The following is a 72089-nucleotide window of genomic DNA, read 5'->3' on the forward strand; positions in this document are numbered from 1 at the left end:
CTGGTTTAGGGCTGGGAGAAGGCATTGGGTGCGTTCACGCTGCACTAAACAATGCATTTCGCGACTGGATTTTTACTGTGTAAGAATAGCAAACGCCCAGTTGCAAAAAATGCATTATTTAGCGCAGTCCAAATGCACCCCTTGACTCTGCTTCTGGTTGCGTGGGGGGATTAGAGCTTAGTGATCCTGGCACCCTGGACTGTGCTCACACTCCCTAAAGAACGCCCTTTCAATCCACTTGCAGTGCACTTTGCAACTGGATTTTACTGTGCGAGCCGGCAAAATCCTGCTGCAAAGTGCATTGGAAGTGGACCGGAAGTGCATTATTTAGGGCAGGGGTGTTGAACTTATTTGTTGTGAGGGTGGGATCTGACTTAAATGAGACGTTGTCGGGCCAGGCCGGGCTGTGTCGGGCCAGGCCGGGCTGTGTGTCCCTATTAAAGACTAGGAAGCAGCAATATAAACTTTTTAAACGACACAGACAAACACGACTAAAGATTTTTTTTAAAACCCTTAAAACAAAACGTGCTTAAAAAAGAAGAAGAAGAAGATATTGGATTTATATCCCGCCCTCCACTCCAAAGAGTCTCAGAGCGGCTCACAATCTCCTTTCCCTTCCTCCCTCCCCCCACAACAGACATCCTGTGAGGTAGATGAAGATATTGGATTTATATCCCGCCCTCCACTCCGAAGAGTCTCAGAGCGGCTCACAATCTCCTTTACCTTCTCTCCCCCCCCCCCCACAACAGACACCCTGTGAGGTAGATGAAGATATTGGATTTATATCCCGCCCTCCACTCTGAAGAGTCTCAGAGCGGCTCACAATCTCCTTTACCTTCCTCCCCCACAACAGACACCCTGTGAGGTAGATGAAGATATTGGATTTATATCCCGCCCTCCACTCCGAAGAGTCTCAGAGCGGCTCACAATCTCCTTTCCCTTCCTCCCCCACAACAGACACCCTGTGAGGTGGGTGGGGCTGGAGAGGGCTCTCACAGCAGCTGCCCTTTCAAGGACAACCTCTGCCAGAGCTATGGCTGACCCAGGGCCATTTCAGCAGGTTCATGTGAAAGAGTGGGGAATCAAACCCGGTTCTCCCAGATAAGAGTCCGCACACTTAACCACTACACCAAACTGGTGTACAAACTTAACCACTACACCAAACATTAGCACTTGTTGGTCTTAAAGGTGCTTTCTTTATATTTCTCCCATGGGATCCAGGGATCCGGGCAAAGGAAACTCTGGCTCTTTCCCTCCCTTCCTAGGGTACCAGGAGGGGGGAGGAGCCTCAGCCAATAGAAGGAAGAGAGGCTTGGCTCAGTAGCTCTGCTGTGCAATTGAGAGAGCCTGGCAAAGCAGGCTGAGGTGCAGAAGGAAGCGAGAGAGAGGGAGAAGGAAGCAGATGCTCGGGGGCCTGATTTAGCCCTCGGGCCACACGTTTGACACCCCTTATTTGCCACCAAGGATGGGTCTCCTGGATCACTGGGTGCAGCAGGTGTTGTAGGGCGATTGGAGAGGGTCCGACAGAGCTGCAGCTGATTGTCCCAGCGCTGTGGGAGGCACAACAAAACCAGCTGTAGGGCTTCACCACTGATGCTCCAGTTTTGCCTGAGATTCAAGAGGCTCCCTCCTCCCCCCTACAGATGATTGCCTTAATCACTGCCTACAGTGGTAGCAAATACAACCAGCTGTAGGGTGTTGGGGTATTTGGCTAACATAGCAGAGTTTTGCTTAGTAACAGAAGCGTGATACCAAGTGCAGAAGCGGATTGCCAGGAAGGTAAACTTACATTTATTCATATAGATCCATTTCACATTCAGGGTGCAGTCGAAAGGAGAGAGAGCAGGTTACTCTAAAGTGTACTTTCCTTGTCGCCAACAGCCAGATTGTTTGGCATCATGTGCAGGGCCGGCTCGCCCACTAGGCAAACTAGGCAGTGGCCTAGGGCGCTGGCAGGGTGGGGGCACTGAATTGGGGAGCAGCAGCAGCAGGAAGGACAAGAGAGCTGCTAAAAAGAACAGCTGCCATCGCTGCCTCCTCCCCACTTCCTTCTCATGCAATCCAGGAAGGAAGTGGGGAGGAGGCAGTGGTGGCGGCCGCTCTTTTTCAGCAGCTCACTCATCCTTTCCACTGCTGCTGCCCCTGCGCTGATCGTGAGTGCGCCTGAGGGATAGCATAGAAGCTGCCAGCCTCTGGTGTGGTTTTACCCACCCATCAGCTGATTGGTGCGGGGGGGGGGAATGGCCTTTAAAGAGTCCAGGGAGTGCGTCACTTCACCGCCCATTCCTGGGCATTAAAATTGTGAGGAAGGGAGGAAAGAGGAGGTGCTGTGGAGGGGGGCACCGCCACAGGGGGACGGAGGGGAGCAGCGCAGCGGAAGGGGGCAGTGGGCGGTGAGGCTGCCTGGGATGCTGTGCGCCCTAGGACCAGCGCTGATCATGTGTGTGGGAGGATGAGGGCTCTGTCTCTGCAAGAGAGACCTGCAGAGACATCTGTCTCCATGGAAGGCCATGTGAGGAGAGAGAGGCAGAGGACAAAGTGCACAGAGAGAGGAAGGGTCAGAGGGCAGCTCCCAGGTTAAGACAAAGGGTACTTTCATGCCCACTAAATGATGCACGTTCAATCCACTTTCAATGCACTTTGCAACTGGATTTTACTCTGCGGGTTGGCAAAATCCAATTGCAAACAGTTGCTCGAGTGGGTTGGAACCGCATTGTTTAGTACACGTGAATGCTTCCAAAAAGAAACATCCCATTCAAGGAGATAACATCTATTTCACACTTAGAGAGATGTAGCACCCCTCAATGCCCAAGCATGCTGACGTCCGAGCATCACCTACGACCTGGTCTTTCAACTGGAGATGCCTGGGGCTTTCTGTATGCCAAGCAGTGAGCTCCCACTGAGCCACAGACCCGCCTTCACCTTGCTGGGACCCCTTAGGGCTGTTTTTCACAAATAAAAAAAGGCAAAGGTAGTTCCCTGTGCAAGCACCACTCTTGGGTGATTTCCAGCTCTGGGGTGAACTTGCTTGGGTCAACTTTTCACAGCGTTTTCACAGCAGACTTTTTTATGGGGTGGTTTGCCACTGCCTTCCCCAGTCATTTACACTCCCCCCCTCCAGCAAGCTGGGTACGCATTTTACAGACCTCGGAAGGATGGAAGGCTGAGTCAACCTTGAGCCGGTGACCTGAGCCCAGCTTCTGCCGGGATCGAACTCAGGTTGTGAGCCCAGCTTCTGCCGGGATCGAACTCAGTTTGTAGTGCAGTACAATGAAATTGCTGAGCAGTTGGCTTAAAACGGATAAAAGGAAGTCCTTCTTCACCCAAAGGGTGATTAACATGTGGAATTCACTGCCACAGGAGGTGGTGGCAGCTACAAGCATAGCCAGCTTTAAGAGGGGATTGGATAAAAATATGGAGCAGAGGTCCATCAGTGGCTATTAGCCACAGTATATATACGTGTGTGTGTGTGTGTGTGTGTATGTATATCTGTGTGTGTGTGTGCGTGTATATATATATGTATGTATGTATACACACACACATATATTGGCCACTGTGTGACACAGTGCGTTGGACTGAATGGGCCTTTGGCCTGATCCAACATGGCTTCTCTTACATGGAACACTCTGTCTGGGACAATGATGCTCTGTATTCTTGATGCTTGGGGGGGCAACAGTGGGAAGGCTTCTGGAGTTCTGGCTCTGCTGGCGGACCTCCTGATGGCACTTGGGTTTTTTGGCCACTGTGTGACACAGAGTGTTAGACTGGATGGGCCATTGGCCTGATCCAACATGGCTTCTCTTATGTTCATTTGAGGAAATGACACTTTGGCAGAGCTCTATGGTGCTCTCTGTCTGGGGCAGTGATGTCCTGTATTCTTGGTGCTTGAGGGGGGGCAACAGTGGGAGGGTTTCTAGTGTCCTGGCTGCACTGGTGGACCTCCTGATGGCACCTGGGTTTTTTGGCCACTGTGTGACACAGAGTGTTGGACTGGATGGGCTATTGGCCTGATCCAACATGGCTTCTCTTATGTTCTTATGTGACACAGAGTGTTGGACTGGATGGGCCATTGGCCTGATCCAACATGGCTTCTCTTATGTTCTTATGTACTTTATACTCCACCACTTTTTTTTCTACAAAACGACCCCTGGATGGAAGTGTATACTTTCTTAACCCAAGAACTCCTTGTTATAGTCACAATTAATGTGCATTTTTTTTCCTTTTAAACCTATCTTTGGGTGCACATCTACGGAAAATGTCATGTGCAAAGAGGCCCCCGGAGCCCCGCTTCAAATCCCTCCTGCTCTCGCTGCCTTAATGAACAAGGCAGCACTTTCGTGGCCTCGCTAATAATAATCGGGGGGGGGGGGCTGGATGAGAGATTTACCAATGGTGAGCCTCGCCAGTGTTCAGGATGCGTCTGGCACTGGGGCAGGCGGGCTTCCCATTCGTTATATGCATAGCACAGTTGCAGCCTTTGTAAACGGTCTTCAGTGTATGGGGAGGAAGATTGTTTTTAATTTTTAATACAGAGACGTTATTTGGCGGTGTGTGTGTGTGTCCAGATTCTTGGATTGTCGCATGGAAAATCCCAAACTTGCTTGGTTGGCTTCCTCCCCCCCCCCCTTTCTCCCCCAGGCCTCTCTAAGGGTCTTTAGCAGACGGTAGGGGGAGAGGAGGAGGAGAGGACACATCCGAGCTTCCTTCAAGCTGTTATGTTAAAATTTCTGTAGGGGGCGATGTGGCCATATGCTAAGGGACAGCTCCCAGCGACGGAGCTGGAGATGAGGTCATGCAGCAATCCTTTTTTTTTTCTCCAATTAAAATGCTGCTTTAGGAAAATATTTTATTAATAAGAACAACAAGGGGAGAGGGGAAAAAAAAAACTCTCTCAGATGCTGCTAATAAATCCCCGAAGCTTTAGCTCTGGCTGGACCTTTCTTTCCAATTGACAGGGAACGAACCTTCCTTAATCTTTGTCAAAACACTTAATGGCAAACATTTGCTGGGGGAATGCAAAGAAACAAGCGGGTTGTATCTCCTGGATTCCCAGGTTTGCTGTTCGGAGAATCCAGCTGCAAGGTCGTTATGCAGCCGAGAATCCACCTGCAGCTGTCTGCTGAGAAAGAGTGGGGAGGAAGGCTTTGAAATCCTGTTCACATGCGAGGGTTGTTGGAGCGAGTGGTTCAGCATGCCGGGACACTGTGGGGAGGGCAGTACATCACTCTTAAGTGTGTATAGATGTTATCTCCTAGAATGGGATGCCTTAACCTGGGAGCTGCCCTCTGATCTCTCCTCTCTCTGAGTACTTCTTCCCCCCTCAGCACATGGCCTTCCATTGGATACGCATGTCTCTGCAGGTTTCTCTTGTAGAGATGATGCCCTGATCCTCCCACACTCGTAATGCTGGACAAGCTGGACATTTGTGATGAAGTAATCTTATGGAATGCCTCTCTTTGTCTTAACCTGGGAGCTGCCCTCTGTTCTCTCTTCTCTCTGTGCACTTTGTCCCCCTTCTTCACATGGCCTTCCACGGAGACACATGTCTCTGCAGGTCTCTCTTGTAGAGATGATGCCCTGATCCTCCCACACATGTGATGCCGGGCAAGCTGGTAATTTGTGATAAAGTAGTCTTATGGGATGCCTCTCTTTGTCTTAACCTGGGAGCTGCCCTCTGTTCTCTCCTCTCTCTGTGCACTTTGTTTCCCTTCTTCCCATGGCCTTCCATGGAGACAAATGTCTCTGCAGGTGTCACTTGTAGAGATGATGCCCTGATACTCCCACACGCATAATGTCAGACAAGCTGGCCAGAGAATGAATCAGAGACCTTTTGCATGCCAAGCAGATGCTCTGCCACTGAACCATAGCTAGAGTTGCAAGCTCTGGGTTGGGAAACACCTGGAAATTTTGGGGGTGGAGCCTGGGGAGGACAGGATTTGGAGAAGTCATGGACCTCAGCATGGTATATGTCAAGAGTCACTCCATTTTGTTCCTCTTGTCATATGTATCCAATTATACAATGCTATGCTTGTGCTAGTTATGCTGCTTTGATGTAGGCTGTTGCTTGCTGCTTATCTAAAGGGAGGATGGGAGGATGGTATGTCTGGGAGCTGGTTAGTTACTATGTAACCAAGGCCGAGGACTGGAGGAGATGCGACCCAGGAACTAATAGCGACACCTGTGCTGATGAGAGCTTATTAGAAACCCTGTGCAAAACCCCCGCTTTAGCTTGGCGCGCTTTGGCTTGAATTACAACGGTCAGGGCAAAGGTTTATAAGTTGGAGGGTCTGGCAGGAAGGTCAGTTCCAACAACGTGTGTGTATCCCCATGAAGCTGGAATAAAGATCTTGAACTCTACTTGTCTTTTCCTTGGCTCTGGGTCTGACAGTATAAAGACATAGACTCCACCTTCCAAAGCAGCCATTTTTTCTCCAGGGGAATTGATCTTTGTTGTCTGGAGACCAGTTGTAGTAATGGGAGATCTCCAGGTGCCACCTGGAGTTTGGTAACCCTAGCTATAGCCCAACTGAGTTGTAACCCTTCCTACTGGGATGGCATATCCTCATTCTTATTTCTCTGAAGCTTCCCAGTGATATTTCTCAGCCAAGCACAGAAGAAGATACACAGGGCTTTTTTTTTTTGAGCAAGAACAGAAGAAGAAGAAGATATCCCGCCCTCCACTCCGAAGAGTCTCAGAGCAGCTCACAATCTCCTTTACCTTCCTCCCCCACAACAGACACCCTGTGAGGTGGGTGGGGCTGGAGAGGGCTCTCACAGCAGCTGCCCTTTCAAGGACAACCTCTGCCAGAGCTATGGCTGACCCAAGGCCATGCTAGCAGGTGGAAGTGGAGGAGTGGGGAATCAAACCCGGTTTTCCCAGATAAGAGTCTGCATACTTAACCACTACACCAAACTGGCTCTCAGAAATGCAGTTCCAGCTGGTTTGGTGCCAGGGGATGTGGTCTAATATGCAACTGAGTTCCTGCTGGGCTTTTTCTACAAAAAAGCCCTGTGCAAAACAATAGTGATGTTAAGTGGTATGGCCTAATATGCAAATGAGTTCCTGCTGTGTGAAACAATGGCTATACCAGGGGATGTGGTCTAACATGCAAATGAGTTCCTGAAGATATGCATTGTGTGAAGATATGCCTTTGGTATGCTCTTTCCTTCTGGTTACACAAACCACAGTGACACTTGATGGAGCCGGAGCATTGGTAAGAACATAAGAGAAGCCATGTTAGATCGGGCCAATGGCCCATCCAGTCCAACATTCTGTGTCACACAGCGGCCAAATATATATATATATATACGCACACACACACACACACACACTATGGCTAATAGCCACTGATGGACCTCTGCTCCATATTTTTATCTAACCCCTTCTTGAAGGTGGCTATGCTTGTGGCCGCCACCACCTCCTGTGGCAGTGAATTGAAGCAAGGAGATCTATTAAATCTGTATGCTGTGTGTACCTATAGGCAATCAGGGAGAATTGCATTTAGGCCAACAGAGGTCCAAAAGACAAAGAAAGGGCAGTTGTGTCCCACCATGAAGAAGAACATGGATGCACTTTCCCAGCCCTTGGAAATCTGGGGTAGGGGGTTGTATGTATAATATGTTTTCAGTCCCTTCGGTCCCCATATATTGATGGTCCTTCCCTCTGCATGTGTGTCTTCCCAATGTTTTCCCAATGCATGTGCAGGGAGTGATGATTCTTTTGAAAAGAGTGAATCTAGATGTGTTTGTACATAAAATTGCATTCCAGATTGTTTTTGCGTGCTCTTTTTGCATCCCCAATTCTTTTTGTGTGGTGTTTCTCCAATGTGCATGAGGGCGTGCACACATTAGCAAAAAAAATGGGGGAAAGAGTCTGAGATGCAATCATATGTACATTCACATTGAGGCTGCTTTTTAAAAGCTATGTTTGCATGTGTGTATATCGCTCACAGAGATGCAAACAAGTTGAAGAATGTGGAAAACCGCACAATTCAATTTTGGGAGTGAATTTTAGAAATTCTGCTGGTTTAACTAGAACTAACTGGTAGTGGAACAGAAAAATCCCAGATCCATAGCAAACCTTAGTTCTAGATCAGTTTCCTGAACCTCTAGAGAATATCTGGGATGTCAACCCAGTTACTTTGCATTTATACCAGGGCAGACTTGGGCAGATGAGTTAGTGCTTATCTTAGAAGAAGATATTGGATTTATATCCCACCCTCCACTCTGAATCCACTCTGAATCTCAGAGTCGCAGAGCAGCTCACAGTCTCCTTTACAACAGACACCCTGTGAGGTAGGTGGGGCTGAGAGAGTGCTGACAGAAGCTGCCCTTTCAAGGACAACTCTTATGAGAGCTATGGCTGACCCAAGGCCATTCCTGCAGCTTCAAGTGGAGGAGTGGGGAATCAAATCCGTTTCTCTCAGAGAAGAGTCCACACACTTAACCACTACACCAAACTGGATTTTTTGCTTAGTAGTGTGTGTGTGCATGTGTATGCGCATGTGTGCAGTGTTATCAGTGCAGTTGCATGGTGCATTCCTTTGCACAGTGTTCCTCAACTAGTTTGGGGAATGCCTCTGATGGATCAATGCTTATCTGGTAATGGTGCAGAAATCTATTTGACACTGCTCCCAGAGCCTTATTCGACACCACCACCTTCAAAATCTGTGACCCACATCTCTGAAGAACCGTCTCTCCCTATGCAAAATTGAGTGGTGACTCTGTACTTCATAACTCCTTCTGCTTCCTATCTTTTCTGTAGAAAAGGGGGGAGGGGACAGTTTCAGCCTGTTCTTGGATGTGTTCCTCTGTGCCCTCTGCCAGGTCACGGAGCAGACTCTCAGGATCTGTGAGGAAACTCCCATATTGCTATAATTCTGGACAGATTTGTTTTGGAGAATGTTCTGAAACACAGACTTATTTTGGAGAATATTCAGAGTCCTATGCAGGGGTCATTTTGTAGAAAAATAGGTGGTGCAGCTCATTAGCATGACTCATTAGAATATGCCCCCCTCCAGCCAAAAGCAACCCGATGCAAGAAAGGAGAGCCCCGGGTGAGCGAGGCCTGCTTGGACTGGCTAGAGATCCAGCCAGCCCAAGCAGGCCTTGCTCACCTGGGGCTCTCCTGGGCCGCCCCCGCTCAGTCAAAAGGCCAGCAAGCCACCCACCACCCAAAATCACATAAGAAGTGGAGAAAGGGTGGTGTGGGCTTCTCCAGGGGTGAATGAGGGCTGCTGGGGGTGTGGCAAAGCCCCTGGTGGCTGGCTGGCTGCCCGCTCTCCTCATTCAGGGATTGTTATGCAGCTGCACCTACTATTCAATGGACAAGGTAGGTGGGGAGGAAGAGGGGGAACCCTCAGAAAGGTTCACGAGCTGTGCTCCTGTGAGCTCCTGCTGAATCTGAGGCCTGGTCCTATGTAAGGTTTGACAGATGTGCAGATGTGAATGGCCTGATGTTATGGTGTGGGCTTACTGTAGGTAGCTCTGGCTTTGGGCAGCGGCTTTATATGCGGTATTATTGTTTTAATTCTTGCTGTTCTTTGCCTTGGGTTCCAACAGTTTGGGATACAGTTGCCAGGCAGTGCCTGGCAGTCAGTGGGAGGGTTGTGGGTGGGCAGCAGGAGAAAAAATTAAAAAAGAAGAATAAGACCTCATCTACTTAGAGAAAATGCCAATCATATAGTTCCTGCCAATTCCTAGAGCTACCCAGAAGTGAAACGGGTAGCTCTAGGAATTGCTGGATACTCTATTATAAAATGGAAGTTGTTACCATAGAGTTTCTGGCTATTCCTAGAGTTACCGTTTTCACTTCTGGGTAGCTCTAGGAATAGCCTGGAATTCTATAGCAAGAACTTCATATAAATAGATGAGGCCACAGTGGAAGGCCACTAGCAGCTAGGAACAAATGGGCCAAAGCTCCAGGAGCAGTGCTAGCACTTTAGGGGCTGTTCAGCCTGGTTATCTCCTGAGTAGTTTTAATTTCCTGGTCCACCCATGGAGGTCAGGTAGCATGATGAGAAATTGGCAGAATCAGTTTTCTCTACAGAACAGCGCAGTTCTCACCAGGGAACCAGTATTACTTCCATAGTGTGGAGCCATGATGGTGTCATGGTTAAAGAAGGCAGACTCTAATCTGGAGAGCCGCTTTTGTTTCCCCACTCCTCCTCTACATGAAGCCTGCTGAGTGACCTTGGGCCAATCACAGTTCTCTCAGGACTCTCTCAGCTCTCAGGACTCTCTCAGGTGCCTGATGTGGGGAGATTGTAAACCGCTTTGAGACTCCTTAAAGCAGAGAAAAGTGAGATATAAAAACCCACTCTTCTTCTTCTACAACTAGTAAACATAACATAGAGGCCCCTTTCAGACAGCCTTTGTAATTTGTTTTGATAGCCAGTCGCTAACGGTTTTTTTTGTGTCATTTCAGACACAGTCATTTCCCTTCCGTTTTCACTTCTTTGCACTCCTGAATCGCTGTCGTGTGCTGTTTAAAGTGACTGCAGCACTTCCGATAGTGCCGTGCTCCCCCCCTGCCCTTTTCCGCTGCATGTTCTTCCTCGAAATTCGCTGTATGAAACCCCTGTCCCTGTATCGCTTTGAGCCAACAAGGGATAACATCCGGTTGAGAATGCTAATGTAAAAGGGGACCACAGAGACCCAGTGCTGCAGACTAGCCCTGGCAAGGTTCTTGAGAGCTGCTATCCTCAGAAGTTTGATATTAAAAACACTTTGTTACGCTCTGCAAAACCAGGCCCGGGGTCGCTATGGAGTCTCTGCGGCACCGTTTTTCTTTTTCCATGACTCCAGGTCATCAGGGTTTGGGCAGCCAATCCGAAGAGCTTTGACAGGGCCGCTCTCACCTATTTATTTATTGAGAGAATCTCTCTGTTGCCTCTCTCTCTCTCGAGCTGCTCAGGGTGGCTCAGAAGACGGATAAATAATGCTATAAAATCATAAGGAAGCAACATAACTTATCAATATTAAAAACAAACCGTTGAAAACACTTCTGACTTGGAGGCCCGCCGATTCCCTCTCCTCAACCTCAAGCGACACGACGGTCGCCGATCTCGTCTTTAAACCTATAGGTGTGTGTATTATTTCTTATTTACTTTAGTTATACCCTGCCTTTCTCCCCAGTGGGAACTCCCAGCAGTTCACAACTTTCTCCTCACAACTTTCTCCTCTCTCTATTCTATCCTCATAACAACTGCCCTAAAGAAGCCTGTGAGGGAAATGAGGCTGAGAGGGGGTGACTGGTGTCAGAGTCACCCAATAAGCTTCCGTGGCAGTAGTGGGTGATTCGAACCTGGGTCTCTCTGTTCCTAGCCTGACCGGGAGCTCCTTTGCATATTAGGCTACATCCCCCTGATGTAGCCAGTCCTCCAGTCCTTACGGTAGGTCCTGTAGGAAGAGGTCGTTTACCAGGGCTTTTTTTGTAGCAGGAGCTCCTCTTCATATTAGGCCATGCCCGCCTGATGTAGCCAGTCCTCCAAGAGCTTACAGTACAGGGCCTACTGTAAGCTCTAGGAGGATTGGTTACATCAGGGGGCGTGGCCTAATATGCAGAGGAGCTCCTGCTAGAAAAAGAGTCCCTTCGTTTACTATCTTCTTTCCCTTCCCCTCCCCGGGGGGGAAAAACGGTGCAGGAGCTCAGTAGCATACCTCCTTTGCATACACCCCGGGATCTGTGTGCAGCAGGGAAAGACCTCCCCACTGCATGCAGACACTGGTTGGAGGTTCAGGAGCTGTGCTCCTGTGAGCTCCTGCTGAATTCAAGCCCTGGCTACATCAGGGGTGTGTGGCCTAATATGCAAAGGAGTTCCTGCTACAAAACAAGCCCTGAGTCTGATGCTCTAATTGCTACTCCATGCTGGGCCTCGGTCTGCATACTTTTGCATATGGGAGGGAAGTTCAAAGCTGGAGGAAAGCACGCTTCGTTCTCAGGCAGGGGTGGAATTCTAGCAGGAGCTCCTTTGCATATTAGGCCACACACCCCTGATGTAGACAATCCTCCAAGAGCAAACAACGCTGTTGTACAGAATTCACTGCCACAGGAGGTGGTGTCAGCTACAAGCATAGGCGGCTTCAAGAGGGGATTTGATAAACATATGGAGCAGAGGTCCATCAGTGGCTATTAGCCACAAGGTATAGATGGAACTCTGTCTGTATTATTGGTGCTTGGGAGGGGCAACAGTGGGAGGGCTTCTAGTGTCCTAGCCCCACTGATGGACCTCCTGATGGTGCCTGGTTTTTTGGTCACTGTGTGACACAGAGTGTTGGACTGGAGGGGCCATTGGCCTGATCCAACATGGCTTCTCTTATGTTCTGATTGGAGCACCCAATCAGAAATAGCTAACTCCGCCATGGAAAGTTCTAAACTGTACTTCCATCTAATATTTTGTGATTATCCTTCCCCTTTCCCTGGAGGGAGATGGTTCCATGGCAGCCATTTTGTGGTTCCAACTGTTGCTCTTTCTCATAATTCTAAAAAGTGCTCATGGGATCCGCAAGGCTGGGGAATTCTGCCACGGAGGGTAGGGTAGCTGAGCCCAGTCACATCTGCTGTCTATTTCCCTGGATGTTGAACGTAAATGTCCCCATCAGAGTGAATTCACCTTCATTTGAAGAAATAAAACAGAAGCTTTCAATCTTCATCCCTTCTGCCCTGACTTGAGTCCCCCCCAAGCTGAACATGCCTGCCAAGCGCTTGATGATCATCCAACGTTTCAGTCCCAGGCAGCTGAACTGGAAGTCTACTGAGCCCCTGGTGGGCTTCCATACATGGCCAATGGATTATGTTTGGCTTGGTGAGTCACAAGTTGGCCAGACCTGTAGCCCGCACTCATTCTAGGACCCCAAAGCCCATTAGTTTTAAGAGAGTGCTAAGGCGCTTACAAATTGCCCCCAAAGTATGGGGAATGAAAGGGAAAGTTCCCACCTACGTTTCTGCACCATGTCAACAACAAAGACATTTCTCAACCTCTAACAAAGGGAGATTTGACTCTCAAAAGCTAAGACTCCCAAAGTCTTGTTCGTCTCTAAGGTACTAGTGGACTTGAATACAGACTTAGGGTTGCCAGCCTCCAGGTGGGGCCTGGAGATCTCCTGCTTTTACAACTGATCTCCAGGTGGCAGAGATCAGTTCCCCTGGAGAAAATGTAGGGCTGCCAATCCCCAGGTCCAGGTGAGGGTTCTCCCGCCTGGGAGGTTCCCAACCTGCCGGCCTACATTGGGCCAGCAGGGGGAACCTCCCCCAACGTTGCTGGCACGATGACGTAACTCAGAAGTGACATCATAAAAATGGTGCCCATGCAGGGCCGCTCTAGGCAGTTCCAGGAAAACTCTATGGTTTTCCGGGACAGTCTAGCTATTTGGGAGGTAAAAAAAAAAATCTATGGTGCATAGGTACCATAGAGTTTTAACCTCCCAAATGCCTAGAGCAGCCCCTCATGGGTGCCACCATTTTAATGATTTCACTTCCGGGTGATCTCATCGTGGCGCACGCGCGCTCCGCGCATGAGAGAGAGTCCTTTGCTGCGGGAAGCTGGGAACTTGGCAACCCTAAGAAAATGGCTGCTTGGAAGGGTGGACCCTATGGCATTGGACCATGCTGAGGCCCCTCCCCTCCCCTTCAGAAGCCCCACCCTCTCCCAGATTCACCCCCAAAGTCTTCAGGTATTTTCTGACACAGACGTGGCAAGCCTACTTATAAAGTTTGTTTAGAACCCACTTTTAGTTTCCCTATACACTAGCTTCCTACACATGACCCCTTTGCACACTGAGTGAACACACAAGGAGGAGCAGTGGGAACTTCTCAGCCTTGGCCCCTGCCTGGTGGAACTCTCTGCCCTGCAGGATTTATGACTTTTCCACAGGGCCTGTAAGGCAGAGATGTCCCACCAGGCCTTTGGCTGAGGACAGCAAGCCGTCTGGCACTCTTGGGTCTCTCCCCTCCTTACCTGCCCACTAGAGGCTCTGGGGATCTTAATTTCATTTCAAATTAGTTGCCACCTTGAATTTATTTTTATATTGAACTGCATTGTGTTTTTAATGCTGATTTAACTTATTTTAACTTAGATTACTTTTTATTCTGAGGTAAGCCACCCTGAGCCCTCCTTGCAACCCTGGTTACTGCATGGACAGGAGACCACGAAGGAAGGCCGGGGCTGTTACACAGAGAAGGAGGAGGAGGAGATTGGATTTATGCCCCACCCTTCACTACCCAAAGGAGTCTCAAAGTAGTTTACAATCTCCTTCCCTTCCTTTCCTCCCAGCAGACACCCTGTGAGGTAGGCGGGGCTGAGAGAGCTCTGACAAAAACTGCTCTTGAGAGGAGCAGCTCTGCGAGAACGTGTGACTGACCCAAGACCCCCAGCAGGCTTCCTATGGAGGAGTGGGTAATCAAACCTGGCTCTCCCATATTAGAGTCCGTGCACTTTAGGAAGAGCTTCCTGGCCGTTCGAACCGTTCCTCAGTGGAACAGGCTTCCTTGGGAGGTGGTGGGCTCTCCTTCCTTGGAGGTTTTTAAACAGAGGCTAGATTAGGGTTGCCAATCCCCAGGTGGGGGCAGGGGATTCCCCGGTTTGGAGGCCCCCCCCCCCCGCTTCAGGGTCATCAGAAAGCGGGGGGAGGGGAGGGGAATGTCTGCTGGGAACTCTGTTATTCCCTATGGAGATTTATTCCCATAGAAAATCATGGAGAATTGATCTGCGGGTATCTGGGGCTCTGGGGGGGGGGGCTGTTTTTTGGGGTAGAGGCACCAAATTTTCCATGTAGCATCTAGTGCCTCTCCTCAAAATACTCCCCAAATTTCAAAAAGATTGGACCAGGAGGTCCAATTCTATGAGCCCCAAAAGAAGGTGCCCCTATCCTTCATTATTTCCTATGGAAGGAAGGCATTGAAAAGGTGTGCCGTTCCTTTAAATGGCCAGAACTCCCTTTGGAGTTCAATTATGCTTGTCACAACCTTGCTCCTGGCTCCACCCCCAGTGTCTCCTGGCTCCACCCCCCAAAGCCCCCAGATATTTCTTGAATTGGACTTGGCAACCCTAGGCTAGATGGCCATCTGACAGCAATGCTGATTCTGGGAATTTAGGGGGGAGGTGTTTGTGAGTTTCCTGCATTGTGCAGGGGATTGGACTACATGACCCTGGAGGTCCCTTCCAACTCTATGATTCTACGATTCACTTAACCATTACATCAGACTTGCTGTGGTGAACCACCTCTGAACGTCTCTTGCTTTGAAAGACCGATGAGACTTGACTGTCCCCTTTCCACCCCCAAGGTGTTCAAAGCAATTCATAACTGTCATCCTTACTGCTGCCCAGTAAAAGTTGGCTTTCACACACTCCGGATACACTTGGAACCCAGACCTCTGTCTCTCATCCATCCATGTGCAAATATGCCTTGTTTCTGTCTCACCCAAACATCCTGAGGGATAGATCAACATGGGCAGCTGGGTTAGTCTGTCTGTTGCAACAGAAAAGAGGAAGAGACTGAGGAAGGAAAAGAGGAAGAGGCACCTTCAAGATTAACAACGTTCACGGCAGGCTAGGAGCTTTTGTGAGTCACTGTTCACTGCTTGAGATACAGCTTTTGTTGTTGTTCAGTCGCACAGTCGAGTCCAACTCTTTGTGACCCCATGGACAAAGTCACGCCAGGCCCTCCTGTCTTCTACCATCCTTCGAAGTCTGCTCAGATTCGTGTTAGTTACATCAGTAACGCTGTCCAGCCATCTCATCTTTTGCCGTCCCCTTCTTCTGTCTTTCCCAGCATTAGGGGCTTCTCCAGGGAGTGCTCCCTTCTCCTTTGGTGGCCAAAGTATTTGAGCTTCAGCATCTGACCTTCCAGGGAACAGTCAGGGTTGATTTCCCTTAGGACTGACTGATTTGATCTCCTTGCAGTCCAAGGGACTCTCAAGAGTCTTTCCCAGCACCACAGCTTGAAAGCATCTATTCTTCTGTGCTCGGCCTTCCTTATGGTCCAACTCTCACAGCTATGCATTACTACTGGAAATACCACAGCTTTGACTATATGGATTTTTACTGGCAGGGTGATGTCTCTACTTTTCATTAGACTGCCCAGGTTCACCATAGTTGTCCTCCCAAGGAGCAAACGCCTTTTAATTTCATGGCTACAGTCACCATCTGCAGTGATCTTGGATCCCAGAAATGTGAAGGCTGTCACTACTTCCATGTCTTCCCTTTTATTTGCCAAGGAGTGATGGGGCCGGATGCCACGATCTTAGCTGATCACATCCAAATACTAGCCAGGGCCAATTGTGCTTAGCTTCTGAGATCTGACAAGACTACCCTGAGCTATTCAGGTCAAAATTGTACACACAGCAACCCAGTGGGCATTTCATATCATGCGACACAAGCTATGTGCAGTTACCATCTATTCAGAAGGTAGAGCCAGTTTGGTGTAGTGGTTAAGTGGGCGGACTCTTATCTGGGAGAACCAGGTTTGATTCCTCACTCCTCCACTTGCAGCTGCTGGAATGGCCTTGGGTTAGCCATAGCTCTCGCAGGAGTTGTCCTTGAAAGGGCAGCTGCTGTGAGAGCCCTCTCAGCCACACCCACCTCACAGGGTGTCTGTTGTGGGGAGATCCCCTGCTCTAGAGGGCCCCAACCTGCTGGAAGGCGGCAGGCTGCTGGGGGGGGGGGATCCCCACCCCCAAAGAGCCCCATCGCTGCACGCTGGGGACACTCTAGGACTCACAGTAAAAACTCTATGGTGCCATAGAGTTTTACCACAACTCCTGGAGTGTCCCCGGCATGATGACATCACAGCAACAGAGGGACTTGGTGACCCTGATTATAAATTGGCAGAAGCACACAGTGATTATACCTAGTTTTTGTTCAACGTGACGCTACAATTCCCTTAGCTTTGTATTTTTGGTAACGAATGAGGGGCTGATTGTTCAATTATTAGCTTGAGTATTTGTTGATGTGTTTGTGGCTGTTTGACAGGTAGCTTCCCTGTATTCCTTCCTAACCTCACAGTATGGTGCACCCGGCTTTTTGCACCTGCACATTTCCATGCAGTATGATTGAGTTCTATGCCACTCAGCTTCACAGCATGGCTGCTTCTCTCAGAAGGCGATTGTTGAAACAGACAATTAAATCAGCCACCCACAAATCATATAAACAAATCATATAAAGAAATGCTGTGTTTTTTTTTATAAAATTCTACTCTTTGGTGTTTGCCTAGGGACAGGGGTGGCCAAAAACGGGATTGGGAGCCGCATCTGGCTCTTTCACACATATTGTGTGGCTCTCAAAGCCCCCACCACCCTGTTGGCTGGCTTGGAAAACACCTTTGTCTGATTTCATATATTTTCTAAGTCAAGCCAGATGGCGGTTTGGAGAATGCATTTAAAGTTGCTTTCTTTCCACCTCTTTCTCCCCATCTTCCTCCCTCCCTTCTTTCCTTCCTTCCCCAAAGAGCCAGTTTGGTGTGGTTAAGTATGCAGATTCTTATCTGGGAGAATAGGGTTTGATTCCCCACTTCTCCACTTGCAGCTGCTGGAATGGCCTTGGGTCAGCCATAGCTCTCCCGGGAGTTTGTCCTTGAAAGGGCAGCTGCTGTAAGAGCTCTCTTAGCCCCACCAACCTCACAGGGAGTCTGTTGTGAGGGGGGGTGGAAGGTAAAGGATATTGTGACCGTTCTGACTCTGAGATTCAGAGTATAAGGTGAGATATAATCCAATATCTTCTCCTTCCTTCCTTCCTTCCTTCCTTCCTTCCTTCCTTCCTTCCTTCCTTCCTTCCTTCCTTCCTTCCTTCCTTCCTTCCTTCCTTCCTTCCTTCCTTCCTTCCTTCCTTCCCAGCTCTCAAACATCTGATTTTTATTCTATGTGGCTCTTTCATTAAGCAAGTTTGGCCACCTGTGACTCAGGAAGTCCCCAGTGATGGTAGCGGGTGCCAAATCAGTTTGAATCTGTAGGGTCTCTGCATTTGTGCAGTTGTGTGGAGACCTGATGCAAACCTCTTCAGTGGGCACCCATAGCTGCTCAGCATCAAGGGAACAGACCAGGTGACTGGCTCGTGTCTGATCCACAGCTCTGAACACGGGAAGTTCGACTGTCTTAACATGTTCGTGGCAAAATTCACAGCATCTCTGGCTCAAGCTTCCCTGGTTTCAGACTTCCTACGCTGCATAACCTGCCCACACTTGTCAAAAGTTGATTTTTTTTTAACCTCCTAAATTTAAAACTACTATGTAACGAACGTCTATCCAACCGTGACAGGTACACCCCACTGGAATACTTCACTTTTTGAAATTGTTTTCAGCTTCCAAATACCTAACTTGACTTCCATCATTTAAAAATGATTGGAAAGAAGAGAGCCTTTCTCAGCTCACGCTTCTGACCTGCTGGAACTCACCTCATTTCTCTACAGTCTTGGAAGCTCATATACAGAACCATTCTCCATAACAAGTTTTATCATAGCTGGTGTCTCTGCCTTGTCTTCCAGGGCAACTGGTGTGACAGGATGCTAGATTAGATGGACCACTGGTCTGATCCAATAAGACTCTTCTGATGTTGTTATGAAGACCTCGACCTCTATGCCCTGTTGTTGGCCATCCAGAGGAACTGGTTGGCCATTGTATGAGACAGGATGCTGGACAAGATGGACCACTGGTCTGATCCAGCAGGGCTCTTCTCACGTTCTTATGAAGGCCTCAGCGCCTCTGCCCTGTTGTTGGCCCTCCACAGGAACTGGCCAGCCACTGTGTGAGACAGGATGCTGGACTAGATGGACCACTGGTCTGATCCAGCAGGGCTCTTCTGATGTTGTTATGAAGACCTCGACCTCTACGCCCTGTTGTTGGCCATCCAGAGGAACTGGTTGGCCATTGTATGAGACAGGATGCTGGACTAGATGGACCACTGGTCTGATCCAGCAGGGCTCTTCTGATGTTCTTATGAAGGCCTCAGCCTCTATGCCCTGTTGTTGGCCCTCCAGAGGAACTGGCCAGCCACTGTGTGAGACAGGATGCTGGACTAGATGGACCACTGGTCTGATCCAGCAGGGCTCTTCTGATGTTCTTATGAAGGCCTCAGCCTCTATGCCCTGTTGTTGGCCCTCCAGAGGAACTGGTTGGCCACTGTGTGAGACAGGATGCTGGACTAGATGGACCACTGGTCTGATCCAGCAGGGCTTTTCTGATGTTCTTGTTTTTATATTCTTCTGTTCAGTTCCACATCTGGGCATTCTCCTCAAGCCGGTCCTTGAAGTTTTGACATTAGCACCATCCAGATTTTCAGAGGTGGTCCTAAGGATAGGGGATTTGCAGTCCCCTGAACATTTCTATGAGAACCAGTTTTCCTCCTTATGTTAAGAACATAAGAGAAGCCATGTTGGATCAGGCCAATGGCCCCTCCAGTCCAACTCTCTGTGTTACACAGTGGCCAAAACCCAGGTGCCATCAGGAGGTCCACTAGTGGGGCCAGAACTCCACAAGCCCTCCAATTGTTGCCCCCCAAGCACCAAGAATACAAAGCATCACTGCCCCAGACAGGATGTTCCATCTATAAGAACAGAAGCCATGTTGGATCAGGCCAGTGACCCCCCCCACCCCAGTCCAATACTCTGTGTCACGCAGTGGCCAAAACCCAGGTACTATTAGGAGGTCCACCAGTGTGGCCAGAACATCAGAAGTCCTCCCACTGTCACCCCCAAGCACCAAGAATACAGCGCATTACTGCCCCAGATGGAGTATTCCATCTATACCTTGTGGCTAATAGCCTCAGATGGACCTCTGCTCCTTATATTTATCTAGTCCCCTCTTGAAGCTGTCTATGCTTGTAGCTGCCACCATTTCCTGCGGCAGTGAATTCCACTTGCTAATGACTCTTTGGGTGAAGAAGGACCTTCTTCTTATAGCACCAATTTATTATGACATTTCAGTTGAGTTTTATGCTGGCTTTTTCCCATTTACAAGGTGGGTGGGGAGAGATCATGAATCCCCTTTTCCTTCTTTTTGCAATTTCCAGCATTGCCATCGTTGGCCTCCCTGGAGGGCTATTGTTTGGGATGTCATTATGAACCGACATCTCCATTAACAATGATTCTTTGTCCTTATCATCTAATTTGCTATAGCCTCAATTAAACAAAGAAAAAAAGAAAGAATTAGGGACAGGCAGCAGTGGTTGCTGCACAGCATGGGGGAGGCTAGAAGAAGAAACAGGAAAACCATGCCAGGGCTTTTTTTGTAGCAGGAACTTATTTGCATATTAAGCCACACACCCCTGATGTAGCCAATCCTCCGGAAGCTTACAGGGCTCTTTGTACAGGGCCTACTGTAAGCTCGAGGAGGACTGGCTACATCAGGGGCGTGGGGCCTAATATGCAAAGGAGTTCTTGCTACAAAAAAAAGCCCTGAAACCTTTGGGAAGATAAATCAGAACATAAATTTGCTAAGGTGTAGAATTCTCATGCTGTACGGTTGCCAGCTTCCAGGTGGGGCCTGGAGATTCCGCACTTTTACAATTGATCTCCAGCTGGCAGAGATCCGCTCCCCTGGAGAAAATGGCTGCATTGGAGGGTGGACTCTAGGGCATTGTACCATGCTGAGGCTCCTCCCTTCCTTTGCAAGGATGTTGACATCACTCCCTCCACCCCCTTGACCCAGTCTGCCCAGGTCACCAGTGTATCCTGGGAAATCTCCAGGTATCTTGCAAAATGACAATAATAATAATAACAATAATAACCAGGGCTTTTTTTGAGCAGGAACGCTTGGTGTCAGGGGGCGTGGCTTAATATGCAAATGAGCTCCTGCGGGGCCTTTTCTTCCAAAAAGCCCTCTGTGAAACAATGGTGATGTCAGAGGGCGTGGCCTACTATGCAAATGAGTTCCCGCCGGACTTTTTCTACCAAAAAAAAGCCCTGATAATAACGATAGTGAAGGAAAGTGAGCATGCAGCCCTAAACGAATGGGAGAATACTGGGGAACTTGTGAGGCTGCGTGGGACTTTGCTAAAAGGTTCGTGAATGACTGATGACTGCTGAGCCACCATTGCCCAGCTTACAACCGGCCCCTAAATTTGCTAAGGTGTAGAATTCCCATGCTGTAGGGTTGCCAGCTTCCAGGTCGGGGCCTGGAGATCCCCGCTTTTACAATTGATCTCCAGCTGGCAGAGATCAGCCCCCCTGGAGAAAATGGCTGTATTGGAGGGTGGAATCTAGGGCACTGTACCATGCTGAGGCCCCTCCCTTCCTCAAACCCAGCCATTTCCTATCACAGACCTGGCAACCCTAGTCATGCCAGGATGCTACAGGTGGCCATGCCTCAACGCACAGCCTCTTCAGCAGCTGCAGAATAAAGCACTCTTTTCCCCTCTGCTGCTTCTTCCTTCAATTGTATTTCTTCATAGAGGTGATTCTATCTAGGGTGGTCAGCTCTGAGCTGAGAAATACCTGGAGGTTTTGGGTGTGGAGCCTACAGAGGGTGGAGTTTGGGGGTTTTCCTTTGCAAGGATGTTGACATCACTCCCTCCACCCCCTTGACCCAGTCTGCCCAAGTCATCAGTGTATCCTGGGAGAGCCCTCCTGGAAGGCATTCTGGGAAATCTCCAGGAATCGTCTGGAGACTGCCGAGCACCAGATTCCTTATCAGGGGACTGGATAAACACATGGAACAGAGGTCCATCAGTGGCTATTAGCCACAGTGTATTGTTGGAACTCTCTGTCTGGGGCAGTGATGTTCTGTATTCTTGGTGCTTGGGAGGGGCAACAGAGTGAGGGCTTCTGGTGTCCTGGCCCCACTGATGGACCTCCTGAGGACACCTGGGGTTTTTTGGCCACTGTGTGACACAGAGTGTTGGACTGGATGGGCCATTGGCCTGATCCAACATGGCTTCTCTTATGGCCCTGCTGGTGGACCACCTGATGGCATCTGGTTTTTGGCCACTGTGTGACACAGAGTGTTGGATTGGATGGGCCATTGGCCTGATCCAACATGGCTTCTCTTATGTTCTTATGGTCCCGCTGGTGGTCCTCCTGATGGCACCTGGGTTTTTTGGCCACTGTATGACACAGAGTGTTGGACTGGAGGGGCCATTGGCCTGATCCAACAGGGCTTCTCTTATGTTCTTACCAGGGCTATTAGCATATGAACTGATGTATTCTAGCAGGCTGTTGAATTGGCTCCCTGCCACTTCCTGAAAAAGCACAATTCTAAAACTCAGTGTGTGCATGGGGAGGGGGTTGTTCACCATAGTCTCTAAGGTTCTATGGATCTAGTTGGCAAAGAGATAGTCCTCAACTTCCCATCTGCTAGGTGTGGGTTTGCAGGATGTATTGGTATTATAATCCCATCATTTTTATTTATTTATATATTTTCTATTTATATCCCACCCTCCCTGCAAGCGGGGCCATCCAGAGCCTTAACTGAAACAGATTCACAAGCGGATTCATACTCCTCCCCCCACCCCCTGGCCCCGCAATAGAAGTTTCAACCATTTTCTCTAATTTACTATCTGTAAACAAAAGATATGCTCTTCTGGTCAGCATCTGTTAACAGGAGTTCATGAGTCATCCGTGTTCTGGTCATTTTTATCTAAAACATCTATTTCTCTACTACCCCCACCTCCCCAAGTTTCTAAAGAGCTAATTCCTTGGCATGCCAACGGAAGGCTTAGTCCATTTCCATGAGTTAGAGACAATGTTCCCTCTAAGCTGCAGAGACTTGTGAGCAAAAATTCTACTTTATGAGCTACTGGTATTAAAGTTGTGAGCTGCTGCAGAGATTATTGTGCTCTGAGCTAAGACAACAATGTGTGAGCTGGAGGCTAAAAATCTGTGAGCTAGCTCACGCTAACTCAACTTTGAGGGAGCACTGGTCATAGAATATTAAAATGGATGAAGACGAGAGAGGAGAGGGTTTAGGCAGGGCTTTTTTGTAGCAGGAACTCCTTTGCATATTAGGCCACACACCCCTGATGTAGCCAGTCCTCCCGGAGCTTAGAGAGCTCTAAGTACAGGGCCTACTGTGAGCTCCAGGAGGATTGGCTATGTCAGGGGGTGTGGCCTAATATGCAAAGGAGTTCCCGCTACAAAAAAGCCCTGAGTTTAAGGATACTGAAATGCCCATAATAGAAGTGAGTATATATGAGTTTCTCTGATCTCACGGCAGTCTCCGGTTAAACAAATCTGGCAGGTTTTTGAAACAAAACCTGCCGAATCTGTTTATCAAAGGCAATAATAGGACATGTCACATGTATACACCCACTATGGTCACTGAAAACTGTTTCATGGTAGGGTTGCCAGCTCTGGGTTGGGAAAGACCTGGGAATTTTGAGGGTGGAGCCTGGGGTGGTGAGGTTTGTGGAAGAGAGGGAGTTCAGCAGGGTATAATGCCACAGAAGCCCACCCTCCAAAGCAATCATTTTCTCCAGGGAATCGGAGTTCGGCGGTCAGGAGATTAAATACAATAGGGGGATCTCCAGGTGCCCCCTGGAGGTTGGCAACCATATCACAATGCAGCTTTCAGCACAGACAGTCCTACTTCCAGCCTTCGTTCCAGCGTTTCCGTAATGCAAAGCCAGCCGCTGCGCCAGGCTATTCTTTTCCCTATAAGGAGGCCGTTCCCCGCCCCCCTCCTGCCCCGACGAGTTCTTGCATCTTCCGCCAGAAACCTCTAGTGCTTCTCCCCGCCAGAGGCTGGAGACTAGGCCGGATAGACATCAGTACAAAAACATTCCTGCACTGCAAAAAAGTTCCCCTGTACTATTTTTAATTAAATCCAGATCCCTCCCAACCTCCCTTCCCTTCCCACCCCCTCCAGCTCCAACAAAAGCTTTTGTCATTAATCCTCTCGACACACCGCCTGACCACAAGCCCCAAGTATTGGAAATCATTGGCTCAGAGCCTGGCCTCTCTCCAGCACCAGGGGAACGAATGCTGACTCACAGAGAGCCAGTCTGGCTGAGATAACACTGCTGCCGCTCTTGCTCCTTTGCCACAGCTGCGGTCCAGCCAGCCCTCTCAGAGGAGTGCAGGCCAAGGGGGAAGGTGGGCGACTAGACAACAACCCTGGTTGTTTGGACCACTGGTGGAAAAAGCTGCAGGCTGAAGGTTGCTGGTAGGGTTGCCAAGCCCAATTCAGGAAATATCTGGGGACTTTGGGGGTGGGGCCAGGAGAGATTGGGGGTCGAGCCATGAGCCAGGTTGGAACAAGCACAATTGAACTCCGAAGGGAGTTCTGGCCATCGCATTTAAAGGGGCCGCACACCTTTTCAATGCCTTCCCTCCGTTAGAAATAATGAAGGATAGGGGCACCTTCTTTGAGGGCTCCTAGAATTGGCCCCCCTGGTCCAATACTTTTGAAACTTGGAGGGTGTTTTGAGTAAAGGCATCAGATGCTATGCTGAAAATTTGGTGCCTCTACCTCAAAGAACACTCCCCCCCACAGAGCCCCTGACACCCGTGGATTAATTCCCCATTATTCCCTATGGGAATCATTCTCCATAGGGAATAATAGAGTGCCCAGTAGACATTTCCCCCCACACACACACTTTTGAAAGCTTTCTAAAGCAGGGGGAAGGCCTTCAAACCGGGGAATCCCCTGCCCCCACCTGGGGATTGGAAACCCTCCCTCTCTCACTCATACACACACACACACACACATATTGGGTCTAGTTCCTCCACAACGACATCTGAAAGGTACAGGGGTTACAAGTTGCTCTCTTTTACATACTTACTTGCTCTGAAAATGAAAGCAAAACAAATGGAAGGGCTATGCTCTGAGGAAGCTGCTGCTGACCCTTCCCCATGAAGTGCTTCCTGTTTCCTGCTTCCTGCTCAACTTTAAAGGCACACAAACACAGAAACACACACACACACATTTCAAAATGGGGCCTGTTTGCAGCTTTCTAAACCTGCCAGCAGCTGGGGGCGGGGGGAAGCCTGTAACACCGGGGGATCCCCCTCTGGGACCCGGGGATTGGGAAGCCTAGTTGCTGGGTCTCCCCTGGCCACTAGTGGAGGATGGAGGGGGAGGGCTGCCAGCTAGGGTTGCCAGGTTTGTGTCAGAAAATACCTGAAGACTTTTTTGGGGAGGTGGATCTGGGAGAGGGCAGGGTTTGGGGCTCAGCATGGTGCAATGGCATAGAGTCCACCCTTCAGAGCAGCCATTTTCTCCAGGGGAGCTGATCTCTGCCAGCTGGAGATGTTAGGGTTGCCAAGTCTGTATTGGAAGTTACCCGGAGATTTGGGGGTGGAGCCAGGAGAGGGTGGGATTTGGGGAGGGGAGGGACTGCAGCATTATATAATATCCTAGAGCAGGGGTGGCCAATGGTAGCTCTCCAGATGTTTTTTGCCTACAACTCCCATCAGCCCCAGCCAGCATGGCCAATGGCTAGGGCTGATGGGAGTTGTAGGCAAAAAACATCTGGAGAGCTACTGTTGGCCACCCCGTCCTAGAGTCCACCCTTCAAAGCAGCCATTTCCCACAGGGGAGCTGATCTCTGCCAGCTGGAGATCTCCAGGCCCCATCTGGAGGCTGGCAACGCTATACTGCCAGCTCCAGGTTGGGAACTCCAGGGGACTGGGGGGCAGAGCCTGGAGAGGCCAGGGACCTCAATGGGGAATAATGGTCTATAGTCCATCCTCCAAGGCATCCATTTCATTCGGGGGAACATCTGATCTCTGTAGTTGGGAAATGAATAGTATTTGTGCAGGATCCCCAGGTCCTACCTGGAGGCTGGCATTAGGTTTGCCATGTCTGACTCAAGAAATATCTGGGGATTTTGGGGTGGAGCCAGGAGACCTTGGGGGTGGAGCCAGGAGCAGTGATAGGGTTGCCAATCCCCAGGTGGGGGCAGGGGATCCCCCGGTTTGGAGGCCCTCCCTCCGCTTCAGGGTCATCAGAAAGCGGGGGAGGGGAGGGAAATGTCTTCTGGGAACTCTATTATTCCCTAGGGAGATTTATGCCCATAGAAAATCATGGAAAATTGATATGTGGGTATCTGGGGCTCTGGGGAGCTGTTTCCAGTATAGCATCTAGTGCCTCTCCCCAAAGTACCCCCAAAGTTTCAAAAAGATTGGACCAGGGGGTCCAATTCTATGAGCCCCAAAAGAAGATGCCCCTATCCTTCATTATTTCCTATGGAAGGAAGGAATTGAAAAGGTGTGCCGTCCCTTTAAATGTGATGGCCAGAATTCCCTTTGGAGTTCAATTATGCTTGTCACAGCCTTGACCTTGGCTCCACCCCTAATGTCTCCTGGCTCCACCCCCAAAGTCTCCAGATATTTCTTGAATTGGACTTGGCAATCCTAAGCAACGGCGTGACAAGCATGATTGAACTCCTAAGGGAATTCTGGCCATCACATTGAAAGGGACTGCATTCCTTTTAAATGCCTTTCTTCCATTGGAAATAATGGAGGATGGGACACCTTCATTGGGGCTCATAGAGTTGGAACTCCTGGTCCAATCTTTTCGAAACTTGGAGAGTGTTTTGGGGAGAGTCACTAGTTGCCATGCTGAAAATGTGATGTCTCAGAAAAACAGCCCACGCAGAGCTCCAGATACCTTTGGATCAATTCTCTATTATACCCTATGGGAATCAGTCACCATAGGGAATAATGGAGTGCCCAGCAGACATTTCCCTCCCCCCCCCACCCCCGTTTTCTGATTACCCTGAAGTGGGGGGAGGGCCTCCAAACCGGGGGATCCCCTGCCAGATAACAGTCCGCACACTTAACCACTACACCAAAGAGACAGGTTTTGTGTGGTTTCAGGGAGAAATTGGGCAAAGGGGAATTAAGAAAACGTGGTTAGCCATGGGCAAGCTGTGATAAAAAAACATAAAAGAAGCCATGTTGGATCAGGCCAGTGGCCCATCCAGTCCAACACTCTGTGTCACACAGTGCCAAAATCCAGCTTCCATTAGGAAGTCCACCAGCGGGGCCAGAAGTCCAGAACCCCTCCCACCGTTGCCCCCCAAGCACCAAGGAGACAAAGCATCTCTGCCCCAGACAGAAGAACATAAGAGAAGCCATATTGCATCAGGCCAGTGGCCCATCCAGTTCACACATTGGCCAAAACCCAGGTGCCGCCATTGGGAGGCTGAAGAGGGCTTCCCCTTTCCGCTGCAAATCCCTCGGCTAACAGATTTTTCTGCATTTCTCCCCCTGTGCAAGATTGGCGAGGTGCACCACCTGTCCAAGAGGTCACACGTGAAGCTGCCTTACACTGAATCAGAGTCTCGGTCCCTCAAGGTCAGTCTTGTCCACTCAGACTGGCAACGGCTCTCCAGGGTCTCAGGCAGAGGTCTTTCCCATCACCTCCTGCCTGGTCCTTTCGACTGGAGATGCTGGGGATCGAACTTCTGCATGCCAAGCAGAGGCTCCTGCAAAGGAGCAGAGTGATCAGGCTGAGCAGAACAGGCGTTAATTAAGGAAAGTTCAACATCTCTCGGGTATACAGGAGCGGGTCAGTCCCAGCCAGGGGCCCGGCAGTTGTCTTGCCTGTGTTCCAGCTTTGAACGTCTCCCAGAGCTTAACAGTAAATTGGGAGGTATTTAGGAGATGGAAACAGCTCTTCGCACCTCTCTGGGCTCAGGAAAGATCCTTGGCTGAGACTGTATTTGCTTTGGCACTGCCGCTGGCTGCATCATGCCAATACCGTGAACGGGATTGGGATTTTCGAAGGCAAAGGCTCCCAGGAACAATTCTGCTTCGTGCCTAAAGAGCTGAGAGCCATCAGATTTTATCACACCTATCCTCTTTTCCCACACCGGGGTGTGGTGAGTGCCTGTTGGGGGATGGAACGGAAAGTCACAAACAGCCTGAGCTTTTCGTTCCAAACGAAATGCTGTTTCAGCCATGTTAAATAAGCAGGAAACATCCTATGTTTGCACCTTTTTGGGATCATTAGAATATGCATACTCACTGGCAGAACCTAGGACCCTCTGATACTGCCTCTCGATTGATCAGTTTGAACGATGCAGCCAATCGGGATGCAGATCTTTGGATTCTCTTAGGCTGATTCTGCACTACATGCTCGCGTCAGTGTTCAGGCAGTGTTCTGTTTCCCCCGACTCAGATTATTTATTTCTGCACCACAGCCTCCCCACCCAGTACATCCCTGGGATTAGTTTCTGCACTGCCATTATCCCTAAGCATTTCCTGTCGCTCTTCCTGTCACTCTTCAGTGTTTTGTCGCTGAAATCTCCACTTCCTGGTTTTTTTCCCCATTGTGGGCGTGGTTTTGATACAACGTGACCAGTTGTCGACAACCTTACAGGCTGCATTGTTTTATGTGCTTGCTTTAAACCAGCATGCTGATTGGCTGCCTGTGTTGCCGCCAGTGCTTGAAACGCTTTGTTTTCAATAAGGTTTGAGAATCACCATTTGCCCCAAACTTAAACATAAGAACATAAGAGAAGCCCTGTTGGATCAGGCCAATGGCCCATCCAGTCCAACACTCTGTGTCACATAAGAACATAAGAGAAGCCATGTTGGATCAGGCCAGTGGCCCATCCAGTCCAACACTCTGTGTCACATAAGAACATAAGAGAAGCCCTGTTGGATCAGGCCAATGGCCCATCCAGTCCAACACTCTGTGTCACATAAGAACATAAGAGAAGCCCTGTTGGATCAGGCCAATGGCCCATCCAGTCCAACACTCTGTGTCACATAAGAACATAAGAGAAGCCATGTTGGATCAGGCCAATGGCCCATCCAGTCCAACACTCTGTGTCACATAAGAACATAAGAGAAGCCATGTTGGATCAGGCCAATGGCTCATCCAGTCCAACACTCTGTGTCACATAAGAACATAAGAGAAGCCCTGTTAGATCAGGCCAATGGCCCATCCAGTCCAACACTCTGTGTCACATAAGAACATAAGAGAAGCCCTGTTGGATCAGGCCAATGGCCCATCCAGTCCAACACTCTGTGTCACATAAGAACATAAGAGAAGCCATGTTGGATCAGGCCAGTGGCCCATCCAGTCCAACACTCTGTGTCACATAAGAACATAAGAGAAGCCATGTTGGATCAGGCCAATGGCCCATCCAGTCCAACACTCTGTGTCACACAGTGGCCAAAAATATTTTATATTATATTTTATATAATATTTTATATATATACACACACACACACACACACACACCCACTCTGTGGCTAATAGCCACTGATGGACCTCTGTTCCATATTTTTATCTAACCCCCTCTTGAAGGTGGCTATGCTTGTGGCCGCCGCCACCTCCTGTGGCAGTGAATTCCACATGTTACTTGCTACTGCAGCATGCCAGCAAATGGCAGTGTGGTAATAAACTGACTTCAGAGAGTGTTTGCAGCACTTGTAGAAATAGAAGATAATAAAGTCCATGGGAATGCTGCTCTCCACTGAATATTATGCTAAAAAGAGTGGGGGGAGAAGGCACCCGCACAGCCCCACAATATGCTAACATCTTTATGGCTGACTTGGAGCAATGCTTCCTAGACTCCCACCCACTCCTACCTACCTTATACCTGCATTACATTGATGACATTTTTATGGTCTGGACACATGGTAAAGAAGCCCTGGATACATTCCACCAGGCATTCAATGACTTCCACCCCACCATCAACCTGACAATGAACCAGTCTACGCAAGAAATACATTTTCTAGACACCACTGTTAAAATACACAATGGATGCATAGACACTACCTTCTACCGGAAACCTACTGACCGGCAGACATACCTGCATGCCTCCAGCTACCATTCCAAACATACCAAACGATCCATTGTATACAGCCAGGCTCTACGCTACAGCAGCATTTGCTCCAATCCTGCTGACAGAGATTCTCACCTGAGGGATCTACAACAAACCTTTTTGGAACTAAAGTACCCACCTGATGAAATCAGGAAACAGATTAACAAAGCCAGAATGATACCCAGAGAAAACCTGTTACAAGACAAACCCAAAAAAACACCACTAGCGGTCACACACAACTCTCAACTGAAAACAGTTCAACGTATCATCAACAACTTACAACCTCTATTGAATAATGACAGCTCTCTTTCAAAAGTACTGGGCGGGGGGTAAACCTTTTCTTGCACACAGACAGCCCCCTAATCTCAAACAACAACTCACCCACAACAATACAACATCTCATCTGAGCATGGACACTGGTACCAGAGCTTGCAATAAACCCGAGTGCCAACTTTGCTGCCATATACACCCAGACAACACAATCACAGGACCTAACAGCATTAACTACACTGTCTCAGGCTCATTCACTTGCTCATCTTCCAACATTACATATGCCATTAAATGCCAACAATGCCTTTCAGTTTTCTACATAGGGCAAACAGGACAAACCCTCCGCCAAAGGATAAATGGACACAAATCTGACATCAGGAGTTACAGAACTGAGAAACCTGTGGGGGAACACTTTAACCTTCCAAAGCATTCAATGGATGACCTCAAAGTAGCTGTTTTACTGCAAAGGAACTTCAAAAACAGAATGGAGAGAGAAATTGCTGAATTACAAATTATTATGAAACTTGGAACAAACACCCCCCCCCCCAGGACTGAACAGGGATATTGGTTTTTTATCTCATTACAGATGCTAAACCCACTCTCAGAACTTCAAGAACAGAACGGAGAGGGGAATTGCTGAATTACAAACTATTATGAAACTTGGAACAAACACCTCCCCAGGACTGAACAGAGACGTTGTTTTGTTTTTTTAATCTCATTACATATGCTAAACCCACTTTCACCAAGTAGGGCGATATATCCACAGTATTCCAATGTATTTCTCTTTTCGGATAGTGTATCAGAATAATGCTTTTGTATTGACATACTCAAACTAGGGATATTGGCTGTTTATCTCATTACATATATTAAACCCATCTTCTACTATATTTTAATGTATTGTTCCTAATGGCAAACTAGAATGTTGTATATATTTATGTTACATGTTTAAAAGGTAAATTAGTTGGACAGGAAACTTCTGGGAAAGAAATGCCTTCTTTTTGACCCAGGTTTATTGCCAATAGAATAATTAACAGGCATTCTCACATTCTGACATGTTACTGTTTTATGGTTTCCCACGCTAATTCAACCCAGATCAAAGGTTTTCTGAATTTGTTAATTTTACTATTCTGCTATTGGGTTTTAACTTTGTACCACTTGGCATTCCAAGCCCCACCAGCTATATGCGGCTCTGCTTACTGTACCTCATTCCTCGTCCGAAGAAGTGTGCTTCTAGCACACGAAAGCTTACGTTCTGAATAAAACCAAGTTGGTCTTAAAGGTGCAATCGACTCCTATTTTGTTCTACTACTTCAGACCAACACGGCTGCCTATTCGGATCTCTCTTGCAGAGAGTGTGGGAAGGAGAAAGAGCAGAGAGATGGGGGCGAGAGAGATGAGAGCTTCCCCCCTTCTCGCCTGTGTTACTGTCCTTCATCACCACAAGTCTCCTGTCTCTTCCCGCTAGGGTTGCCAAGTCCAATTCAAGAAATATCTGGGGACTTTGGGGGTGGAGCCAGGAGACATTGGGGGCGGAGCCAGGAACAAGGGTGTGACAAGCATAATTGAACTCCAAGGGAGTTCTGGCCATCACATTTAAAGGGACAGCACTCCTTTTTAAATGTCTTCCTTCCATAGGAAATAATGAAGGATAGGGGCACCTATCCAGGGAGAGCCAGTTTGGTGTAGTGGTTAAGTGTGCGGACTCTTATCTGGGAGAACCGAGTTTGATTCCGCACTCCTCCACTTGCACCTGCTGGTATGGCCTTGGGTCAGCCATAGCTCTGGCAGAGGTTGTCCTTGAAAGGGCAGCTGCTGTGAGAGCCCTCTCCAGCCCCACCCACCTCACAGGGTGTCTGTTGTGGGGGAGGAAGGTAAAGGAGATTGTGAGTCACTCTGAGACTCTTCGGAGTGGAGGGCGGGATATAAATCCAATATCATCTTCATCTTCTTCATCTTCTTTTGGGGCTCATAGAATTGGACCCTCTGGTCCAATCGTTTTGAAACTTGGGGGATACTTTGGGGAGAGGCACTAGATACTATACTGAAAATTTAGTGCCTCTACCTCAAAAACAGCTCCCCCAGAGTCCCTGAAACCTCCAGATCAATTCCCAATTATACCCTATGAGAATCGATCTCCACATAGGGAATAATGAAGTGCTCAGCAGACGTTTCCCTCCCCCCCCCCTTTCTGGCGACTCTGAAGCGAGGGATTGGCCTCTCTACTCCCAAGTTGCTGCCAACTTCTTCAAAGTAACACAGACACACCATCCCAAGAGGAAGCCTTTCAACTGGAGACTGAAGCCTCCGGAGGTAGATAGGCACATGGTCCTCTGGGGGCGGGGCTCCCCCCCGCCGGCCAGCTGACTGGGGGCGCGAAGGCGCCTGGGAAAGCGGAAGAACCCCCGCTGAGACCTGGGGATTGGCAAGCCTACTTCCCGCCCCCCTCCCGGTGCCTCCAGGGTGCTGCTGGGCACTCCCCAACCTGCCCTGCTGCTCTCAGCTTCCTGAGTTGCAGATGCGGGAAGCTGAGAAGACTGGATGGCGTGCCAATGTGAGCTCTCCTCCGAGACTGGCTTCTTGCAGGGGAGACAGCCTTGGAGTGAGGCACAGCAGCCCAGCTGCCCCTTTCCCAGGCTGGTGCGGGGTGGGGACAGGCTGCTCCACCCAAACCCCGCTTCCACCTGTATGGCCCCTCCTTTTACTGCCACTGCCGCTCTAGCCGCTCCACTTTCCCCAGCACTCTCGCCCCCTGTCCCCGCTCTCCCCGTTGCTGCAGCTGCTCTCACCATCCCGCTCTCCCCAGCACTCTTGTGGCCCCACTCTCCCTACCGCAACTACACTCGCCGCCCCTGCTCTTGCCACTACACTCTCTCCATCACTCTCACAGTTCCGCTATCGCCACTGCCGCTCTCACTGCCCCGCTCTCCCCACCTCCCTCATGGCTGCAGCTGCTCTCACCGCCCCACTCTCCCCACCTCCCTCATGGCTCTGCTCTGCAACTTCTCTCACCGCCCCCACTCTCGCACCCCCCCTTGCTGCCTCCGCCGCCGCCCTTGTTGCCACCACCCTCCTTTTTAATTTATTTATTCAACTCTGGTTGAGGAGACAAATTGCCTACATATTTGAAAAAATGAAACAGCGTATGTGTTGTGTGTGTGTTCATGCATGGCCGTGTGTTGTTTATAGCCATGGTACAGCAGTTTTTTGCAGTTGCATTGAGCAAAATTATGTTGTTACCAGGCCTGTAGCCGGGGGAGGGGGTGGGGGGGGGCACGGGGGGGGGCACGGTCCCTCTATTCACCCCCTCCTTCTCCCTGTAGAGCCCCTCCTTTCAGTGCCTCATCCGTCAACAGCCGAATCAAAATGGAAACACCTGTAAAAAGAGGAGTTCAGAAAACCCGCAATAAGCTTTGCAGAAGCCGTATCAAACCCCTGTTCCGGATCAACATGTGCAGAACTCTTTCCAAACTCCGAAATACTTTGTCAGCATGCTCTGGGGCAAGAGACTGTGCAGAATCAGCCTTAGTCTATTGTGTTGTGCCTCAAGCTCAGGACCCAACACAACAACAACAATTTTTATTTATATCCCGCCCTCCCCGCCGAAGCAGGCTCAGGGCGGCTAACAACACAATTCCATACATTAGTTATACAAGATATTTAAACAAAGACTACATTAACAATTTAATTAAAATTCTAAAATTGATAAAAAATATGCTGGTGCTATTTTACAAAGGCGAATTCCTTAGCAGTTTCCCTCTTGGTCAGTGAAGGCCAATCGAAAGAGGATAGTCTTGCAGGCCCTGCGGAACTGTTCAAGATCCCGCAGGGCCCGCATTTCCTCTGGAAGTTGGTTCCATAGGCGTGGAGCCATAGTAGAGAAAGCCCGGTCGCGGGTGCTTTGCAGCTTCACCTCTTTCGGCCCAGGAATAGTCAGCAGGTTTTTCCCAGCTGACCTCAGTGCTCTCTGGGGTTCATACGGGGAGAGACGGTCCCTAAGGTAGGCAGGTCCTCGGCCATATAGGGCTTTAAAGGTAATAACCAGCACTTTGTAACGAATCCGGTATACAACTGGCAGCCAGTGCAGTCCGCGCAGCCCCGGCTGTATGTGCTCCCATTCTGGGAGCCCCAACAGCAATCTAGCCGCCGCGTTCTGCACCAGCTGCAGTTTCCGGGTTCGGTACAAAGGCAGCCCCGTGTAGAGGGCATTACAGTAGTCCAGTCTCGAGGTGACCGTTGCATGAATCACCGTTGCCAGATCCTGACGCTCTAGGAAGGGAGCCAGCTGCCTTGCCCGCCTCAGATGGAAAAAGGCTGATTCAACATGCCCAGGCATGCTTTCACATACATAACAAGTCAGATCCCCAGAATTGGGTTACAGTGGCAAAAGAAGGGATGTCTGGGCAGGCTGAGGTTGCTGACTCCAGGATGGGGAATTCCTGGAGATTTCGGGGTGCAGCTTGGCGAAAGGTGGTCTTTGGAGAGTTGAGGGACCTCAGTGGTGTATCGACAGGGCTGGCCCTAGACTGTCTGGCACCCTTGGCAAGGCTAACTTCTGGCGCCCCTCCCCTGCTCTGATCACGACACTGAGTCACATGGGGGGCACCCAATTTGGTGTCCCCAGAAGGCTGGCGCCCTAGGCAATCACCTAGTTTGCCTAGTGGCAGGGCTGGCCCTGGGTATAGACTTCCCCCGATGTTGCCTCTTCACTCTGGAATTCAGAGTGACTGCCCCTGAGTGTGGAGGTTCCCTTTAGTCGCTGTGGCAGGTAGCCAATCTGTCTAATCCCCTTTTAAAGCTGTCTGTCCCTGTGGCTGTAACTATAGCCCGGGGCAGCAAACTTCACATTATAATCATCATTGAGTTAAGAAGTATTTCCCTTGTGTCTGTCTTTTTAAACATAAGGTATAGTTCGAGAGAGTGATCCTGAGTCTCCAAGTGAATTTTGTGGCAGTGGTGGGATTTGAACTATGATCACCTAGGCTGGGGGTAGGAAAAAGGAAAGGTCCCCTGTGCGAGCAGCAGTCGTTTCCGACTCTGGGGTGACGTTGCTTTCACAACGTTTGCACGGCAGACTTTTTACGGGGTGGTTTGCCATTGCCTTCCCCAGTCATCTACACTTCCCCCCAGCAAGCTGGGTACTCATTTTACCCACCTCAGAAGGATGGAAGGCTGAGTCAACTATGGGCCAGATACCTGAATCCAGCTCCCCATCTGTTGGTAGATGGGGAGACAAAAAAGAAGGCCTGGAAAGGGCTCCACCAGGCCTCCCCTGTAGGGTTAGGCAGGGGTGGAATTCTAGCAGGAGCTCTTTTGCATATTAGGCCACACACCCCTGATGTAGCCAATCCTCCAAGAGCTTACAAAAAAGAACCTTGTAAGCGCTTGGAGGATTGGCTACATCAGGGGGTGTGGCCTAATATGCGAAGGCGCTCCTGCTAGAATTCCACCCCTGGGGTTGGGAAATACCTGGAGATTAGGGGGTGAAGCCTGGGGAGATGGGGTTGCCTGCTCTGTGTTGGGAAATATCTGGAGATTACCTGGAGGTTTCATGGGTGGAGCCTGAGGAGGGCGGGGTTTGGTGAGGGGAGGGACTTTAACAGCATAAAATGCCATAAACTCCACCTTCCAAAGCAGGGGAACTGATCTTCGTTGCATAGAGATCTGGGCTTGAGGAGGGGAGAGACTTTAGCAAAGTGCAATATCATCGACTCCACCTTCAAAGCAGCCTGTTTTGCCCAAGGGAACTGATCTCTGATCTCTGTCTTTTGTCCAAGGAAACCGGTCTCTGTTTCCCAGTTGTAATACTGGGAGATCTCCAAACCCCTCCTGGAAGTTGGCCACCCTAGCATCAGAGTGGGGAACCGCCATGCAGCCTGCCTTCCAAAACTATGGTTTCCCTAGACACTCTAGCAATTTGGGAGGGAAAACTCTATGGCACCTATTGTACCATAGAGTTCCCCCTCCCAAATTACTAGAGTGTCTGGGAAAACCATAGGGTTTTCCCAGAAGCGACTAGAGTGGCCAGCGCGTGATGTTGCCGGCGCAATGACCTCACTTGCCGGAGGCTGTGGGGAATTTGGCAATCCTACTCTCAGAGCAGTACAAATTACAGAGTGGGCTTTTTTTGTAGCAGGAACTCCTTTGTATATCAGGCCACACCCCTCTTATGTAGCCAATCCTCCAAGAGCTTACAGGGCTCTTCTTAGGTGACCTACTGCAAGCTCTCGGATTGGGTACATCAGGGGTGTGTGGCCTAATATGCAAAGGAGTTCCAGCTACAAAAAAAGCCCTAGACACAGACTTCTGCAGCAAGTGGCCGGCTGAATGCCTTCTCATTTCTAATTTCAGTCAGGTGGACAGGATAATCCGTTCATCTTGTTTTGAGAGGAAGGGGGAAATATTGCTTCAATCAAGGAGCAATTCACCGCAAGCTTTAATTGACTTTCCCTCTTTCCAAGTTGACATCTTCGTAAATAACAGCCATTCATCACGGCATTATGTATCCGTAATTAAAAATTAGGAGGTAATTTCTTCCAAAAGCAGAATCGGTCCGTACACTCCTATGCACATGGCACTATTATCTTCTCTATCAGTGGAACCCCCCCTCCCCAAAAATCGCACATTCGCCTGACTTGCTGCATGCTCCTTCTCCCATGATCCCTTGGTCTTGTCCCCCCCCCCTCCTGAGTCCCCTTTTAATTTATTTCCATTGTTAATTTTAATGAGGGAGGTTTTATTATAAACACTTGCGTGTGTGTGTGTGTGTGTTAGAAATGGTTTTCATTAGTGCATGTGTACCCCAAAGCATCTCAAACGCAGAAGGGAGGTTTTGGAAATAAAAATGTTATTACTATCGTTATTATCTCAAATCAACCCCTCCAGCTAAACGAAACCAAGAAACCATAGGCTGGGCTTTTTGTGGATTTACCACCCACGAAAGCTTCGGTTTCTGAATCAGGGGTATCTAGATTCTGTGAACAACAGGGCGTTTTTTGAGCCGGAACGCACAGCTAGCTTGGTGCCAGGGGGTGTGGCCTAATATTTGGCCTAAAAGGAAAGGACGAGCCCGCCTAGGTCGTTGCTGAACAGCACCATAAAACGTTTTTAAATGTTTTAATTGTATTTATCGTTTGAAGTTATTTGAACTAATTGTTAGCCGCCCTGAGTCCGCTTGCGGAGAGGGCGGGATAAAAATGCAAGGTAATAAACAAACAAATAAATAAGCAAGCAAGCGAGGCTCTTTCTGCAAAAAGAGCCCTGTGAGAAACAATGGCGGTGTCAGGGGATGTGGCCTAATATGCAAATGAGCTCCTGCTGGGCTTTTTCTGCAAAAAGAGCCCTGGCGATCAGAATCGATCATGCATTGGAATTGTCTTCTAGATCTCCCTCCAACCCTCTCCGCCCCCCCCCCCCAAAGTGTTCCCATATCAGGTATGATTACAACTTTAAATAGCCTGAGTTTAGAGTTCCTGGAGGAAAGATATTTTCAGAACTGAGCCTAATCTTTTTCTGTATCTAGGAAAGAGGTCTCGCTGGAGGAAAGTGCCATCAAATCGCAGCCTGTGGGGTTTTCAAGGCCTGTGGGGTTTTCAAGGGGGTATGGTGACCCTTTGGGGTTTTCAAGGCAAGAGATGTTCAGCGGTGATTGGCCACTGCCCGTCTCTGCATAGCAACCCTGGGCTTCCTTGGGGGCCTGCCATCCAAGTCCTAACCAGGGCAGATTCTTAGAGGGAGCATTGTTTGCCGCTCATATTATCTTCTTCTGCTCCACAAAAGAAGAAGAAGATGATGATATTGGATTTATACCCTGCCCTTCACTCCAAATCTCAGAGTCTCAAAGCGGCTCACAATCTCCTTTCCCTTCCTCCCCCGCAACAGACACCCTGTGAGGTGGGTGGGGCTGAGAGGGCTCTCCCAAAAGCTGCCTTTCAAGGACAGCTCTGTGAGAGTTTTGGCTGACCCAAGGCCATTCCAGCAGCTGCAAGTGGAGGAGTGAGGAAGCAGTGAATTCCATTATTTGGGTGAAGTATTCTGACTCTGCTTTGGGTTGTTTGTGGGGGGGGCGGGGCTTAGTGGTTCTGTGTGTGATCGCCTAGGGTTCTGGGACCCTAGGCGATCACACATACCCTAAATAATGCACTTTCAATCCACTTTCAGTACACTGTGTGAGCTGGAAAAATCCAGGTGGAAAGTGGATTGAAAGTGCCTTTAGTGTGTGTGATCGCAGCCAAGGATGATGAAGAAGAAAAAACTGGATTTATACCCCACCTGTGAGAGCTATGGCTGACCCAAGGCCATTCCAGCAGCTGCAAGTGGAGGAGTGGGGAGTCAAACCCGCTTCTCCCAGGTAAGAGTCCACACACTTTACCACTACACCAAACCGGTTCTCTGCTTGAACTATGAGATACTTGAATTGTGGCAGCTAAATGCAGGGACCTTCTGCTTGCAAAGTGAGACACCGCCGCAGAAGAACAGACTCTTTCCAATATCTTTGGGCTCTGGGCCCAGAAAGGTCCTTTCTTTTCCTGCTGACCTGCCCTCCTCCCTCTGAGGCGCCTAGTGCATCCATCCAGCATTGCAGCCCTTCTGTCCCTGTCTAGACAGCATTACACGCTCCTGTCTGAGATCATTTGCCATGCACTGATGCACCGGAGGTTTTGAGGCGCTACCGTTTTCCGCATCCCTTCATGGGGCTGACACACCAGACCTCCTTCTGCCCAGTGGCCAGGAAACCAGCGAAGAGCAGCCTTTTGCGTTCTCCATTCTTTGTCTCTCCCTTACGTGACCACCTCCCTTTAAATCAGTACCCTGGAAAACTGTTTAAGGCTTGCAAAATCTGTTGTGCAAAAGCAAGGAGGGAGGGGGAATTGTCTCCAATCAATGCTATAATGCAGGGGTGGCCAAACTGTAGCTCGGGAGCCGCATGTGGCTCTTTCACATATTTTGTGTGGGTCTTGAAGCCCCCACCACTCCTCTGGCCAACTTGGAGAAGGCCTTTCTTTCTCTAAATCACTTCTCCAAGTTAAGCCAGTTGGCAGCTTGGAGAAGGCATTTAAAGCGAAAGTGGCTTTCTCTCTACCTCGCCCTCCCTCCCAATCGATTGGCCTGCCTGCTTCCTTTCACGTTTTGTGGTTCTCAGACTCAGGCCTGACGTTCATGTCTTGAAGAAGAAGAAGATATTGGATTTATATCCTGCCCTCCACTCTGAAGAGTCTCAGAGCGGCTCACAATCTCCTTTACCTTCCTCCCTCCCCCCACAACAGACACCCTGTGAGGTAGATGAAGATATTGGATTTATATCCCGCCCTCCACTCCGAAGAGTCTCAGAGCGGCTCACAATCTCCTTTACCTTCCTCCCCCACAACAGTCACCCTGTGAGGTGGGTGGGGCTGGAGAGGGCTCTCACAGCAGCTGCCCTTTCAAGGACAACCTCTGCCAGAGCTATGGCTGACCCAAGGCCATGCTAGCAGGTGCAAGTGGAGGAGTGGGGAATCAAACCCGGTTCTCCCAGATAAGAGTCTGCACACTTAACCACTACACCAAACTGGCTCTCTCTTGAGGCTCTCAAACATCTTAACGTTTATTCTACGTGGCTTTTACATTAAGCAAGTTTGGCCACCCCTGCTATAATGTATGCACAGGGCTGGCCCGAAACTGTCTGGCACCCTAGGCAAGGCGTCCCCCCACGGATAATGTCACTGAGTCACATGGGGGCACCCAATTTGGCACCCCCAGAAGGCTGGCGCCCTAGGCAATTGCCTAGTTTGCCCATTGGCAGGGCTGGCCCTGTGTATATATACTATTTCGATGATTCCCAGTAGACTGTGAGCCAGGCAATTTAATGCAATTGTGACACACCCCAGTTTGAATATGTGCATATGGAATGTACAAACATGCATTTTGAGAACGGTGATCGTGGTTAAATTTTCAAAACAAGATTCATTAATATGGAATAAACACCACACCCTAGTCCTGTCCCAACAACTCCTAGACATTTATATGTTCAAAGATCAGTCGCTGCCCATTGAAGCTCTGGGGTGCAACAAAATGTTCAAGAACATTGATATTGATATTTCTTTTTTCGATTTTGTATTATATAGAAGATTTAGCTTGGAGAAACGTCGCCTGCGGGGTGACATGATAGAGGTTTACAAGATAATGCATGGGATGGAGAAGGTAGAGAAAGAAGTCCTTTTCTCCCTTTCTCACAATACCAGAACTCGTGGGCATTCGATGAAATTGCTGAGCAGTCAGGTTAAAACGGATAAAAGGGAGTACTTCACCCAAAGGGTGATTAACATGTGGGATTCACTGCCACAGGAGGTGGTGGCAGCCACAAGCATGACCTTCAAGAGGGGGTTAGATAAAAATATGGAGCAGAGGTCCATCAGTGGCTATTAGCCACTGTTTTTTGCCACTGTGTGACACAGTGTTGGACTGGATGGGCCATTGGCCTGATCTAACATGGCTTCTCTTATGTTCTTAACATTCCAGTTATAATGTCAAAAATCTCAGTGCAGACTCAAAACCTGCTTCCTGAGAAATTTGAAAGTTTTTTCATTGCTACTTGGTTTCCAATAGTTAACTATTTATCCGCACGAGATATTCTTCCACGCAGGATAATCTACAAAATAATGCGGTGTTTTAAGTTCCAAATTATTTTCGTTCCAATTGAAAACATTTACCTATGTTATTTTATGTACCTATCACTCCTTCTACCTGTAAAAAAAGTAAATTGATATTTCTTTTTCGATTTTGTATTATATAGAAGATTTAAATAAAGCATTAAAGAAATGAACATCCCGGTTTCGAAGGAGTGGGGGGTCATGCAATTTCCTACAGTTATCAGCGGGGCCTTTTTTTTTTTTTGTAGAAAAAGCCCAGCAGGAACTCATTTGCCTATTAGGCCAAACCCCCTGACATCACCATTGTTTCACACAGGGCTTTTTTTTTTTGTAGAAAAAGCCCAGCAAGAACTCATTTGCATACTAGGCCACACCCTGTGACACCAAGCCAGCCAGAACTGCGTTCCTGTGCATTCCTGTTGGGGGGAAAAGCCCTGGTTATCATGGGGGAGAGTGGAATTCACACATCTAACTAGGGTGACCATAATGTCTGAAGGCCAGCCAGGGACACTGGGGGGGGGGGGGCGGCGCCGGAAACAGGAAGTGACGTCACTTCCGGTGACGTCACTTCCGGTGATGTCATGCCACCACCGGAAACAGGAAGTGGCATCACTTCCTGTGACATCATTTCCCCCGCGTCACCTGCCGGAAACAGGAAGTGACTTCACAGCACTTCCTGTGACGTCCCCAAAAATCCCCCAAATATCACCGCCGGAAACAATTTTGTTCTCAAATCCTGTATATACTTCATCAGTATATGGGATAAGGCACTTTCTCAACTGTGCTGCATAATGCAGCCTATTTATTTTGTCCTGTTGGCTCTGTTGGCTCTATCTGCGCCACCTTCATCACTTTCGGGGTGTGGATCCCCCAGTGGGGTGGTCTCCCGACTCCCTCCGCTGACTGTTTCTGATAGCCCTGCGCCCCCTCTTTCATTTGATATGTGTCCCGTGCGGGTGCCACCCTCCCGCCGGGAGATGCCGCAAAATGAGCCCCCTTGAGGCTTATGGCGGCAGGGCTCGGGGGAAGCGAGCTAGACTGCTGTTCTTTTGAGGGGTTATAGAGTGTTTCGAGCCCGTCCCTGTGGCATCGGTCCCATCGTTGTGGGACCAAGGGGGCCGGCGCAGCGGCACGCCGAAGCAGCCTGTCACTAATAACACCGGTCAAGATGCAGGACAGGAACCTGGAAGTGACCGACAGGCTGCTTCAGCGTGCCGCTGCGCCGGCCCCCTGGGCCCCACAATGATGGGACCGATGCCACAGGGACGGGCTCGAAACACTCTATAACCCCTCAAAAGAACAGCAGTCTAGCTCGCTTCCCCCGAGCCCTGCCGCCATAAGCCTCAAGGGGGCTCATTTTGCGGCATCTCCCGGCGGGAGGGTGGCACCCGCACGGGACACATATCAAATGAAAGAGGGGGCGCAGGGCTATCAGAAACAGTCAGCGGAGGGAGTCGGGAGACCACCCCACTGGGGGATCCACACCCCGAAAGTGATGAAGGTGGCGCAGATAGAGCCAACAGAGCCAACAGGACAAAATAAAGGCCTTCCGGGACCAGCGCCGGGTGCCCCGCGGCTTCCCCGCGGCCTCCGCTGGTCCCTGGAGGCCCTCCAGAGACTCTGGAGGGCCTCCAGGGACCAGCGGAGGCCGCGGGGAAGCCTTCGCTGGCCGGCGCTGGTCCCGGAAGGCCTTCCAGAGCCTCTGGAAGGCCTTCCGGGACCAGCGCCGGGTGCCCCGCGGCTTCCCCGCGGCCTCCGCTGGTCCCTGGAGGCCCTCCAGAGACTCTGGAGGGCCTCCAGGGACCAGCGGAGGCCGCGGGGAAGCCTTCGCTGGCCGGCGCTGGTCCCGGAAGGCCTTCCAGAGCCTCTGGAAGGCCTTCCGGGACCAGTGCCGGGTGCCCCGCGGCTTCCCCGCGGCCTCCGCTGGTCCCTGGAGGCCCTCCAGAGACTCTGGAGGGCCTCCAGGGACCAGCGGAGGCCGCGGGGAAGCCTTCGCTGGCCGGCGCTGGTCCCCGAAGGCCTTCCAGAGGCTCTGGAAGGCCTTCCGGGACCAGCGCCGGGTGCCCCGCGGCCTCCGCTGGTCGCTGGAGGCCCTCCAGAGTCTCTGGAGGGCTTCCAGCGACCAGCGGAGGCCACGGAGAGGCCTCCACCACTGCCGCCGGGCCCCGCGCGCGGGCGGGGAAGGCGGGGAGTGAGGGTGGGAGCGTCCCTGCGCAGGCGCAGGGACGCTCCCTCCCTCACTCCCCGCCTTCCCCGCCCGCGCCCGCGGCCCACCGGCTCCGGGGCTGCCTAAACCGGGACCTTTAATGGTCCCGGTATAGGCAGCCCGGGATCCGGGATTGGGTGGCCAGATCCGGGAATGTCCCGGGAGACCGGGACGGTCTGGCCACCCTACATCTAACTTGGATCAGATCAGTTCTGATCTCTCCTGAAAGCTAAAATGACTAAATGGAGGCTAGTGTACTTTGATCACATGATGAGAAGACAGGAGTCACTAGAAAGGACAATAAAACTATGGAACGTTGAAGGCAGAAGGAAAAGAGGAATGCCTTGTGTGAGATGGATAAACTCAATCAAGGAAGCTGTGGGACTCAGTTGGCAAGACCCGAGCGAGGTTGTTAACAATAGGATGCTTAGGAGGACATTACTTCATGAGATCACTGTAAGATTTGATCTAGAACCCACTTCTTTTTTTTTGTCTTTTGGGCTGTCCACAGGATCTGCCAAAGTTCCTGGGGTAGCCAAACTTGCTTAATGTTAAGAACCACATAGAATAAACATCAGATGTTTGAGAGCAGGCAGACAGGAAGGAAGGGAGGGGAGGAAAATAGATGGGAAGGGAGGGAGAGGTGGAAAGAAAGCAACTTTAAATGCATTCTGTAAGCTGCCTGCTGGATCGGTGGAGTGATTTTAAGAGAGAAATGTCTTCTCCAAGCCCGGTGATGGTGCGGTAGGGGCTTTGAGAGCCACACAATATGTGTGAAAGAGCCACATGTGGCTCCCAAGCTGCAGTTGGGCCACTCCTGTGCCAAACTCTCCTCCAGCATGCCCTGACCTGGATAGCCCAGGTAAGCCCAATCTCCTCAGATTTTAGAATCTAAGCAGGGCTGATTCTGGCAGGTAGTTGGATAGTACACCTCCTTGGAATACCAGGGGCGGCATGCAGAGGCAGGCTGTATCAAGTTCCCTCTCCTCTGATAGGGTTGCCAGTTTCCAGGTGGGGCGTGGGGATCTCCTGCTTTTATGACTGATCTCCAGCTGGCAGAGATCAGCTCCCCTGGAGAAAATGGCTGCTTGGAAGAGTGGGCTCTAGGTAGGCTTCCCAACCCCCCCCCCCCCCGCTGGGGGATCCCTGGATTAGCAGCCTAATCCCCCGCTCTCTAAAAATCTGATAGCGGGGGTGGGGGGGTGGAACGGCACCGTGTCTCTTTCCCTGCCTGGCTTCAGGCTTCTCCCTTCCTCCGGGTCACAAAGACCCGCCCACCGCCGGCCTGCTATTCGCTCCAGTCCGGCCTCCCTTCGCGAGGTGCATGCTGGGACTTGTAGTCCTTGCATACTCTCCAGCTGCCGGGTGGCGTCTCCTCAGGGAGTCTGGTGGGGGGGGGAGCTCTGCCCCTGGAGGACCATGTGCGTTTCTACCTCCGGAGGCTTCAGTCGCTGATTGAAAGGCTTCCTCTTGGGATGGTGTGTCTGTGTTACTTTGAAGAAGTTGGCAGCAACTCATGAGTAGAAAGGCCCATTCCCTTCAGAGTCACCAGAAATAGGGGGGACACACGTCTGCTGAGCATTATTCTCTATGTGGAGATTGATTCTCATAGGGTATAATGAGGAATTGATCTGGAGGTTTCGGGGGCTCTTGGGGAGCTGTTTTTTGAGGTAGAGGCACCAAATTTTCAGTATAGTATCTAGTGACTCTCCCCAAAGTATCCCCCAAGTTTCAAAATGATTGGACCAGGGGGTCTCATTCTATGAGCCCCAAAAGAAGGTGCCCTTATCCTTCATTATTTCCTATGGAAGGAAGTCATTTAAAAAGGTGTGCGATTCCTTTAAATGTGATGGCCAGAACTCCCTTGGAGTTCAATTATGCTTGTCACACCCTTGTTCCTGGCTCCGCCCCGATGTCTCCTGGCTCCGCCCCCAAAGTCTCCTGGCTCCACCCCCAAAGTCCCCAGATATTTCTTGAATTGGACTTGGCAACCCTAACTCTAGGGCATTGTACCATGCTGAGGCCCCTCTCCGCCTCAAACCCTGCCCTCTCCCACATCCACCTCTAAAGTCTCCAAGTATTTTCCAACACAGACCTGGCAACCCTACTCCTCCATGCCCCAGTAGGGATCACCAGAAGTCAGTGTGATTTCTAGGCATGCACGCACACACATACGTGCACACAAATACCGAAATTCCCCCCCCCCCAAAAAAAAAACCCCTCTCCTCCAACGCTGCATTTCAAATGAATGTGGAAAAAATTGTATTCCGTGCTCTTTTGTATCCCCACCCTGTTTCTGCTCGATCATTGTGTGGCGAAAAGCGACAAGAGGGATTTATTTAGCTTCCAAGCAAAGTTAAATATATACATATATTTTTGTCAAAAAAGAATGTCAGACCTTATCTGCAGAGGACGTCGGAGTTTATAAAAACCCACCCCCGTCAAAACCAGCTCTCCACGGCAACTGCCCTCCAACTTTACGACCAAGTAAGGCAGCAGATGGGAAACAAGGGGAGAGAGGAAATCATTTTCTTTTTATGGAGAGGTTTTAACGAGGCTCTCTTCCTTTTGTCCCTTTCCCAAAAGTCGCAGGAAATAACTGGCTGACAAGTTTAATCCATCCCTGGCTTCGGGCCTGCTGCTTCTGCTTCGAGGAGATTCGCCACCGAACTTGCCCCGCCACCCCCGGGTTCGTTGAAAAGGCTGTAAAAGCGCATGGCGGTAAAGTGTTCACCTTCTGCACACCAGGGACTCCCCGGCACATCATCCTGCTCTCTGACAGGAGTTTTAATGGAATGAGAATGGACGGGTGTCCCCAGAGAGACCTGCCGCAAAGTAAGATTTGACTGCAGGAAAAAAAAAAAAAGAGCTGGGGAGCTTTTGGAAGCGTGGAGAGAGGTAGCAAGAGGAAGGAAGTGTCATTGGAAGAAACGAAAGCAAGAAGTTTGAAAAGAAGGGCCTGGATCAGTGTAGCGTATTGGGAGCTTCAAACGAAGACCCTTTGTTGGAGAGGCTCCTTGCAGCTGCATTCGGATTGGCAGCCCTTGCTGAGCCAGCCAATGAGATAATATCTATTTGAATGAAGCACATTGTTTGAGAGGCTCCTTGCAGCTACACTCAGAGTGGCTGCCCTTGCTGAGCCAGCCAGTTAGGTAATATTCAATTGCAGGGCTTTTTTTGTAACAGGAACTCCTTTGCATATTAGGCCACACATCCCTGATGTAGCCAATCCTCCTAGAGCTTACAGTAAGCCCTGTAAGCTCATGGAGGATTGGCTACATCTAGGGTTGCCAAGTCCAATTCAAGAAATATCTGGGGACTTTGGGGGGTGGAGCCAGGAGACTTTGGGGGTGGAGCCAGGAGACATTAGGGGTGGAGCCAAGATGAAGGCTGTGACAAGCATAATTGAACTCCAAAGGTCAAATGCTGCGCAACCCTGCATTCGTGACGGGAGTGGGGGGTGGGATGCGGCTTGGCCTCCGCCGGCACCTTCCTGTGAACGGGGCAAGGGCCTCCACTTGCCTCTCTGAGACGGCTCTGCTGGATGTGAACGCCGGCCACGGCACCGACCGACAGCAGCACCGTCACCCCAATCACCACCTTGGATACCGCTGACATGTCCCAGGATGCGATGCACCACACGGAGCATGCGCCCGCCTCCCCGCGCACAGCCCTCCTGTTCCTGGAGCAGCTTTGCTCCAAAGAGCCTTCCAGGGGCGAACCCCACCCCCAGAGAGCAGGGAGCGGCCTGAGGCCCAGTCAGCTGCGTGTGGTTCGACTACCTGGCTGGGGGTCGTTGGCCGGCTGGGAACGATGCGCTCGGCGCGCTAAGCCTATAGGAAAGGTCGAGGGCCGCCTTCGGAGCGCTCCGGCGCTTTCTCGAGTTCTTGGCCCAGCGCTTCTCTCCAGAAGCAGCTGCCGCGCAGCAGAGCCGCCCAAGGGAGCAGCAACCTCGCGCCGGCCCAGGTGGCAGCACCGCACTTGGGACTCCCTCCATCTCCCGCCCGGGGGCCGCTCGGGCCTGGCGCTGCCGGGCTCAGGCACATGCTCCTGTGAGAGTCTCGGCGCGGCACAAGGAGGGCGTGGAGAGGAGGCGCTGCGCTTCTCACTTAGCCTTCCCCCGGAGGCAGTGCGGGTGCTGCAGCGCCGAAGTCTGGAGAAGCAGCAGCGGCAACGAGTGCGGACCCCCAGGCACGCCTCGCCTGACGCGGCAAAGCCTCTCCTGGCGCCAGGCTCCAACACCGGCTCGGGAGCCTCGTGGTGCAGATGACCGTCTGCCCGGCTGGCTTGTGTTCAAACGTCTCCTGCCAGAGGAGCAGCTACGGAGAAGAGGCGGCATCTTTGGAAATGCTCCTTGGCGCCGTTTCCCCCCCTCCCCTCGCTTCCATTTTTTTGGGGAGCGGGGGAAGAGGCTGGAAATCCTGGGGTCCCCCGCCAGGGCGGGAGGGTTGGGAAGCCTAGCTACATCAGAGGTGTTTGGCCTAATATGCAAAGGTGTTTCTGCTACAAAAAAAGCCCTATTTTAATGAAGCCCATGCAAATGATGCTTGCTGGGAGCATACGGGTCAGTACTCGCTCTCAGCTGTGCCAAACTCGTGGAAGGGAAAACCAGGGCCGGATTTAGGGGGGTGGGCAGATGGGGGTGCTTGCCCCAGGCGCCAACAGAGGGGGGAGTCCATTGTATTCCATGGGACCAAAAGATAGAATGGACCATAAGGGGGCGCCATTTTTTTAATTTTGCCCCCCCCCCCTTCAAAAAACAGGTAGATCCGGTCCTGGGGAAAACCATGCGCACTATTCACAGTTCCTTGGAGGAAGTAGGGTTACCAGTTTCTAGGTGGTGGCTAATCCTCCAATGCATAACAACTACTGCTGATTCATTGTAACTGTTATATCTATAGCCAAAAGGCACATTCCTCAAGTGTATGAGAAAGAATATATTCCAGGCTGGAGCAATCAGAGCAAGAGGCTATATCGAAATTTTCTCGATAGTGAAGACCCTGAAGTAGCAGATGAACTACTCCATGAACTCAACGTTGCATGTAGACAAAATTGGACCGAAGCAACTGCGAATCTGGATTTCAGGCATTTCAGTAGGAAATCCTGTGGCCTGTTGGAAAAAAAACTAGGTGCAAGCCCACCTGCGTTCTGTGGAAATTTGGAGGTAACATCTAAGGGGATTCCTACCCAGATCAAAAGGATAGAGATCCAGACCCAAAGGTTTTGCAATCAGGATTTTTAAAAAGCCCTAAAATAGACTCCACCCCCAAGATCTCCATGTATTTCCCAACTGGGAGCTGGCAACCCTAGAGGGATTAGGGTTGCCAAGTCCAATTAAAGAAAAATCTGGGGACTTTGGGGGTGGAGCCAGGAGACTTTGGGGGTGGAGCCAGGAGACATTGGGGGTGGAGCCAGGAACAAGGATGTGACAAGCATAATTGAACTCCAAGGGAGTTCTGGCCATCACATTTAAAGGGACAGCACGCCTTTTTAAATGCCTTTCTTCCATAGGAAATAATGAAGGATAGGGGCACCATCTTTTGGGGCTCATAGAATTTGACCCTCTGGTCCAATATTTTTGAAACTTGGGGGGTATTTTGGGGAGAGGCACTAGCTGCTATACTAAAAATCTGGTGCCTCTACCTCAAAAAATAGCCCCCCCAGAGCCCCCAATACCCATGGATCAATTCCCTATTATTCTCTATGGGAATCGTTCTCCATAGGGAATAATAGAGTGCCTAGCAGACATTTCCCTCCCCCCTCCACGCTTTCTAAAGGGGGGGGAGGGCCTCCATACCAGGGAATGCCCCCTTCCTCTCTCTCTCTCTCACACACAAATACTTACCGTACTTGGTGTTCTAGCAGAATTTGCTCGCTGTGAAAACGAAAGCAAGGCTGCACAGGAAAAGAACGGGAGGGGCCGTTCCTGTTTCCTGTGCAACCTTAAAGGGACACATTTTAAAAATGGATCCCAAGCTGTAAAACATGATGCCTACAGGTATGTTCTCTCATCCCGCCCCCAGATTTTTTAAGAGCGGGGGAGGAGGCTGAAAATTCGGGGGTCCCCCGCCAGGGCAGGAGGGTTGGGAAGCCTAAGAGGGATACATATGTAAAAATATACTGAACGGCTAGAGCTCGCCCTAAAAGTTTTTTCCCTCCTTTTGAGATGGTGTTCTGCAAACAATTTTTGCCACAGATTGTGCCTCCTCTTTTCTACTCAATCTTCGATTGTCAAACCTCTCTGTATGGTGTGTATGAGGTGGGGATGGGAATTCCTCAGCAGTGGTAGACAAGGAATTCAAATGTTCTACACGGGAAAAGTCAAAATTAGTCAATATACATTACTGACTGCTAAGGGGAAAATTGTTTTTTAAAGGTCTTTCTAGAAAGGTCATGAAGTTTTCTTAAAACCCTATATACATGTATGATACCCCATAGACCTACGAACATGGAATGGAGAGCATGTATTATCTCCCCTGATGAAGTGAGCATATCTACACTACTATGAACCGCCTTGTCACTCTCTTTTTTGGGGGGAATGGGGTATAAAGATTAAACAAAGAAAAAAATAATAATTATCTGACAGAGAGCCCTGACCTGGCTAGCCTAGACTAGCCCAATCAGATATCAGAAGCTATTCCTAGAGCTACCCTTGTCACTTTTGGGTAGCTCTAGGAATCACCGGGAACTCTATGGTAACAACTTCCTGTAAGTGGACAAGGCCTTGTTTTTCATTTTAATTTTTCTTATGGGACACTGCCCCCCCCCCAAAAAAAAATTTCCAGCTGGTTGTCAGCCACTGCCCATTAACCCTAACAATGGCAGTGATTTTTCAACCATCAGGAAACATTTCCCCTATCACCTCATCTGCCATGGAATTTTTGTGCATTGCAAAGGATTCTGGGGAATGTTTGAGGCAGCATGCTTGGCTGACACAGGGCACCAAGAAATCCCATTGGGCCTCAGCGCTGCCAGCTACGAACAGAGAGTGTGCCTAAGCAGTGAGGACAACTGTCCTTTAGGAAACTTTGTCCACCATTACTGGTCACCTCAAGGAGACACCCCTTTCCCTGAGAAATTTCCAAGAAACTCCAAGTCTCCCCAGAACATGTTTTGAAAATGTTGAAGGCAAAGAAGAGTTCTCAACCTCCAGGTAGTGGCTGGAGAACTCCTGCTATTACAACAGATCCTCCAGGTGACAGAGATCAGTTCATCTGAAGAAAGTAGCCACTTTGGAAGGTGGACTCTAGGGCCTTATACCACATCTAAGTCCCTCCCCTCCCCAAACCCTACGCTCCTCAGACTCCACCTCCAAAATCACCAGGTATTTCCCAACCCTGACTTGGCAATCCTAAAGGAAAGTTTATCGAATCTCTTCACTCCTTGTAGTCTTTCTCTGAGGTCCTTGTACTTCGAATAATTGCCCTTTCCTCCTTGAGATGGATCAAGCTTAGGATATCTGTCGGCCATCTTCTTTCCCCCCTCCCTCCTCCCCTGTTGTTGTCTACTCAAGTTTGACAGATCCAGCTCTTTTAATCTTAGCAATCAATCCCCTCCGGCTCTTTAATCTGTTCTCTTTCCTTCTCTCTTTCTCTTCCCCCCAGCCCTCAGCCCTCTTTCCTCCTCCTCTCCGCCTTGAATTCCCTCCAATTTGTTGACATTTTCTTGGTACTAAGATGCCCGCAATTTAATGGTATGTTGCAGGTGTAGCCTTGGAAGGGCCTTGGAGAGACAGCAGCCCTCTCACAGAGGGAGTATTACTTTCCGGCTTCACCATCGGAGAGGCTTTTTCATACGCCACCCCCCGAATTGCCTCCCATTCCTTTCGGAGCTGCCATCTTGTGTGTTTGTTCTGTCTGGATTCCAGGGGTCTCACCAATGGCACCGAAGCCTCCATCCCACCCCCACCCCCCTCCTGCTCTTGCTCTAATTATGACAAACATACTGAAAATTTCACAAACACTCCGGCAAAGATGGCCTTGCCAAAAATGGAGCAGAAATAGAAACTCCCTACCTAATCTCGGCGCTCCCTCCCTCCCAGCCCCCTCAAGTCTCTTAATAGGGGAAAGCGTGAGGAGAAAACATGGCTGATTTGTGCTCTTCTAATTAGAATTGTTTCGGTCTTGTGAGAGGGATTGGGGGTTATTATTTATGAATATGAGTCGGTTCAGGGGAAGAGAAGAAAAAAAAAAACCTCCAAGCGCCATCTGTTTGCAAGAGAACAGGAAGAATTTCAATGGGCTTCAGACCTCGAAGAGTAATGTTTGTATAACAGGCTCATAAAATCAATTTCTAATAGTTACAGGTGCCCCCCGAGGAATTTAAATAGTCTGTTAACTAAGTTATTCCATCTGCTGGGAAAGTATATTAAAAGCACAACGTAGATGCAAAATGCGATTGGCGTCCTGTGTACCTGTGGTGTGTGTAGGCATTGGGTACCTAACGTTCCCCCCAAAGTTAGAACAGATTGAAAGATGGAGCAACAACTGAAAGATGGAGAGCCATTTTGGTGTGGTGGTTAAGTGCACGGGCTCTGATTTGGGAGAGCTGGGTTTAATTCCCCACTCCTCCACATGCACCTGCTGATGTGACCTTGAGTCAGTCACAAGTTCTTACAGAGCTGTTCCTCTCAAGAGCAGTTTCTGTCAGGGCTCTCTCAGCCCCACCTACCTCACAGGGTGTCTGTTGTTGGGAGGGGAAGGGAAAGGAGATTGTAAGCCACTATGAGACTCCTTTGGGTATTGGAGGTTGGGGTATAGATCCAATCTCCTCCTCCTCCCCTTCTTCTTCTTCTTTTCATACCTAAGCTGACTCTTTTATATTCAGAGAGAGCATCACCTAGCCACCCATGTTTGCCCTGTAGAAATTGATAGCTACTGTTGAGATAAGGGGGATAAATTTTGTTCTCCCACATGTCTTGCATGAGGAACCATAGAATTCACATTTCATTCACATTTCACAACAACTTGCTAAGCTGGGAACAGCTGGCTCACAGCCAATGTTCCCTCTAAGCTGCAGAGTCTTGTGAGCAAAAATTCTACTTTATGAGCCACTGGTATTAAAGTTGTAAGCTACTGGCATTAAAGTTGTGAGCTAATGCATAAATTATTTGTGCTCCGGGGCCATTTTTCCTGAGCTGAAACAAAAATGTGTGAGTTGGAGTCTAAAAATCTGTGAGTTAGCTCACACTAACTCAGTTTAGAGGGAACACTGCTCACAGCCATCCTGCTGAATTTATAACTGAGGAGGGCTTTAGGAACTTACATTTTCCACGTTGGTCTCTATAGGCAGGCAATATCCCCCAGAAAACCAATTGTGGTTTGGGAGCCAGGGCATCAGCGTGGGAGATCAAATCTCTGCCCAGCTATGAAACTCAGTCAATTATCTTCGACCAGTCACCTAAAGCATCTCGGGATTTTGCATTGAGCAAGAGATTGGATTAGATCAGGGGTGGAATTCTAGCAGGGGCTCCTTTGCATATTAGGCCACACACCCCTGACGTAACCAATCCTCCAAGAGCTTACAAAAAAGTGCCTTGTAAGCTCTTGGAGGATTGGCTAAATCAGGGTGTGTGGCCTAAAATGCAAAGGATCTCCTGCTAGAATTCCACCCCTGGATTAGATGGTATCTCTGGTCCCTTCCAATTTTATGATTCTATAGAGAGCCAGTTTGGTGTAGTGATTAAGCTTGCGAACTCTTATCTGGGAGAGCTGGGTTTTATTCCCCACTCCTCCACAGCTGCTGGAATGACCTTGGGTTAGCCATAGTTATCACAGGAGTTGTCCTTGAAAGGGCAGCTGCTGTGAGAGCCCTCTCAGCCCCACCCACCCCACCCACCTCACAGGGTGTCTGTTGTGGGGGAGGAAGACAAAGGAGATTGTAAGCCGCTTTGAGTCTCTGATTCAGAGAGAAGGGCGGAGTATAAATCTGCAGTCGTCGTTGTCTTCTTCTTCTTTCTTTCTATGATTCTATGAAACTCAGTGGGTGATCTTTGGACCAGTCAGTGTCTGTCACCAAGCCTACCTGACAGGGTCAATGTGGTTAGATTCACTTATATGATATAGCCAGGAATTTCTATTAGGTAGCCAGGTGCAATAGGCTTACGTGCAGCTGCAGTTTCTTGGTATGGTGTGTGCTAGCAAATAGGGATGTGCAAAAAAAAAATTCGGAATTACACGGATTCGGAAGTATACGGGGGAAAAAAATTCGGAATCCCCGTATACTACTGAATACCATATTCGGAATAGCCGCATATACGGTAGATGCGCGGCTATTTCCGAATATACGGCCCTATTATACCCTATGGGCCATTGAAATCAATGGCAAATAGGGTATATTTGAAGCCGCCTGGAGGGGAGGGGGTTTGAGGGAGAGCCCCCAAATTTGCAGGGGACCTGCAGGGGACTCTCCCCTCCAACCCCCCAAGTCCCAAAAAGATTGGGCCAGGGGATCCCATTCCAGGGGCAGCCAAAGAGGGTGCCCCTATTCCATCATTATACCCTATGGGCCATTGAAATCAATGGCAACATAGGGCATAATTAGAGGCTACTGGGGGGCAGGGGGTTTTAGGGAGAGCCCCCAAAACTGCAGGGCAGCTTCAGGGGACTCCCCAGCATGCAACCCCCCTGGCCCCAAAAGACGGCACCCATCTGTGGGCACCCCAAAAGGAACACTGCTCCCAATGGTGAGAAAAAACCAATTAAAGCCACTTCCTCACTGCAATTGTCGTGGGAAAAGTGGCTGGATTAATTTTGTTTTAAATTTCAAAAAAACACAATCCCTAAAAACACCCTTATTAGTGGGGCAGCCTATTTAGTGGCCCTAGCCAAACCGAGAGCACACTCAGATTCCAAAAAAAATGGCCTTTTAAACAATGAAAATTAGGCCAAACAGCACCCCCCCCCCCCAATAACCTGAAGAGAAAAGTAACACAGCAGCAACACAACACAGCAGCAACAAATCAAATACTGAAACAGTAAAAAACTCAACTTTTAACAATACAGGAACTTCCCCCCCCCCCAAAAAAAAACCCTTCACCCTAACCCCAAGAAATCCAAGCCACCCAAATCAGGAGAAGTAAAAGGACACTGCACTTTTAAAAGTCCTCTCACTAAATTAAGATATGGGCAAATTAGCAAAAAAACCCCACCCCAGGCCCCCACCCCCAGCAGAACCTAACCCCAACCCCAAATAGGCTACCCTACCCACCTTCCCGCCTTTTCCATTGACAGCCGTATACTTCCGAATAGCTATTCAGCAGTATACGGCGAGCTGTATTCGGCTGCCGCATAATAGGCGGCAATGGCATTTGGCTACGGCCAATTCCGAATACAGCCGAATCAGTGTTGATTCGGCTGTATATACGGTTCGGCCGAACCGAATGCACATCCCTACTAGCAAAGTTACAGAGTTACATGGAGCCGTTTGTTAGTTTCAAAGTAATAAGGGTCCTTTACTAAAAGTACTCCGTTCTTGCTAGTATAGGTGAAGGATAGGGATAGAATCTAATCTAACTAATAGGATGGATGTAGATGCAGAATGTATGTCCCGCATCCATGGTGCCAGAGGTGGAGACCATGCCACCTTCTCTGTGTGTCTGTGGAAGAGAGTATAAAGCCAAAGTAAGTAAGGAAGGAAGGAAGTCTTGTCCCTAAGAACAGCATTGTACTTCAAAGAGATAGTATCAGATAGCCCAACTTGCTTAATGTAAGAACCACATAGAATAAATGTCAGATGTCTGAGAGCTGCACTACAGGAAGGAAGGAAGGAAGGAAGGAAGGAAGGAAGGAAGGAAGGAAGGAAGGAAGGAAGGAAGGAAGGAAGGAAGGAAGGAAGGAAGGAAGGAAGGAAGGAAGATAAATAGATGAGGAAGAGGTAGAAAGAAAGCAACTTTATATGCATTCTCCAAGCCACCCATTGGCTTGGCTTGGGGAAGTGATTTAAAGAGACAAATGCCTTCTCCAGGCTAGCCAACAGGGCAGTTGGGGCTTTGAGAGACACGCAATATGTGTTAAAGAGTCACATGTGGCTGCTGAACTGCAATTTGGCCATCCCTATTCTAAGGGACTTCAGGCTTGATTTGATCTAGAACTGCTTATTTCTCTTTCTGGCAGTCCGCAATATCCATAAAGCTCTCCTCCGACACAGCATTCCAAAGGAATCTACTTTCTTCCCGTCGGTTTTCTTCATTTTTTTTCACACCCATATATAGCAACAGGGAGTCCTATGGCATGAATTATCTTGATCTTGGTCGCCAGAGATGCATCCCTATACTTCAGAATCCTTTCCAGGTCCTTCATGGCTTCCCTCCCAGTCTCAGTCTCCCTTTCGACTGATGATGGAGCCAAGGAGTGGAAATGTAACCATTTCAATTTTTTATTGTCTGCCCTCAAGCTGTATAATCCCCCCAGGACTCACGACTTCTGTCTTCCACGCCATACACACGCCGTTTATCCACAGCAGATGGGAGACTAACGTTGAAAATTTGGTGGAAATTTGGCATCCAAAATGGTGCAAACATAAATAAGACAAACAAATCTGCGGGTTTCTTTCTTACCAGAGGAAAACAAAATCGAAATGAAGATCTTCACATCGGACTGCACAACTTTCAAATGTTTGTCTCATCCCTTCGGCAGAGCGGCAAAGCCATTGAGGGGGTCGCTCCTTGGAGAAGATTTGTGGGAGTTTCCCCTCCCATGTCCAGCATGACAGCAGTCATTCCAGGTTTGGTAACGTCGTTGTTGTGTAGCATATGTGGATTGCCAGGGCTTTTTTTGTAGAAAAAGCCCAGCAGGAACTCATTTGCAAATGAGGCCACACCCCCTGAAGCCACCATTGTTTCACACAGGGCCTTTTAAAGGAAAAAGCCAGCAGTAACTCGTTTGCATATTAGGCCACACCCCATTATGCCAAGCCAGCCAGAACTGTGTTCCTGTTGCCCCTGCTCAAAAAAAGCCGTGTGGATTGCAAGTTGGGCACATACCAAAACAATCCCAGGACCCCTGGACATCTTCTCTAGCTTTACATGGATGGAGATGTCCATTCCCAACGTGCCACCATGGTCTAATAAGCGGTCCCTGTTATAACATCTTCCAACTTTGCACTACTTTACCACTCGTATTATCCTTTTCTGCTCCACTTTACAGTGTTCAGGGTCTCAAGATATGACATTCAGGAATCCATAAATAATGGGTTGGATCTCCCATGTCTTCCTGCTTGGTGACTACTTCCTTTTCAGTTCTACTGGAGTCCAGAAGCACCTTAGAGACCAACAAGATCTTCAGGGTATCAGCCTCCAAGGGTCATAGCTCCCTCTGTCAATTTGATGAAGGAGCTTTGATTCTCGAAAGCTTATACCCCCGAAATCTGCTTGGTCTCTAAGGCGCTACTAGACTTGGGGAAGTGATGAAAAGAGACAAATGCCTTCTTTTATCACTACCAGGAGTGGAATTCGAGCAGGAGTTTCTTTGCATATTAGGCCACACCCCCTAATGTAGCCAATCCTCCAAGAGCTTACAAGGCTCTTTTTTGTAAGCTCTTGGAGGATTGGCTATGTCAGGGGTGTGTGGCCTAATATGCAAAGGAGCCCCTGTTAGAATTCTACCCCTGATCACTACCCCGGTGATGTCAGGGGCGATGGTCTCATTTTTGTGCCAAACTCTAGGGTAGAATTAGCTTCAAACTGTAGGCTGGGTACACTTGGGCACCTTGGGGCGGGAGTCTTTAAAATATGATCGCCAGAACTCCCTTTGGAGTTCAATCATGCTTGTCACACCCTCACTCCTGGCTCCACCCCCAAGTCTCCTGGCTCCACCCCTAAATTCCTCAAATATCTTGAGTCGGACCTGGCTACCCGACATTGTACTATGCTAAGGCCCCTCCCCTCCCCAAACCCCACCCTCTATCGGATCTACCCCCAAGGTCTCCAGGTACATTCCAACACAGACCTCATAACCCTAAGTAGAACAGGCCTGATTTGGCCCCCGGGCCACATGCTTGACCTTCCTGGACTAGGGAGCGCTGTGGCAAAGTCTTCCTCCTCCTCTACCCCCACACAGATCCCACCCCCTCCCCTTATGTGTTTGTCTGCCTATCGGTTGACTTGTTGACTTTTCCAGCGGATGTGCTTCAGGGGGTAATCCTGGCAGGGTTTGATAAATGACAAGCAGTGAGTGTGGAAAGAGAGATGGGGAAGGCTGGTGCAGGGAAGTCTCTTGACAATAGGCCTGGCCCAGAAATTGCACTTGACTTTTGCTGCATGAAAAGGGAAGGAACGCACCCTGCTGATCCTGAGCTTCTGGGGGACTCTGGGGTTGTGATTCAGAAACAGGGTTGCCAACGAGCCTGGAGAAACAGCTTGAGAATCTGTGGTTGACCTGGGAGGTCCGTTGCCTCCATGCCATGAAATGCTTCAGCTGCCCTTTTCTAGACCTAACAAGTCCTGGTTAGCGGAACAAGGTTTAGAACAGGGGTGGCTAAACCATGGCTTGAGAGCCACATGTGGCTCTTTCACACATATTGTGTGGCTCTCAAAGACCCACTGTCCTGTCGGCCAGCTTGGAGAAGGCTTTCGTCTTTTAAAATCACTTCTCCAAACCAAGCCAACTGGAGAATGCATTTAAACCTAAAGTTGCTTTCTTTCCACCTCCTCTCCCCTATCCATATGCCTTCCTTCCTTCCTTCCTTCCTTCCTTCCTTCCTTCCTTCCTTCCTTCCTTCCTTCCTTCCTTCCTTCCTTCCTTCCTGTGACTTGGAGAAGGCATTTAAAGTTAAAGTTGCTTTCTTTCTACTCTCTCTCCCTTCTCCTTCCCCATCTATTTCCTTCCTTCCTTCCATCCTTCCTTCCTCTCAGTGGCTTGGAGAAGGCATTTAAAGTTAAAGTTGCTTTCTTTCTACCTCTCCCTCCCTTCTCTTTCCCCATCTATCTTCCTTCCTTCCTTCCTTCCTTCCTTCCTTCCTTCCTTCCTTCCTTCCTTCCTTCCTTCCTTCCTTCCTTCCTTCCTCTCAGTGGCTTGGAGAAGGCATTTAAAGTTAAAGTTGCTTTCTTTCTACCTCTCCTCTCTTCTCCTTCCCCATCTATTTTCCTTCCTTCCTCACCCCTCCACATAGAGCCCATCTACCAAAGTGACCGATTTCTCCAGGTGAACTACTCTCTGTCATCTGGGGATCACTTGTAACCCAGCAAGTTCTCCAGTCGCCTCCTGGAAGTTAGCAACCCTGCCTTCCTCCCCAAATCCCGCCCTCCCCACATCTCCATGAACTTTCCAATCTGGAGGTTGGCAACCCTAGACGAGGGATGCAGAGGTCCCAGAACACATCAAACAGCAACAATTTCCTTGGATCTCACAACTCTTCTGGTTTCTTACCGAGAGATAACCAAAGTCTTCTAATTCCTCCCGGGCCTGGTGTAATTATTTGCGGGCTTTCCTCGCTTTTATGGCTCCGCTGTTCCAGTAATTACCAAACGGCCTCGTTCCAGCTAGTTCTGCTTTGTGAGAAGATGATGGCTGTTTCCGTGGCTTTTGTTGCTGTTGTTTCGCTGCCCTAGTTTTGGAGCTCCGATCTGGGAATAATCCCCCCCCCCCCCAGCGCCTCCAAGAATACTTCTTCTCTCCCCCTTTTGTTGTGCTTCTGTCCTGAGGCAGCAGCTCTACAAGCGAGGTGGAAATGTGCAGCTCCATCATGGACGTGCTTATTAATTTGTACACGTGCTTAAGGGGATGTTGTGTATGTGTGACTCTAAGTTTGATGAGGGTTGTTAGTTCCTGCCAAGCTCATTGGAGTCTTTCGGACCGAGCTTGGGGACAATGGGAAGCAGGATACAAATCTCTGCTTCCCTGGGCCAATCATTGTCCCTCTGCTAGTTCAAACGAACCAATGAAGTTCTACCGTGGGAACTTTGGAGTGTACATAGTTGGCCCCAGAGGTCATTTTGTAGAAAAATAGGTGGTGGAACTCATCCAGGGATTGTTATGCAGCTGCACCTACTATTCAATGGGCAAGGAGGTGGAACTCTCAGAAAGGTTCAGGAGCTGTGCTTCTGTGAGCTCCCACTGAATTTGAGGCCTGTTTGGCCCCATTGGCCCAGTACAGTAGTCCTACTTTAACCATTGCCATGCTGTAATCACAATAAAGAGCTTTGATTCACCACAACCAAGCCTCTTCGTGTATCGAACCCACTATTCAATAGTGGTGACGAGGATGGGATCCTGTTGAGTCAGCCGACCGCCCAGCCGCTCCGCACGCGCCGCACACTGAGCTCCAGTGCCCCGCACTCTCCTGCAACGCATCATGGCTGCAGCTCCAGGATCATTCAAATGTGTTCGACCCCTCCACCAAGGACTGGGACTCCTATAGGGTTGCCAAGTCCAATTTAAGAAATATCTGGGGACTTTGGGGATGGAGCCAGGAGACTTTGGGGGTGGAGCCAGGAGACATTAGGGGTGGAGCCAAGATCAAGGCTGTGACAAGCATCAAAGGGAGTTCTGGCCACCACATTTAAAGGGACGGCACATCTTTTCAATACCTTCCTTCCATAGGAAATAATGAAGGATAGGGGCAGCTTCTTTCGGGGCTCATAGAACTGGACCCCCTGGTCCAATCGTTTTGAAACTTGGGGGATATTTTGAGGAGAGGCACTAGATGCTGTACTGAAACTTTGGTGCATCTACCTCAAAAAACAGCCCCCCCAGAGCCCCAGATACCAGCGGATCAATTCTCCATTATTTTCTATGGGAAGAAATCTCCATAGGGAATAACAGAGTTCCCAGCAGACATTTCCCTCCCCTTCCCCCGCTTTCTGACGACCCAGAAGCGGGGGAGGGCCTCCAAACCGGGAGGTCCCCTGCCTCCACCTGAGGGTTGGCAACCCTAGACTCCTATTGCTCCCGGTTCGAGTTCTTCTTGGAGGCAACGAGGACATGAAGCGGTTGACCTTCTTCTGGGTATGCAGAAGATCAGCCTTTGAGGTTGCTCGGTCGTTACCGGCTCCTGCAGAGCTCTGAGCAACCGCATACCCGGCCATCACGGACAACCTGCAGAGCACTTTGCCACCCACCCTGCGTTCTACACCAGGAACCAGGCCGTCGGTGAGTCGGTTACCGCACACGTGACCGCCCTCCTACTATTCAACAGGGGACGAGGATGCGTACTTGTTTGGTGACGGAAAGGGCCATTATCAAATTGCAGCTGATTTCTAGCAACCCCATACGGATTTCAAGGCAAGAGACATTCAGAGGTGAACATATGAAACTGCCTTCTACTGAATCAGACCCTCGGTCCATCAAAGTCAGTATTGTCTACTCAGACTGGCAGCGGCTCTCCAGGGTCTCAAGCTGAGGTTTTTCACCCCTACTTGCCTGGACCCTTTTTAGTTGGAGATGCCGGGGATTGAACCTGGGACCTTCTGCTTACCAAGCAGATGCTCTACCACTGAGCCACCATCCCTCCCCTGCTCTCCAGGGTTTCAAGCTGAGGTTTTTCACCCCTACTTGCCTGGACCCTTTTTAGTTGGAGATGCCGGAGATTGAACCTGGGACCTTCTGCTTCCCAAGCAGATGCGCTACCACTGAGCCACCGTCCCTGGTTTGCCATTGCCTGCCTCTGGACTTCTTTGGTGTCCTTCCATCCAAATACCAGTCAGGGTTGATTCTGCTTAGCTTCCAAGATCTGACTAACCTGGCCTACTCAGCCTGGGATTTCCAGGCCAGGGGGCAGCCTTGTTTAAGGGAAAGGGAAAGTTAGTCCCCTGGGCAAGCACTGAGTCGTTACCAACCCATGACGTGATGTCACATCGTGACGTTTTACACGGAAGACTTTTTTACGGGGTGGTTTGCCATTGCCTTCCCCAGTCATCTACACTTTCCCCCCAGCAAGCTGGGTACTCGTTTGACCGATCTCGGAAGGATGGAAGGTTGAGTCAACCTCGAGCTGGCTACTTGAACCCAGCTTCCTCCAGGATCAAACTCAGGCCATGAGACGAGCTTGGACTGCAATACTGCAGCGTTACCACTCTGCTCCACGGGGCTCCTGCACTCTTGTTTAGGTATTCCTTTATCACCATGTCCCCCCTTCCCACTGCCTTTTTGTTTTTCTTAGGGCCTGTAAAAGGGCCAAAGGGAGGATGCCGGCAATTTTTATTAAGGACAGAATGCTTGGGTTTCAGAAAAGGGCAGCTGCATGACCCTTCTTGCGAAAGTCTTGATGGCTATCCAAGACTGGGGGAGGAAAAGGGACCGCGGAGATCCATTGGTCACAGATACCTCTGGACTTTCTTCTTGGGCCACACTTTGACATGGTCAGAAAGGAAAGGAAGGGCTGTTGCCAGACACTTTGTACTGTTAAAGCCGGGAAGAAGAAGATGATGATTATGATGATGATGAAGATATTGGATTCGTACTGGAGAGCCAGTTTGGTGTAGTGGTGAAGTGCGCGGATTCTTATCTGGGAGAACCGGGTTTGATTCCCCACTCCTCCACTTGCACCTGCTGGAATGGCCTTGGGTCAGCCATAGCTCTGGCAGAGGTTGTCCTTGAAAGGGCAGCTGCTGTGAGAGCCCTCTCAGCCCCACCCACCTCACAGGGTGTCTGTTGTGGGGGAGGAAGGTAAAGGAGATTGTGAGCCGCTCTGAGACTCTTTGGAGTGGAGGGTGGGATATAAATCCAATATCATCATCATCATCATCATCATCATCATCATCATCACCACCACCACTTTGAATCTCAGAGTGGTCACAATCTCCTTTACCGCCCCCTTCCCCAGAACAGACACCCTGTGAGGTAGGTGGGGCTGATAGAGCTCTGACAGAAACTGCCCTTTCAAAGACAACTCCTACAAAAGCTATGGCTGACCCAAGGCCATTCCGGCAGCTGCAAGTGGAGGAGTGGGGAATCAAACTCGGTTCTTCCAGATAAAAGTCTGCAGACTCAACCGCTACACCAAACTGGGGACATGGGGTGGAGTAACTAACCTGGCATCAACACCCTCAGAGTTTGGCTCAATTTGTATCGTGAAGGAGTGACATTTCTTGAGACTGCTGGGCTGTTCTACCAGGGATCAGACAATGGAATTGCACTGGGGCAAGAAGCCTGGAGGCTGGATCCACAAGAATAAGTCCTTTGCGTTACCTCTGGGGACAATCTGAATATATATTGTGGGTGCTCTGTTTAGCTGCACCTTTCAAATCATGTACCATTAGAGTATTAAGGATCAGAAGAATGTTCTTGTTCATTCCGGTGGGTAGGAATGTTGGTCTGAAGCAGCAGAACAAAGTTTGAGTCCGGTGGGACCTTGAAGACAAACAAAAGCCTGTACCTTGAATAAAACTTTGTCGGTCTTAAGGTGCCACTGGACTCAAACTTTATCCCATTAATCCTGTTTTCTCTTTGCCTGGGATTCCTTCCTTCCTTCCTTCCTTCCTTCCTTCCTTCCTTCCTTCCTTCCTTCCTTCCTTCCTTCCTTTCTTCCTTTCTCTCTCTCTCTCTCTTCCTCCCTCCCTCCCTCCCTTCCTTCCTTCCTTCCTTCTCTCTCTCTCTCTGCTTCCTTCCAAACTTGGTGTAGTGGTTAAGTGTGCGGACTTTTATCTGGGAGAACCGGGTTTGATTCCCCACTCCTCCACTTGCACCTGCTAGCATGGCCTTGGGTCAGCCATAGCTCTGGCAGAGGTTGTCCTTGGAAGGCCAGCTGCTGTGAGAGCCCTCTCAGCCCCACCTACCTCACAGGGTGTCTGTTGTGGGGGAAGAAGATATAGGAGATTGTGAGCCGCTCTGAGTCTCTGATTCAGAGAGAAGGGTGGGGTATAAATCTGCAGTCGTCATCATCATCTTCTCCTCCTCCTCCTGCTCCTCCTCTCTCCCTCCCTCCCTTTTTTGTATTCCACTTCTTCTTAAATCCAGTCGGAGATTCTCTCAAATTAATTCCACAATTGGATTGTGCACAGTTTGCTGATGCTTTCAGATCCTTTAATTAATTTCCTTCGTTTTCTGCCTCTGCATTACTGATGCGCGCATGTGTTTCGATAAACACACAGCTGAGAAGACAGTCTCGTTGCAGTTGCACGGAGGATGCGGTTCTACAGATGTGCATATGTTGTTTCTGGGCATCGGTGAAATGCCACACCCAATAAATCTGGATGGAACCGTTACCCTCATGCCTAGAACAGTTGGATTTGATTCCTGTAGCACCTAAGAGACCAGCAAGGTTCACCCCCCCCCCCCCCTCATCACGTCAAGCTGACTTCTGGTGACCTCTCAGTGGGGCTTGAAGGCAAGGGATGTTCAGAGGTGGCTTGCCATCGCCTGGCTCTGTGTCAGGACCCTGGTATTCCAAGGAGGTCTCCCATCCAAATACTATGTCAGCTCTGGGACTGTCCTCAATTAAGAAGGCTTCCAGTGTAGTCAGAAAGCTGGCTTTATTGAGAGAGAAAACCGGTAGAGATACACTTCTGTGTCAGAACTGGCTCATCATTGGGGTGGCCAGTCCTTTATACCTTATCTCCAAAGCTACATTGCAATAAGCCCACGCAATACTGTCCAAACTGGTTCCCACCAACACCTTTAGAGTCAGTTTGGTGTAGTGTTCTCCACCAGCCTGCACCCCAGGAAGATTATCACTCTCCCTGCATCACCGTGGGTGAATCAGTTCTGAAGACAGTCCAGCAGTTCAGCTACCTGGGGTGCATCATCTCCTCAGATGCCAAGATCAACAAGGAGATTGACAACAGGCTGGCAAAGGCAAACCGTGCATTTGGCCGACTGCACAAAAGAGTGTGGAGCAACAAGCATCTGAAAAAAGGCACAAAGATCAATGTTTACAAAGCGGTTGTGATGACAACCCTCATCTACAGCTCCGAATCGTGGGTTTTATACCGTCATCACCTACGACTCCTCGAGCGCTTTCATCAGCGCTGCCTTCGCACCATCCTCAACATCCACTGGAGTGACTTTGTGACCAACACTGAAGTCCTCAAGCGGGCGGAGGTTACCAGCATCGAGGCACTGCTGCTGAAGACGCAGCTGCGCTGGGCAGGGGATATTTCTAGGATGGAAAACCACCGCCTTCCCAAGATTGCCCTGTATGGCGAACTCTCCACCGGCCATCAAAATAGAGGGGCACCAAAGAAGAGGTACAAGGACTCCTTGAAGAAATCCCTTGGCACCTGTCGCATCAACCATCACCAGTGGTCTGACCTAGCCTCAGATCGCAAAGCATGGAGGCACACCATCCACCAGGCTGTCTCTTCCTTTGAGAACGCACGCATAGCTGTTCTTGAGGACAAAAGGAGATTGAGGAAGAATTGCACTGCTACAGCACCAACCCTAAATCAGACTTTTCCCTGCAGCCACTGTGGCCGGACCTGCCTGTCCCGCATTGGTCTTGTCAGCCTCCAGCGAGCCTGCAGCAGACGTGGACTATTGCACCCTTCTTAAATCTTTGTTCGTGAAGCCAAGCCGAGAGAGAGAGAGAGGGGGGTGTAGTGTATAAGTGTGCAGACTCTTATCTGAGAGAACCAGGTTTGATTCCCCACTCCTCCACTTGCAGCTGCTGCAGTGGCCTTGGGTCAGCCATAGCTCTCATAGGAGTTGTCCTTGAAAAGGCAGCTGCTGTGAGAGCCCTCTCAGCTCCACCCACCTCACAGGGTGTCTGTTGTGGGGGGGAGGAAGATACAGGAGATTATAAGCCGCTCTGGTCTCTGATTCAGAGAGAAGGGCGGGGTATAAATCTGCCGTCTTCTTTTTCTTAGTTCATTACACATTTAGCAGCCTGAACTGTCTCTGAGAAGAGACAAAGCATCCTTGAGACAGAAGCTTCACTCCCTTCGATAGGGTAGAAACGGATACTTGTGATTGTTATGATGGACAGGGCAAAGTCAAGGCAAAGCAGGCATAAGATACTCTCTCCCATGGCTAAATCATCCAGCATACAGAAATATAAAAAATGGAAAGGCTCCTTAACATACAAGAAGAAGAAGAAGATATTGGATTTATATCCCGCTCTCCACTCCGAAGAGTCTCAGAGCGGCTCACAATCTCCTTTCCCTTCCTCCCCCACAACAGTCACCCTGTGAGGTAGATGAAGATATTGGATCTATATCCCGCCCTCCACTCCGAAGAGTCTCAGAGTGGCTCACAATCTCCTTTTCCTTCCTCCCCCACAACAGACACCCTGTGAGGTGGGTGGGGCTGGAGAGGGCTCTCACAGCAGCTGCCCTTTCAAGGACAACCTCTGCCAGGGCTATGGCTGACCCAAGGCCATTCCAGCAGCTGCAAGTGGAGGAGTGGGGAATCAAACCCGGTTCACCCAGATAAGAGGCCACACACTTAACCACGACACCAAACGGGTTCTCCAGAGCTAGCGCTGCTTAGCTTCCTAGATCTGATGAGATGGGGCTTGCCTGGACTATCCGACAAGATTTTGGGGGTATAAGGATCTGAGAGTCCAAGCTGGCTGACAAAGGGAGCTTCAACTCTATCTTGAAAGCTCATACCAGCAGGGCTCTGATTTAGATTTAGACTATGATTTAGAGATATTCAAAAAGGAGTGGAAGAAATTTAAAGGATATATGGAGAAAGAGTGGAATGTAAAAAAGATATTGGACAATTTTTTTAGTATTAATGAGAAAAGAGAAGTATTGGACTTTGATTGGTTAGTGGCACCTTATAATTGAATTTAAATTTATAACTTCAGGGAAGTCAAATATTGGAGGGAGGGGGGGGGTTGAAATATCATATGGGTTAGTATAGAAAAGAGACAATTAAATATTGTAACCATATGTTATTAATAAATTGTTAAAACACATACCAGCAGGGCTCTGTTTCTAGCAGGAGCTCTTCTGCATATTAGACCACGCCCCCTGATGTAGCCGATCCTTCAAGAGCTTAGAAGGCTCTTAGTACAGGGCCTAATGTAAGCTCCAGGAGGCTAGAAAAAGCCCTGCAGCAGGTGTTACTAAATGCACTGTAAGCTCTTGGAGGATCGGCTACATAAGAGGGGTGTGGCCTAATATGCAAAGGAGTTCCTGCTACAAAAAAAAGCCCTGCATACACAGGGGCTTTGGTAATGCAGACGGGGAGAGGAGCTGAAGGACCTGAGAACATGCTGCACGTGTGTAGTCTTTGGTGCAAACTAAGAAAAACAAAACCATAGATAATTCCTACATCATGACTTCTCCTTTGGAAACAAGGTCATACACTCCTAGAATTGTAGAGGTGGAAGGAGCCATAGAGGTCATATAGTCCAACCCCCCGATCAGTGCAGGATCAGCCTAAAGCATCCCTGACAAGGGTTTACTCAGCTGCTACTTAAAGACTACCAGAGAGGGGGAGCTCACCACCTCCTGAGGGAGCTGATTCCACTGTCGAACAATTACTGTAAAAAAAGGTTTTTCCTACAATCCAGCTGGTACCTTCTCGCCCTTAATTTAGACCCGTGATTGGGAGTCCTCTCCTCTGCTGCAAACAGGAACAGCTCCCTGCCCGCCTCTAAGTGGCAAATACTTAAAGAGAGCATGCTGGGAAAGGAATGGGTTTTGGCCTGCTTTGGAGGAGAGAGGTTTGGTTTTAACTGGCAGATAAGGAGGCAGCAGAGTTATGCACTGGTGTAAATGCTGGGGAAGGTCTGTGCAGTCTTGAATGCAAGAAAAGCTGGATCAGACCAGTGGTCCATCTAGTCCAGCCTCCTGTCTCACACAGTGGCCAACCAGTTCCTCTGGAGGGCCAACAACAGGGCAGAGAGGCCGAGGCCTTTATAAGAACATCAGAAGAGCCCTGGTGGATCAGACCAGTGGTCTATTAGTCCAGCCTCCTGTCTCACACAGTGGCCAACCAGTTCCTCTGGGGGAGCAACAACAGGGCAGAGAGGCTGTGGCCTTCATAAGAACATCAGAAGAGCCCTGCTGGATCAGACCTGTGGTCTATTAGTCCAGCCTCCTGTCTCACACAGTGGCCAACCAGTTCCTCTGGGGGGCCAACAACAGGGCAGAGAGGCTGAGGCCTTCATTAGAACATCAGAAGAGCCCTGCTGGATCAGACCTGTAGTTTATCTGGTCCAGCATTTTGTCTCACACAGTGGCCAACCAGTTCCTCCGGAGGGCCAACAACAGGGCAGAGAGGCTGAGGCCTTCATTAGAACATCAGAAGAGCCCTGCTGGATCAGACCAGTGGTTTATCTAGTCCAGCATCCTGTCTCACACAGTGGCCAACCAGTTCCTCTGGAGGGCCAACAACAGGGCAGAGAGGCTGAGGCCTTTATAAGAACATCAGAAGAGCCCTGGTGGATCAGACCAGTGGTTTATCTAGTCCAGCATCTTTGATCTCCCAGTGGCCAACCAGTTCCTCTGGGGGAGCAACAACAGGGCAGAGAGGCTGTGGCCTTCATAAGAACATCAGAAGAGCCCTGCTGGATCAGACCTGTGGTCTATTAGTCCAGCCTCCTGTCTCACACAGTGGCCAACCAGTTCCTCTGGGGGGCCAACAACAGGGCAGAGAGGCTGAGGCCTTCATTAGAAGATCAGAAGAGCCCTGCTGGATCAGACCAGTAGTTTATCTGGTCCAGCATCCTGTCTCACACAGTGGCCAACCAGTTCCTCCGGAGGGCCAACAACAGGGCAGAGAGGCTGAGGCCTTCATTAGAACATCAGAAGAGCCCTGCTGGATCAGACCAGTGGTTTATCTAGTCCAGCATCCTGTCTCACACAGTGGCCAACCAGTTCCTCTGGAGGGCCAACAACAGGGCAGAGAGGCTGAGGCCTTTATAAGAACATCAGAAGAGCCCTGGTGGATCAGACCAGTGGTTTATCTAGTCCAGCATCTTTGATCTCCCAGTGGCCAACCAGTTCCTCTGGGGGAGCAACAACAGGGCAGAGAGGCTGTGGCCTTCATAAGAACATCAGAAGAGCCCTGCTGGATCAGACCAGTGGTTTATCTGGTCCAGCATCCTGTCTCACACAGTGGCCAACCAGTTCCTCTGGGGGGCCAACAACAGGGCAGAGAGGCTGAGGCCTTCATAAGAACATCAGAAGTGCCCTTCTGGGTCAGACCAGGGGTCCATCCAGTCCAGCATCCTGTCTCACACAGTGGGCAACCAGTTCCTCTGGGGGAGCAACAACAGGGCAGAGAGGCTGAGGCCTTCATTAGAACATCAGAAGAGCCCTGCTGGATCAGACCAGTGGTCCATCTAGTCCAGCCTCCTGTCTCACACAGTGGCCAACCAGTTCCTCCGGAGGGCCAACAACAGGGCAGAGAGGCTGAGGCCTTCATAAGAACATCCTAGGTAGCTGATTCTGCTGTTGAACAACTCTGATGGGAAAAAGGTTTCTCCTAACATCCAGCCAGAACTTTCCCGCCCAAGTCCTCTCCTCTGCTGCCAACAGGAACAGCTCCCTGCCCTCCTCTAAGGGACAGCTCTTCAAATAATGTCCCCCTCTCAACATCTCCTCCAGACTGAACATGCCCAAGTCCCTCAGCCTTTCCTCAATGGGCTTCTTAGTCCCCAGGTCAGTTAATTTGGAACTCCACAATCTGGGAAGAAATTCAGAAGAAGATCATTTTAGAGGCATCCCTCTCCCATACCTGGCAAGGCTGCTGGCCGTTTCTATTCAAAACATCCAGGGACGTCCCACTTGCCTTCTAGGAACAACAGTCCCCAAATTTAGCTCATTTGAGAGCACTTTCATACCTGAAGCTAAATTGCTTTGATCATGTGTATGTTAAGAGCAAAGAGGCATTTGTAATGCAAATGAGCATTCTGATCAATGTATGTTTTACATGCATGTGACAAAGTCACTGAAGCAAAAGGCACTTTAAATCTCACGTGTTGAGATGCGGGCCACAAGGAAACAGGTCTTGTTTGGGTTCAGTTTCAGTGCCTTTTCTCTCATCCACTTGATAGCTATATCCAGACACAATGGGAGCAGAAGAATTGTTAAGTACATAGAAGAACAAAAGACGATGCCTATTAGTGTTAGTGATGGGCACAAACCACATTTTTGTGGTTCGGTTTGTGGTTTGTAGAGCTGAACCTATACCGAACCACAAACCCAAATGAACTGGGTGATTGGTTGGTGAACTGACCTGCTGCGATTGGTTTGTGAGCCATTTAAAGTTTAAACCCCTGCTTTCTGCTCCCTATGGCTTTATGTGGGGAGCAGAAAGCAGGGGTTTCCAAACACCTGAGGGGCAGGACGGCCGCTCAGCTGTTTCGTTTAAATGGCTAATAGCCACAATGACCCGAAAGAATGTCCATGTTCAGAGGCAGTAAATTTTTGAACATTAATGCTGAGAGCCACAAGGAAACAGGTCTTGCTTGGGTTCAGTTTCAGTGCCTTTTCTCTCATCCACTTGATAGCTACATCCAGACACAATGGGAGCAGAGGAATTGTTAAGTACGTAGAAGAACAAAAGACAATGCCTATTAACGTTAGTGATGGGCACAAACCACATTTTTGTGATTCCGTTTGTGGTTCGTAGCTGAACTGCAAACCAAACCACAAACCCAAATGAACTGGGTGATTGGTTGGTGAACTGACCTGCTGTGATTGGTATGTGAGCCATTTAAAGATTAAACCCCTGCTTTCTGCTCCCTGTGGCTTTTTGTGGGGAGCAGAAAGCAGGGTTTTTCCAAACACCTGAGGGGCAGGACTGCTGCTCAGCTGTTTGGTTTAAATGGCTAATAGCCACAATGACCTGAAAGAACCTCCATGTTCAGAGGCAGTAAATTTTGGACACCAATGCTGGGAGCCAACAACTGGATCTGTCCTCTCTGTCCCTGCTTTGGGTCTTCCAGGGCTGGCTGTGGTGGGAAGCTGTGGTGGGAAGCTGTGGCTGTGGTTGCCCACTTTGGGCTGGGAAATTTCTAGAGATTTGATGGGTGGAACCTGGGGAGGGTGGGGTTTTTGGAAGGGGAGGTAACTCAGCAGGATCTAATGCTATGGAGCAGGGGTGGCCAAACTTGCTTACTGTAAGAACCACAGAAAACATGTCAGATGTTTGAGAGCTGCCAAGACATGATCATCAGATGTCGAAGAGCTGCAAGGAAGGAAAGAAGGAAGGAAGGGAGAAGGAGAAGACCATAGATTTATACCCCGCCCTTCTCTCTGAATCAGAGTCTCATAGCAGCTTACAGGAAGGAAGGAAGGAAGGAAGGAAGGAAGGAAGGAAGGAAGGAAGGAAGGAAGGAAGGAAGGAAGGAAGAGGAGGAGACCGTAGATTTATACCCTGCCCTTCTCTCTGAATCAGAGTCTCAGAGCAGCTTACAGGAAGGAAGGAAGGAAGGAAGGAAGGAAGGAAGGAAGGAAGGAAGGAAGGAAGGAAGGAAGGAAGGAACAAAGGAAGGAAGGAAGGAAGGAAGGAAGGAATGAAGGAAGGAAGAGGAGGAGGAGACCGTAGATTTATACCCCACCCTTCTCTCTGAATCACAGAGTGGCTTACAGGAAGGAAGGAATAAAGAGGAGGAGGAGGAGGAGACCATTGATTTATACCCCACCCTTCTCTCTGAATCAGAGTCTAAAAATGACTTACAGGAAGGAAGGAAGGAAGGAAGGAAGGAAGGAAGGAAGGAAGGAAGGAAGGAAGGAAGGAAGGAAGGAAGGAAGGAAGGAAGGAAAATAGATGGGAAGGGAGGAGGGAGAGGTGGAAAGAAAGCAACTTTAACTTCAAGTGCATTCTCCAAGCCACCGGGCTGGCTTGGCTTGGTGATGTGATTTAAAGAGAGAACTGCCTTCTCCAAGCTGGCCAATGGGGCGGCGGGGGCTTCGAGAGCCACACAAGACGTGTGAAAGAGCCACACGAGGCTCCCGTGCCACAGTTTGGCCTCCCCTGCTCTAGGGTTTTCTGGCCCCGCCTGGAAACTGGCAACCATCATGCTCCATGAATGAGTGAATGAATAGGCCATTGATCTACTCCAGCAAGGCTCTTTTTACCTTCACGGTATGTTTGCAATTGCTTTTGTAAGCCTCCTTGAACTTGCGGGAGGTGAGGGATATGCATTTCCACAATAAACAAACACCGGCCCATCTATCAAAGCCTGGTATGCAGCTCAACAGCAAACCCCACCTCCCCCATCCTACTGCTCGAAGGTTTCCCATTTCCTCATCTGAACCTCAGGGCAGGGCCCTGTCCTCTCCCCAGGAACATCTGTTCCTCTTTCCTTGCCATGTCCAAAGGCTGGGAGGCGAGGAGGGAGACGCCCAAGAGGGTGGCGGCAGGCATCGCTAATCGCAGGCCCATACTTGCGCTGCGGGTGTCCAGGCCGGGCCATAACAAGCGCGGGGATCCATTTGGAGCCAGGCGGCCGAGTTGGCGGGAAGCCTCACCTCTGCTGACACTCTGCTGCTCTGGTTTCGCTTCAAAGCCTCCCGGCAGCTGCTCAGCCCCCCAGATTGAAGGCTGAGTCTGCGACTCCATCAGCAGCAAGTGGGAATCGAGGCTCAGAAAAGCAGAGAAGCCTTTGGCTTTCCTCCTCCCCCTCCTCCAAGGAACGCTTCGGGAGGATCAAAAAGCCAAAAGGAAACATTTTGCAGGGCTATTGTAAATGCTGAAAGTTCTAAAGGCTAGTTATAATGACCAGATCTTCAACAGATTCCAGTTAAGATTCTTGCTTAGAACTGTCAAACGTCAAAATTCCGGCACACACAGAATTCTTCATCTCACGCACCGTTTCAGAACTTCTGAAGTTCTGTCTGAAAGTGCTGACATGCCGCTGGAGATGAAGGATTCTGTGCGTGCCCGAATTTTGTCACTTGACAGTTCTAAGCATGGATCTTAACTGGAATCCGTTGCTGATCTGGTCATTATATTTAGCCTTTAGCTAACATTTTCAGCGTTCACAGCTTTATGTTGTTAGGAAAAGATGATGATGAAGAAGATATTGGATTTATATCCCGCCCTCCACTCCAAAGAGTCTCAGAGCGGCTCACAATCTCCTTTACCTTCCTCCCCCACAACAGACAGCCTGTGAGGTAGATGAAGATATTGGATTTATATCCCACCCTCCACTCTGAAGAGTCTCAGAGCGGCTCACAATCTCCTTTACTTTCCTCCCCCACGACAGACACCCTGTGAGGTGGGTGGGGCTGAGAGAGCTCTCCCAGAAGCTGTCCTTTCAAGGACAGCTCCTATGAGAGCTATGGCTAACCCAAGGCCATTCCAGCAGGTGCAAGTGGAGGAGTGGGGAATCAAACCCGGTTCTCCCAGATAAGCGTCTGCACACTTAACCACTACACCAAACTGGCTCTCCCTTCACTTCCTGCACTTTCACACAGGCTGCATGATGCACTTTCAGTCCGCTG

Source organism: Heteronotia binoei, chromosome 6, assembly GCF_032191835.1.
Source record: "Heteronotia binoei isolate CCM8104 ecotype False Entrance Well chromosome 6, APGP_CSIRO_Hbin_v1, whole genome shotgun sequence".
Taxonomy (NCBI): domain Eukaryota; kingdom Metazoa; phylum Chordata; class Lepidosauria; order Squamata; family Gekkonidae; genus Heteronotia; species Heteronotia binoei.